The sequence below is a fragment of the Olea europaea genome, chromosome 18, assembly GCF_002742605.1.
Source record: "Olea europaea var. sylvestris chromosome 18, O_europaea_v1, whole genome shotgun sequence".
Lineage (NCBI taxonomy): Eukaryota > Viridiplantae > Streptophyta > Magnoliopsida > Lamiales > Oleaceae > Olea > Olea europaea.
In genome coordinates this window covers 5,672,240-5,730,058 of record NC_036254.1, presented here as the reverse complement: position 1 = coordinate 5,730,058, position 57,819 = coordinate 5,672,240, and the positions used below count along the sequence as shown (strand labels likewise).

The 57,819-nt window shown below is 32.9% G+C and overlaps 4 protein-coding genes across 21 annotated transcripts in view; 1 reads left to right on the top strand and 3 right to left on the bottom strand.

Annotated features, from left to right (window-relative positions):
* The window catches only part of LOC111367286 (protein EARLY FLOWERING 3-like), a 4,784-nt gene extending 1,210 nt beyond the window's left edge, over positions 1-3,574 (top strand). The window contains exons 2-4 of the mRNA XM_022988085.1: positions 967-2,000; positions 2,238-2,289; positions 2,369-3,574. Of these exons, the coding sequence (XP_022843853.1) occupies positions 967-2,000; positions 2,238-2,289; positions 2,369-3,382 (2,100 nt within the window). The 3' untranslated portion in view covers positions 3,383-3,574. The remainder of the gene's footprint in view (positions 1-966; positions 2,001-2,237; positions 2,290-2,368) is intronic.
* A 7,055-nt stretch (positions 3,575-10,629) lies between these two features.
* On the bottom strand, positions 10,630-27,339 carry LOC111367284 (pentatricopeptide repeat-containing protein At2g19280). Of its 16 annotated transcripts, XM_022988083.1 has the most exons (7): positions 27,040-27,290; positions 26,892-26,959; positions 13,085-15,267; positions 12,116-12,320; positions 11,495-11,659; positions 11,142-11,211; positions 10,630-11,061 (listed from the first exon to the last, which is right to left on the bottom strand). In XM_022988083.1, the coding sequence occupies exons 2-3, from the start codon at positions 26,912-26,914 to the stop codon at positions 13,170-13,172; spliced, it is 2,121 nt and encodes a 706-aa protein (XP_022843851.1). In that variant the 5' UTR covers positions 26,915-26,959; positions 27,040-27,290; the 3' UTR covers positions 10,630-11,061; positions 11,142-11,211; positions 11,495-11,659; positions 12,116-12,320; positions 13,085-13,169. The 16 variants fall into 16 exon arrangements, with proteins under 16 accessions (XP_022843851.1, XP_022843838.1, XP_022843844.1 ...); XM_022988070.1 differs by having other exon boundaries at positions 10,630-11,211; positions 12,116-15,267; positions 27,040-27,133; positions 27,243-27,339; XM_022988076.1 differs by having other exon boundaries at positions 10,630-11,066; positions 11,142-11,220; positions 12,116-15,267; positions 27,040-27,291.
* Positions 27,340-31,111: 3,772 nt separating this feature from the next.
* Positions 31,112-38,621, bottom strand: LOC111367283 (uncharacterized RNA methyltransferase BT_0643). Of its 3 annotated transcripts, none has more exons than XR_002697776.1 (11): positions 38,146-38,621; positions 37,774-38,016; positions 36,961-37,122; positions 35,328-35,437; positions 34,116-34,224; positions 33,412-33,567; positions 32,792-32,907; positions 32,544-32,710; positions 31,923-32,053; positions 31,666-31,845; positions 31,112-31,579 (listed from the first exon to the last, which is right to left on the bottom strand). XR_002697776.1 is itself a non-coding variant. In XM_022988067.1 (10 exons), exons 1-10 carry the CDS (start codon positions 38,530-38,532, stop codon positions 31,738-31,740), a joined length of 1,689 nt encoding a protein of 562 aa, XP_022843835.1. In that variant the 5' UTR covers positions 38,533-38,621; the 3' UTR covers positions 31,228-31,737. The 3 variants fall into 3 exon arrangements, 1 of the variants encoding a protein (XP_022843835.1); XR_002697777.1 differs by having other exon boundaries at positions 31,228-31,591; XM_022988067.1 differs by having other exon boundaries at positions 31,228-31,845.
* A 3,559-nt stretch (positions 38,622-42,180) lies between these two features.
* On the bottom strand, positions 42,181-43,293 carry LOC111366649 (zinc finger MYM-type protein 1-like). The gene has a single exon (XM_022987362.1). It carries the CDS (start codon positions 43,291-43,293, stop codon positions 42,181-42,183), a length of 1,113 nt encoding a protein of 370 aa, XP_022843130.1.
* Positions 43,294-57,819: the final 14,526 nt, after the last annotated feature.

The window sequence follows — 57,819 nt, the reverse complement described above, 5'->3', positions numbered from 1 at the left end:
TAACAAACAAGCCACGGAAGTACGGTTAATACCTTATATAATTTCATTGGCACAGCTCCATTTATTTCCCTCAAAAAAGTCATGTCAGTCCTCTATTAATCATCATCAGAAAAAGTTTGAACCATGACAATTCACAAACAATCTCTTTCTAAGACTATGAATTTTCTTATATCGAAGAATCGAATTACATTTCACGTGTTCACAGCTTACACGCTAATTATTTATTTGCTTCATTTCTTCATAGCGTTGCTACAACTTCTGCTTTCTCGTATTATTTCACCTTTACTTTGATTGAGTATATTTATTTTAGGAACATTATGTTTGAAATATCATGCTTAAACTGCAAACTGTAACTGAACTTTTTCGTGCATTTGCGTTCCTACAGAGCATGTACTGTATGCACTACTAGGCATGACTGGACAACGGACAAAATTTTAGCTTCTTTTTTCGTCCATGAATGTTTAGTCTTTTGTAACAAACAAGCCACGGAAGTACGGTTAATACCTTATATAATTTCATTGGCACAGCAAAATTTATTTCCCTCAAAAAAGTCATGTCAGTCCTCTATTAATCATCATCAGAAAAAGTTTGAACCATGACAATTCACAAACAATCTCTTTGTAAGACTATGAATTTTCTTATATCGAAGAATCGAATTACATTTCACGTGTTCACAGCTTACACGCTAATTATTTATTTGCTTCATTTCTTCATAGCTTAAGAGAAATTACATAAATTTGTCAATTTGTCTGACAGTATGAAGTTGTTCAGCTTTTGCCTCAAAAGAATGCTTGTCATGGTTAAGTTTGCTTCATACGGTTTGAAGCAAGATTCATCTTCTGCGATATTTACGTTTTTCTGATTTAAAAAGCTCACAAAGTAAGAGTCTTGAAAATGACAATGTAATTGAGTGCTGCTTGAATTAATCTCTACTGTCTTTACCTAAATTGTCTGAAATGACTACAGGTTGGTGGTTTCCAGAAGACGGTAGTTCCTACATTCTGTAGCTTGCCAGGATCTTCTCTCTCTATGGAAAGATATCCTTCTTATCAGCCTGTAGGAGTAAATTTGAATATGGCATTAACGAATACTGAACCGCAAAAATTGGTGCCAAAGAATAATCAAAGTTCAAATGCTTCGGGGAGTTCAATGCTGACAGCCGCGCGTAACTTGTCTTTGCCACGCGGTTTCTCCGGTAATGAGAACTGTTGCATGAAGAAGCCTGGAGATGAAAATGATATTAGAGTACCGCCTTTTATGCAATCGGAGATAACTCTTGACTATGGTAACCTTCAGTCGCATTTGGATAAAGAAAAAGTCACTGCCTTCAACTCAATCTCTTTAGGGAAACTCCAAGCTTCTAGCTTAAAACTGCCACAGGAGGCAGGCAGTGCAGATGTGAGATCAAGGGAACATCAGAGGAATCAAACTGAGAAAGACGATAAACTATCGTATACCATTGAGCACAATTCTGAGAAGCCTATTCATATTTTGTCAATGGGAGAGAAGAGTTTGGCTGATGCAGCTTCAAGTCCTCGAGCCGGAGATAAAGTCTTCGAGCCCAGTTACAGGTCACTCAAATCTATAAATCAGGACAAGAAAATCGGTTCGGTGAATGAGGTAATCAGATCCCACGAGCCTTGTGCACAGACATATCAAGTGTGTAAAGTTGTCCAAGAAGGCAAGGCTACTAAAGATGATATACACAGTGTGACCGAAATGACCACGAGAAAGAGAAGTGCTTCTGCAATGGATGATTCATCACATTCCACTCCACTACTTGAAGATAGTAATATAAGGCTGATTAATCTTGAATCTGTTAACGAGTGTTCCAAAAATAAGGATATTAGGTCCTCAAAGGTAGGAAATGTTGACAGAAAGCTGGGTATTTCCGTGACATCAGAGGCTGGCCCTTTACCAGCTCTCAATTTAGCTCCTGATGATGTAGTTGAAGCTATAGGTCTAGAATTATTCTGGAAAGCAAGAAGAACGATTGCAGAGTAAGTATCTCTAACGCGGTTTATGCTACGAAGACTTGCATTGATCTTTCCCTGAAAATAAGAACTGTTAATTTGTGAATTCTTTAATATAATTTGAATCTGATGGCATGCGATAAGCATTTACTTAATTCTATGTTATCCACAATTTTAAGGCCTCTGCCGCCAGGATTTATAAATAATTTAAATGGTTATGCTTCTTCATATGCTGTTAAACTCACCCTATTCAGCTTTTTGCAGTCAGCAAAGAATTTTTTCTGTGCAAATATTCGAGTTACATAGACTGATACAGGCAAGTTTGGCTATATGATGTTTATGGGAATTTATATTCAGGATATCATTACATTAATTTCTGGTAATACTTTTAACAGGTTCAGAGATCTATAGCTGGATCACCCGAAGTGTTGTACAAAAACATCTATTTGGGCAAACCACCTATCAAATTTCCTTCTATGAATAAGCTACTGCCCAAGAATGTCCCAGAACCACCCCCAACAGTTGCTAAACCAAAAATCAATCCTCAAAAGTTGAATCCCTCCAACTATCACGGAGCAGAGGCTGTATGTGGGACCAACGAAGGAAATCTTGCTCAGAAGTCAATGCATAAGCGTACGCCAACATCGTTATTAACAGACATCGACGCTGAATTGGCACCTTGGTGTTTCCATCCTCCGTCAGGATATCAGTGGTTAGTTCCTGTACGATCTCCTACACAGGGACTTATTTACAGGCCATATATGGGGCTATGTCCTCCAACTGTTGGTTACATGGCACCAGTTTATGGAAATGGCGGGTCTCTTAGCTTAAGTGCAGTGGGTGGAACGGCTTATGGTGTCCCGGCTCCTAATCAACAAGGTCTCAGATTTTTTTCTGGCCCAATACTCGCTCAGAATTACTTTCAACAATGTCATATGCCAATCATAGCTGCAAATGGCTCAAATCTTGAAGTCGAGCAGATGCCTCAGTTTTTAGTAGATCAGTCAACTGGACCAAATAAGCACTCATCGGAACGTGACCTCAACTTTTCCTTACCATGTCAAAGCTTGTGTAACGTATCCAGCCAACAGAGTAGAATAGTTTCTGATTCTGGTGGAAATTTGCATGCTTCTAAAGAAAGCGATTTGCAAGGAAGCACTGCAAGTAGTCCTGAGTGGTCACAAGGAGAAGGACTCTCTTTTTTCCCTATGACTCCGATCCTCAAGATTTCAAAAGCCCAATGTAACGAGCAGCAGACACAAGTGATTAAGGTTGTGCCTCATAAGCCTAAGTTGGCTTCTGAATCTGCAGCCCGAATTTTCCAGTCTATACAAGAAGAAAGAAAGAAACATCAGGAGCTTTATCCCTTTTCGGCAGAGGAATCCCCGCCGAGTAAAACCGGTTTGTAACTGTCGTTTCCCATTCTTGAGTACATGATTTGATATGTGATTTTGTAGTTCTTTCTCCCAATTGTTAATTTACTGTAAATATATACACACGACAGGATCAAGGGATCAGTTGTCAATATATCGCTTTCATTTCTATTTATGTATAGGTTTGATGACAGCAGATGGTAGTAACATGAATTGTCAAGTTGTGCATATGTTGATCAAGTGTGGTTCTTTGAATATGTCAAAGTCCAAGTTCTTGGATATATACCGAGAAATCAAAATAAGATGATCAAATTGTCTCCTTTTCAAATTCAATAAATATTGATTGATCGTATATTTCATTATAGTTCTATGATTCTGGGTATCCTTCGTATTTGATACATTTGAATTCTGTATTCAAAGTTGCGATCAAGTTGATTCATTAAAAAGAATCGATGCAATACATTTCTTATGTACCCATAGGTACTATATTGGATTTGAATCAGATTTCGAATCAATTTATATTGATTGGCTTATCTCCATTATGTTGTTGCTAGTAAATATCACTATTTTTTTTTTATTAGTATTATTTTGAATCTTCCAAATCATTTCTGCAGGAAATTCGGACCCATTTTATAATGCATCTAATCATAGAGGATGTTAACATTAGAAGTTGTCTTGGATTAGAGGAGAAATACAAATTTTGTTCATCTTGTAAATTTTCATTGATTAGATTACATTGTACTATACCCAATTTGACATATTGGTGTCGTTATGATATGGTGGGGACTATCATCAAATCAAGGTTAGACAAAGGGTTCCAACTCGATGATTGACAAGTACTATTTAAGTCAAAAGACCTCACGTCAAATATTCAATATTGTATGCAAGTAGTTTTCAACTCAAAAGACCTATTACAAGCTAAAGGAAGAGATCAATGAAAATTAATGGCAAAAAATTACAAGAATCTAAAAATATATATTAACAAGTGCTATTTTTGATGAAAGATCTTAGAAAATTGCTTAATATAAAACTTTCCTTTGGTCTAAAAATGGTTGCTAAAGTTCGTATAAAATTTCAAGTTGGTCATTAAAATATCTACTCGAATCATTTAATTAAAATTAATTAATGCCATACAGCCAGTTGTTAAATGTATATTGACTCATTAAATACTAAATTAGTTAACATTACAACATTGATCATTCAATCATTGAAAATAATGTCAAATTCCACGTGGCACTATTAAATTTTGACATGTACAAAATACCAAGGTACTAAACAATCTAGGGTTAAACAACGAAACCACCAAAGTGCAAAACAAAATCAAAATCGTTTTTTGAAATCATTGGTTTGAGTTCACGTGCATTCTATTGTTAATTGTTAGAATAATTTGGTGGACTTAATTGCAAGAAAGCTTGTCCCCGAAATCTATAAAGATGTGTTAATTGTTCAAATATTTACAATTGTTTTTGAGTTTGCATTCCCAACTAGTGGTTGGATTCTTGATTTTTTCAGGAGTTCGTTGAATGCAAATATGATTGAGGCCATGATTTGCCATAAAAATTGATTGCATAGTATCAAGAAACATATAGTGATTTATCAAATATTTGGATGAGGTCGAAGTATTGGATAATTCACAAAACTATTATAGAATGTATTATCGTATTTGATCTTTCTATTCATTTTCTTTTATTAGTTGTTTCATATCATTTATCTATAATCAATGAATTCACATACCATATTCTTATATTTATGGAGAGTAATGTGTTACAACTACAAATGTTGCACCAATTAATATCGATTTTAAAATGTTTCCATAATGATGCATTATCAAGGACGGATGTGGCGAGGGCATGCCTAGGCTATAAAAACATAATGTAAAGAAATAAAAAAGTGAAAACTGCACTATACAATATATTACATTTCAATGCTTCCTAATAACATTATTACTGCAATTTTAAAGTAAAAATGATATCTAAAAATCAACTCATTCCTAAATTAATTAGCATCTATTACGCCACCAAACAACCCCAAATCATTTCTACCCACAATCATTGCAGATTCATCTTCCATTATTCACACACTAAGGTATAAATTAATACACCCCCACCCATTGATTCATCTTCCATAACTCATACACCAAGGTATATGAATTCCATCATTCTGAATCATCTTCTTCATATTTGAAAATTTATCAATCCATATTATTCACATATATTTCCCCATAGTTGTAACTGAAAAACCTATTGTAAGTCTACGAAAAGCTCTCAAATGATACTTCAGTAAGGTTCATGATTTTAATTATTTTTTTCCACTTTTAATGTAATTGCATGATGCATATATCTTCTTCTGAAATTTCTCCATTAGTGTAACTTGAAAGACCCAAATTTCTTACTTTTAGGATCTCGGGGGATCCAGAGACGAATTTAGAGGGGGCTGGGCTGTACCCCCCCCCCCACCCACTCAGGCCCAATAGGCTTTTTTAAAGTATTTTAATCAGTTTTTTTATGTGTAAAATTTTTTTTTTTCGCGTAGCAGCCTGATCTTGGATCCAATCCTAGATTCGTCCCTAGGTGGATCCCTAGGAAGAGAAATGTTGAGGTACATTACACATTGCATGTTCCTGCTACACGTATATATGTAATTTACAACAATGACTCGTATATGAACATATATTGTTATGTACATTCATGTTATTAGAAATACATAATCATATGTAGTATAATGGTTTTTCATAATCATCACCCTCCACAAACATTATCTCAACCCCATGCCTCACTTCATCACGTTGCAATTAAGTTACATTTGAAGACACGACTATTTTTTCTATTCTTCTGTCAAAAAATACATATGAATTACACGAAATATATCGGCACATAAATTCAATTTTTGTTTTGAACCGAATTTGTGCTATCATGATGATACATGTATTTTATTCAGAATTCATTTATTTTGTGACCATATCAGATTGCTTCATACAGATATATTCTTGTGCATCGAAATAATTGATGTATACATTTTTCCTATTTTGTTATGTGTTACATTAGATTATTTCGATACCCTCAATTGTAGCATAACCATTTCTTCATTTTTGCATAAATGATTGTGGTTTGTATGTGATAAAGTATGTAGAATTCATCATCAACGATAATATTCATCAAATTTTTATTTTTTTTGGGGTACCCAGTATTGCTAGGAGACCTCGTCTATCAACTATACAAGTACGGAAACTAGAAGATTTGCGAGGAATATGAAGCTGACACCAATCTCATTCTGAAGAGTGTGGGGAAAGCAAGGAGAGGCAAGAATGCAGACCAAGCCTAGAAATTAAAAGAACAATGAAAGCAATAGTCCACCTTTTTGCTGTTCATATTTCAAGATTTTGTGATGTCCAACAGTGAGCAAACTCATTGTTTTATATCATTTATCTTGTCTGAATAGTTGGAAAATATTTGGATGTATTTTGTTTATTTTAAATTCTGATTACATAGAAAAAGGTGATGGTATTAAGAACAAGTCATTTTGAATGTCTATAGTAATTTTATATGGTGGTATTATGAACACGTCATTTAGAAATGTTAACTTCTTATTTCTTTATCCTACAAATCTATTTCATTTTGATTATTTCTTAATAGTGCAAGTTCATAAGTATCACTTTTCATTGTGGACATATATTTCAAGCTCATACTTGTAAACGTTCACATTTTCATCAATTACAATCTAAATGTATGTGTAGTCACATATCTACATACATCATTTCATTTGATCACATAATCCATTCGTTCCATTTGATGCATATTTAACAATGCGACATGCAAATCCACCGACAGTGTAAGAATCTACATTTCTTCTATAACATGTTCACCAACGAGATGTTTTCTAAAATCAATAATTAGATTGTCATCTATCAAGTTCATTTCCGTTAAACAACTACATCACACATACACCTAATGTCAACCACATATAAACACGTCTAATATCTTTCCTGTATACTTAGAAAAGTAATATTCCTTTCAACATTTCCAAATCTCCAACAATAAAGAATGTATGTGGAAATGCAAATTACATTATTTACAAGTATGTAATATTATGGAAGCAAAGGTGTTCACGAACCTAAAATTCAATTATCCCAATGGTTGTAATAATTACCTTGTTCTTGTAAAAGAAAAATTATACTAAAAGTACGTTCATCCACAAAGTTGATGTACAAAATGGGTATATGAATATCCCACAGACAAAAATGAATTTCAGAAGCAATTGCTTATTTTGAATTTGCATTGCTTAACTGATGTAATTAATGTACTCCGTAATCTTTGTCATTGCATATTTCAGTTACAACTCAAAATAAGGAAACCTTCACGTTCAGTACTTTTGGTGTTTTTATTGGGGTTATGTAGTATTTTCAGTATATAAAAATGTTTTTCCGGTATAAAATGAATTTTTATATATTTCAAAGGTACATATGAATTTTATTATTATTATTATTATCATCATCATCATCATCATCATCATTGACCGCAATCACTCCATCAAACATGCCCCAAATCATCCACTTAAGCTGCCCAAAGAAAACCTCAATCACAGTCTTTTTATTTACCAAAAAGGAAAAAGAAAAAAAAATCATAAAATTGCCCGTTATCTTGAAAAAAAAATCTATACTATTTGTAGCTTTATTCAAATCACAATCTTATTTTTTGTATGAAATCATGCCAAGAAATCGACATCCATACTTCAATCTAGCGGGTTTCGAATTTTTATTTTGTTCGCGTAATTCGTAATAGAGGTAAAGATACTTGCATCCAATCGGTATGAACAATCCAAAAGTTCTTGATTTGCACGATATATATATATATATATATATATAGAGAGAGAGAGAGAGAGAGAGAGAGAGAGAGAGAGAGAGAGAGAGTGTGTGTGTGTGTTAGTGCTACAAGAATTTGTTTTTTTTTTTTTTAAAGACAACAATAACTGTATTTTTAATCACATGTAAACCAATACAGCACATCACTATAATGAATAAATAGTAAAATCGTAAAATTTTCAACAGATAAAGATGTTTGTACCGAGGGGGGTGTACCAAACCGTTTACACCTCCTTCACAAACATGCAGACCCCATGTTTAATTTAATAATTCGAATCGAGGTCCCACCCAAATGATGTGAGTAGTGGGTAAATGGTTAGGTAAATGATTATGTACATGTAGCACAATCCTTTTTCAACTGGTGAATAGCATAAATTATTCAGTGATGGATAAGTGGGATGATCGTACAAATTCAACTTATAGTTCTGTGTGCAACTGAATGAAAAAGTTATATAGACATTACATAATTTATATGCTCATGTCAGTTCAATTTCAACTTGTGATATAAGTTTGTATAAGTAAAAAATTTAGCAGATGTACTTGGACAAAATGAAGCCCATGATATTTTACAAAATCCATATTCAACATCAAACTCCCCAATAAATTGATTTGTAATAACAGAAATAAAGTGAATTATTTTGTATTGTGTTAGCTTGAGATATGTTAGAAATTGATACAATTACGTATAATCTCTATAAAAGAAAAATGTGGAATATAATTCTGATGTATAAAATTTCGAATTGCACAACAATGAAGACTTTACCGCAATCTCTCTTGAACAATCGACGATTATGATAATCCCATTTGTAATGTTAATTGTTATTTAATAATAATAACTTCCTATTCGAATTTGAATCTCCATATTTTCAGCATATGGAGTTAATATCATCAATTTACTTGCCTCTTGAAATTTTTAGTTACGGTTCCAAAAAGGAAAATTTCATAGGCATACAGATTTTAATAGGATTATACAGTAAAATTGGTTAATAATATAAAATGAAATAATATGAATTAAGCATGCATTTATGATTTTTTTCCCATGATTATATTAATTGATGAGAGAGGTACTTTTTCTGTTATCATTTTTACTACAAAAATTGTAGTATTTTCTGTATAAATAATGTCTAAAAGTAAAACATGAATTTAAATAAAAAAACAATGTACGTGGTGAGATTTCCACAATTCTATAACAGTTAACTTAATTTTCAGCCCTAGTCCAATGATTAATAGTTCAAATTTAGTTAAGTACTCTACGTATAATTACACATTCATCTAATTGACATTGCAGTACGAAAAGCTCGTTATCAAGCTAGATATTTTATTTCATCTATATTTGACCAAGTTTAAAATGTTCATTTTCAATTAAATAAGTAAATTTTATAATAAATTATTTTTTATTAAAGTTAGAAATAAATGACTTATTTAAACAGTTAGAGAGCTACATGTTTGACTAGGCTTAAAAGTAACTAAATTTTGTTCTATGTATGTTTTCACATGTTACTTATTTACTCTTATAAGTAAAAAAATTACTTATTTTGAGCATGAAATGAGTTCATTGAAAATTTTATAGAATGTAGCTCACCTCTACATCTTTTTCTAGCTCCGTCCATGTGCATTATAATTATTGAAATTATAAAACTTCGGTTTGTAATATTTTTATTGATATTATTTATATTTTAACATGAAATTTTATATTAATGTTTATGATTTAACTTATTCGCTATATGCTTTCTTTTCTTTGTTAAACCGTGATTTCAAATTGAACCAAACCGAAAAAAGTAGTTTGGATTGGTTTAGTTTAAAAATCGAAGTGGTTTGATTGGTTTGAAAAAAATTTCAAACCAATTTAAATAGTTTGGTTTGAAAATTTATTGCAAACCATCCAAATTCATGTTCATCCCTACTAAACACACAAAGCACGTGCTATTTCTGAAACGAAAAATAAAATCCATTAAGGAAAACTCAGGAAATTGCAATAAATTTCAGGGGATTTCAATGAAGATCGTCCAATCTCATCATTATTTTGTGAAAAAAAACTATAGAATACATTATTCAAGCGAGTAATCCAGTTTAGCTGTCTGGATATCTTATGAGATGGCTCGACCTGCAATCTTTATAAAAGGGTTGATAAAAATAATTTTAGTGAAAGTTGGACTTAAATTGTGGAACTGAACTATTTCTGTCGTAATCGAGATCCTTACCATTAGATAACAGGCCTTATTACATGTATATCAAGGTTTATATAAAAGATTACATAATATCCAGATGGCATTCTACGATTTGTCAGTTTAAAATACAGTCAACTTCTTCATCTAATCTTTTCACTATATATCATTTTCAATAACCGCTTATGTACCATTTTTATGTACAAGTAGCAAAGTCCCTAGATAACATCAATTTGCAATATACGAGCAGAAAAAATTGTGCGTGATATAAGAAATTATACTTGTAAAATAAGAAATTCTTGACAAGAATTCAAGAATTGAATTCGTCAAATTCTATTCATCGTGCGTGATATAATTTTACATATATCCAAAAATAGAACCTTCAAATGAGCCGAAATTGTGCTTTCCAACAGTTCAAAAAGATGGGCCTAAATAAACTTCAGAGTTGTACGAAACAGAAACTCGTCCCTTTGTTTAGGCAACGAAGAGAAGATTCTTGTGGACCACTTGGGTACATATTATGAGCCACCTACTTCAATCAATTAGCCAAGAAAATCACTGGTGCTAGATCTAGAGGTATTTTAATATACAAAAACTCTCTTTTCTTCAAATACCACAATGCAAAATAGGGTGGAATCAATTGAGGAGTGCGTTGGAAACATGTCCACTTGTTGTAGGCTTCTCAGTTTGTTCTGCTCTGGCAAGGATTATGACAAACTGAGATACCATAACTTAGGAGTAAACAAAATTTTGATCGGAAAGTGCTACACACCAAGATATAGGAAATCAATGTGATGGGCACATGTGGCCGGATTTCATGTGCACGCCTGGACGCTTAGTATCTGCAGCATCTAAAATAGTAAGAAATTAAGCAACAATTATCAATCCCTGGATAAAAGCAAGCACGGACGGTAAAAAATGCATGGTTTTTCCCACTGACCAAAGATAGAGAACACCAAGAACAGACCGATGAATCGATACCATTTACAAGAAAGGTCATATAACAACATGGTTTTGACTTTGTTAAGGAGATTACTTCCAATAAACCCAATACATATAAAATAGGTTAGGATCTCATCAAAGAATGATTGAACCAATAAATAATACGTCTAATAAGAAGATAACCTGTAATGACAATGTCAGGCTTGGGAAAATAGTTATCAAAATTCTCCTCAATTTGGTAGAGATCCCCTTGGACAAACGTGGCATGCATATGACATTCAGATTGCCATTACAGTGTGTAGCTCCGATGGCCAGATCAACTATCTCAAAATCATATACATGTCCACCCTAGGAATATGGGCCAATTGAAACAACAAACATTATCACCCCAAAAACCCAAATGAACAGAGGAAAATTAACTTTTGGCAAGTGTTCCTGTCCCATAAAATAGATCAAAAACTATTTCTGAACCATCTCCCTTTACAGTCACACTCTTCTATTAGTTCATATAAAGAATTCAGCCTGCACTTTGAATTAATTATAGATGGTATCACTTATAGGAAGTAACTGGAAAACCAGAAAAGCACGGGTGTAAATGAGCTGAAAATATGTTCAAACATGTCTTGCTTTTTACTCTAGTAATCTTGAATGAGGTTTGATGAATTGAATCCAAAAGAAGATCCGGCAGTTCCATTAATTCAATCTTGGTTCATTTCATTTTCAATTTTTAGCTTGAACAAGCTCTTAAGCCAAGCAGGTGCCTGAAGCCACACAAGCATATTTACAGCACTCGACGTTTTATACCTGGTGAAATTTTTTGTCTGGAAAAAGTTCACTGAAATTTGAAATGCATTTCCTCTTATATTTTCTGTAGTTGTTGATTTGCCATAGAGCGCATACTCCTCCTGGCCAACTGATGTGTTTCCCACAGAAGTATTTACATTGTTCTTGACGCTTACCTATGTCCCATCAGAAAATAAGAAAGTAGATTATATAGCACAACTGTAACCTATAAGAAAATGTTCAGTGGGATTACCTAGTCAGTGAGAAATAATTCAAAAAAAGATGTAACTAACATTACCCTCAACATCAATGGCGGCATCATTTTGCAAAAAAAATGACCATTAACTAGAAAAAATGTGTGCATATAAAATTTGGGAAAAAATTCAGCAAAGTAAAACTTCATGACCTCAATCAATTCTCCCATTTAATTTCATTACTGAAAAACTAGAAAGACTTCTATCGGAATTGTTCATTCACTGTTACCTTATTTTTCCATATTTTCTAATTCATGGTTGCTGGAAATTCATTTGTAGCCTCTTTCATTATAATGAAATTATTTAACTCTATAGCTTCCAGAATTCTCTATATTGATTTAAATGATTCCAGTTGAGCACAAAATAACAACTCTCAACTCAAAATCTAGAGAATAATCCAAAGCACTTTAGGGGTCATGTGTAAAAGAATTCTTTTTTGAAACAAAATCAAAAATATCGGAAGTGAAATTATGATTCTTCTCCCCATCTATTTACCACTCTCCAAAATCTTCATGTAAAATTGATCCCATGGTTTAAACTGACTGCCCACATTTCAATTTCATAACTCTCTGAGATCGCATGTAAAATAGCTTTTGCTTTAACAACTTTTGACATGCCTGATAATGAAGGGATGAGACTTTGGACCACAAACCTACAACATGATGGATAATTGGCAGGAAGCGTCAAAGTTCCAAACAAGACGGGCTGTTATATAAAAAGTTAGCTAGCGGCTTACAACTTCTTGCTGCCAACATATGATCAGGCAAATATGTAGCTATTTGGCTGCTTGGGTTGTTGGATGCAACATGTCTTAATACTCATTATGCACCATATTCCAGCACCAATTGTTGCAGCTCACGCATAGCAACTTCTGAGGGATTTCTGACCCGCTTCTTGTCATATCCGAGGGCAAACGCTTTATAAGTAACATCATTTGGATAAATACCTTGCTTGATCATCATATTGACTAAGTGACATGCATTAGCAAGATCACTTTTGCTGCAAAATCCATGTATGAGTGTGTTATATAATATCAGATCTGGAACCAGGCCCGTACTGAGCATCTTAACAAATAGAGAATAAGCCTCATCCATACGGCGTGCCCGACAAAACCCATTAAGAATAGAACTGCACATCACAACATCAGGTTTCATATTTGTTTCACTTATATAAAGCCAAATGAGAAATGCTTCTGCGAAGTTTCCTTTCTTTGTGAATCCATTCATGATATTTGTAAAAGCAACAATATCAGGAGAGAAACCCCTTTTTACAAGCTCATCCAGTAAATCCTTTGCTTCAATAGCATATCCTCTTATAACAAGACTATGAATGACAATGTTGTAGGTCACATTTCCAGGAGAAATTCCAGAGGATTTCATGATATTCAGAAGTTCAAAAACCTTGTGCAAGTACCCCTTCTTGCCAAAGCCATCCATTATTGTGTTGTATGCCACGACATCCGGTGTCAAACCTTCTTTTGCCATATCCTGGAAGAAATATTCTGCCATCTCCATATCTCCAGACTCGCAACAACAATCCACGAGTATCGTGTACGTGACAACAGATGGTTTTATTCCCCTCTTTAATATTTTTGCCAAAACGTTAAGTGCCATGTTCATGTCCCCAATTTTACAATATCCTCTTATCATAGTGGTAAAACAGAAAGAGTCGGGAGATAAACCTGACTCTGACATTTCATGGAACATATTTGAAGCTGCAATCATGTTGCCATCACTGCAGAACCGGGATATTAAGCTATTATAGATGTAAATATTAGGTGAAATGTTAAATACTTTCATAAGATTAAAAGCCTCCTCCATCTTTCCCACCTTGCAGAAACCATTAATAACTGAACTAACAGAAACTGAATCAATGGAAATACCAACTGCAGTCAATTTGAACAATATAGATACGGCTTCTCTCCAAAGTGATTGTTTGCATAAAGAATTGATAAATATAGTATATGCCACAATATCAGGACTAATCCCACATTTTTTCATTTCCATCAACAATTTCCAAGCACCTCTAAGATTAATATCAGAACAGTACTTTTGGAGAAACAAGTTAATTATTGAAACATTAAAACCAATCCCTCGACATTGAATTTCTTCCAGAAATTCCCAAGCATAATCTATCTGCTCTCCACGTAATAAAGCCCCAAGGAGAGAATTGCAAACCCCAACCGAAGGGAAAATATCAAGAGATTTCATTTGATAAGTCAAGTTCAGAGCCATGTTTACCATATTTTCCTGGATATAACATTGAACAAGCATGCTATATGCAGTGGCTAAAACCTGCCTATTGATACAAGTTTCAAAATAGACTTCAAACAGCAGATTAAGCCACCAATCTTCGCCATTATTCTTCCTGACAAGATATTGAGTTAAGTCCATTGCTCTATAATTCATATTCCCCGCAATCAAAACATGTATCATTGTAGATATAGATTGGACTGTAAGTTTTGAGCCCATGCAATGATGAGACCATATAAAGAAGTACAGAGCAGGGGCAGCATTCCCACTTTCCTCAAATAAGTCCTTTAAAATCCTTGTTATGTTATACTCGTTCAAATTTAAATTCTTATAGTTACCAAGAAATCCTAGACCCCAACCAGATTTTTCAAGTGTCAGTTCTATTCTTTTCAGTTCACCATTGTCAATGGCTTTCTGATTAAAAATATGATTTACACCAAAGTCAACCACCCAGTCATGCTGTTCTACACATTCATCAGCAACGCATTTCACATTGCATGGGGAATTATCGCCAGAAGAAAGGTCTTCATCCCGGAAGTATGACGATGCTGGTAATGCTATACTCATATGTGGAAAAAACCTGAATTGCTGAGACCTCAGCTTAATTCCAGCATAGCAAGTTTTGAAAATTGAACCTAACAGTTTCATTAACAAGCAGCAAAAATATCTGCAAAATTCAGAGTAAATAATTAATCTGGGAATCGGAAAGAGAGATATTGTGGAGTGCTAAAATGAAATGCAAAAAATTTCAATTCATGCCAAAACAATCACAGTGTGCTGATACCGAATTAAACAATCATAATATTATGAGTTTTTATGCATATAGTATGGTGCTTGTTTAATGAAGAGATCCATGGATTTTGGGAATGGTGGAATTTAGGCAAAGAATTTAACCTGCTTTCCTAGAAAGGAATTGAACAATGATAATTTGGACTCCATAAATCCTTGTATACATTAATTGAAACTTGATAATGATTCAGATCTCTTTCGGACAGTAAAACCCACAAGAGATGGCTGGGGAAGGTCACTTCAATGCCTAATACAGTCAATAAAGGTAAGGATTCTTAAAATGTGTGGTCAATTTCTTTTATTCGCGTAGCATTCTTAACATAACATATCAAGCTATCCATCTCATTAGGACATCCTCAACAAAAAGTTCTTCATTTCATTTAACTTGTCTTCCTCTCACATACTATTCATTTTTATATTTTCTGAGTTTGAATTTACGCAAAATTGCAGCAGAAGGCTCCAAACTGTGGGTAATGTAATATTTGGGTTCTCAACCGTTACCTCTTGGTATCTAGGTCCTCAACAATTTAATTTTGTAGCACTTGAGTCCCCAATGAGCAGTTTCCATCCATTTGACCATTTAATAGTTAAAGTTTGAGAGAAAAGAAGATCAAAAATAATTAAACAACTTCCTTCCCTCTCCCCTCCCCACACCCACTCTGCCATCCCAAGCAATTGTGACTGGTTTGGAGGGGCTGAAATTTGGGAGAACGCACGGGGGGGATGAGGCAGACAAGGGGTGGATTTGAATGGGTTGCAGACGGGTTGCATGAGAGTGAAGAGTGAAGAGTGAAGGGTTGCAGGGGTTCAATTTCCTAGGGAATGACGTGTTCAAGCGAGTCTCTCTCTATATAATGTTTTTGTCATTTCTGTAAAACCAAAATTGTTATTGTTAATTGTTCAAGTTTATGTGAGAGTTTGGTATAAGCAACACAGGAGGAGGTTAATTTACTTCCCACTCCTCTCCTTTCATTATATAGAAAAACGAGAGTAAATACACATGAAAACTCGGTAATTATGGAAATACAATAAACTCTAGTTATACTCTTACCTAATTTACGTGATTTACTTCCTTAATAACCCCCCCCCCACCTCAAATTAGAGCATGTATATCATGTAAGCCCAGCTTGAAACAAATAAACTTCAATCGATTACCATTCAACAACTTTATAAACACATCACCAAGTTGGTCTCCTCTCTTCACAAATGGTGTACATATATCACCACTTACTATTTTGTCCCGAATAAAGTGACAATCAACTTCAATATGTTTAATTCTCTCATGAAAGACTGGATTGGACGCAATATGTAAAACAGCCTGATTATCACAAAACATTGGAATAGGAGTGAAAGGTGAGAAATTGATTTCTTGAAGAAAGTGCCGCAACCGTGTCAACTCATATTCTACTTCTGCACTTGACCTTGCTGTTACAATTTGTTTCTTACTTTCCCAAAATACAAGATTACCACCGAGAAAAGTACAAAAATCGGTAGTGGATCGTCTTTCTGACGGGGATACCGCCTAATCTACATCTGTAAACCCTTCTATTCTGATATGTCCATTCGGTTTATAAAATAATCCAAGGCCTGGAGCCTTTTTCAATTATTGAATAATATGTATCACAGCTTCCCAATGAGGAACCGAGGAGCATCCAAGAACTGACTAATAACATTCATTGCATAGAAAATATCTGGTCATGTGATAGTAGGATAATTTAATTTTCCAACTAAACAACAATATTTTCTTGGTTCTCCATACAATTCTTCTTCATCCTTCAAAAGCTTCACATTAGGATCCGTGGGAGTATCAACTGGACGAGTTCCAAGACAAATTGTCTTCTAACAGATCAAGTACATATTTTCTTTGAGATAAATTGATACCTACTCGTGACCTAGTGACTTCAATACCTAAGAAGTATCGAAGCTTGTCCAGATCTTTGGTCTGAAAATGTTTCTGTGGAAACTACTTCAACCGGGCAATCTCATCTGCATCATCACTAATGATTATAATATCAACTACATAAACTACAAGGATAACATAATCTACACCAGTTTGTAGATGAAATACTGAATAATTTGTCTCACACTGCTAAAGATCAAATTCTAAAACAACCTCAGAAAACTTTCCAAACCATGCCCTTGGTGATTGATTTTAACTCATATTGAGTCTTTTTCAACTTACATAGTTCTGGTACTTCTCCTGAGCAACAAATCCATAGTTCTGGTACTTCTCCTAAGCAACAAATCCAGGTGGTTTATCCATATAAACTTCTTCGTGCAAGTCACCATGAAGTAACGCATTTTTAATATCCAGTTGAAATAGAAACCAACCAAGGTCAGCAGCAATAGAAATCAAAACTCGAATAGAAGAAATCTTAGCAAGGAGAGAATGTTTTATCATAATCAATGCCATAGGTTTGTGGGTAACCGTTAGCAACCAATTGAGCTTTCAATCGATCAACAGTCCCATCGAGATTGAATTTCGGAACAAAGACCTATTTGTTACAATAGAAAGTATGCCAGCCAGTGAAGGAATCCCAAGTCTTATTCTCGTGCAAGGATGCCACTTCTAATTCCATAGTCTTTCACCACTCAGGAACAGATAAAGCCTCTGTCACTATCTTAGGTACAAAAATACTATAAAGTTGGGATATGAAACAAGAAAAAGGTGACAACGAATCAAAACTAACATAATGGCTTATAGGATGTTTAGTTACACAAGTACGTTTACCTTTACGGAGAGCAATGTGCAATGAATCAGGATCAGAATAGATGATAGATGCAATCTGTGGACTTTATGGTGACGGATGGGGCCACAAATGTCTATGGCTTAGGTAATCGAGTATAAAACTGTAAAGGAGGTGGTGATACCGTATGAGAAGAGGACAACCCTGGTGCAGTAGATGGAATCGAGTCTAGTCCTAGAGAAGTACCAACAGGTAGATATGGTACGGGTAAGCTAACGAGGACTCCAATGGAGTCGAAGAAGTACCAACAGTGTAGACTCATTAAAAGTGACATCTGCATTTACAAAATACCATTGTAGAGGACTGTAGCACCCATACCCCTTTTATGTTTGGGAGTAACCAAGAAAAATACATTTCATAGAATGAGAGTCAAGTTTATCACGACCAAGACTGAAGTGATGAACATAACAAACACATCCAAAACCTTGAGAGGTAACGAATAATGTCGAGAGGAGGAAAACATGAGAGAGAAGGGAGATGCACTGTCCAAAATAGAGGAAGGCATGCGATCAATGAGATAGCGTTCAATAAGAACAACATCACTCCAAAAAGGTTTCAAGACATGCATATGACAAAGAAGAGCACAAGTAGCTTCTAACAAATGACGATTTTTGCGTTCTACAACTCTATTTTGTTGAGGAGTATACACGTAAGATATTTGATGAGTAATGCCTTTGGAAGATAGATATGATATAAAAGAGGCAAATATATATTTTTGGCATCATCAAATCGCAAAATACGATCTTCTGGTTAAATTGAGTTTTAATCAAAGTACGAAAAACTTGAAAAATAGAAAGTATCTCAACGATTTTTCATTAGGAATAACCAAATCATACGAGAATAATCATCCACGAACGTAACAAAATATTGAAATTTATTAGAGGAAAAATTAATCGGTCCTCATATATCGAAACGAACAATCTCAAATAAACTAGAAACGCGACTAACAGCTCATAATGAAAAAGACACGGTGATGTTTACTAAGCTGAAAATCTTCACGGTGAAGAGAGGACACGTTACAAACTCACAACTTGACGTTTATACGTAGAAAAAGAAGGGTGACCAAAACAACAATGCCACTTTATAGGTGAAACAGAAGACTGGAGAACGTGAGGAGGAGAGACTGGGGAAAGATTCGGGTAATATAAGCCACCAACTTCATGCCCCATACCAATCATCCTTTTCGTCTTGAGATCCTGAAAAACATGCAAAGAAGGATAAAATATTACAAAACATTGAAGAGATGTGATAATTTTACTAATCGACAATAAACCGTTAGCTAGAGTGACTTATTTGGATGAAGTAGTAGGATGATAATCAAGAATAGACGAACCAATCGTGTTTAGTAACCCCGAAATCGAGAATCCGTGAATTATGAGAGGACGACATTAGGCAGTGAGAAGACGTAGTACCTAACTGAGCGAGAGTGGCCATAGAAGTGGAAGTGGCGTGTTTATAAGCTAAGAACTCAGCATACTCATCTCATGTACAAATTAGAAATTAGGTTCTGGTGTTAAACTAGAGTTAGCCACTGGTCCAAATTCCGGGGTGATTATCCTCATTAGACGAGACCTAATTGGCAGAACAAGATAGCTTACCATGTAAATTCCAACAGTAATCAACGGAGTGACTTACACAACCACAATGAGTACATTTTCGAAGGTTCACGAGTTAATGAACGATTAGTGCCTCGTCCACCCAAGAGCTAACATCACGTCCACTTCGACCATTTTGTTCACCTCTAAATGAGCCACCCCTAGCAACAAAAGTAGAACGATCTCCACTGGGTGTATTATCTAATAGAGTAGGGCGCTGAATACAAGAGAATGTCTCTGCAAGCTGGGGAGCTCTTTTCCATCTAGTATTTGTGCTCGGACTGCTTCAAACTCTAGCGAAAGACCAATAAGTAATTTAACAACATCGATATCTTCATTTTATTTTTCCATAACCTTCAAATCAGTAGAGAGGCTGATTACATTTCTTTCCTGACACACAGCTAAAACCTTATTATAATATTCGATAAGGCTGGAGGAGCCCTTCTCAAGCTCACAGTATTGTTTACACGTTTCATATATTCGAGTAATATTTTCAATTCCAAAATGCATATGTTTGAAATGCTCCCAAATTTGCTTTAGCCGTAGACATACAGAGACATGAAGACTCGATATAGGACTCAATACTATTGATCATAAATCCAATAATGGCATTATCCTCTTGATCCCACTGATTATAGAGAGTAGAATCAACTTTTGCATAATCACTTTTCGAAGATTTAGCAGATGGCTTTTCCAAAATCAAGTGGTTAAATAGACCTTTACCACGCAAAAAGACCTCGACACACCTAGCCTAATAAGGGTAATTTCTTTCATTCAACTTTTTAGGTGTCATGAGTCCAACAAAGTTGAACATCTTCGTCTTAGATGACATGATACAAACTAGTCCAATAATAATTAATGAAAATCAATAGCCAGCAAAACGACAAAGACCCACACACAACATAACCAATCCTGCAATACCACCAACTTAAATACTCATGGCCTAAATTAAAATATCAAACCTAGCCTAAATAAATAGGCCCAATTTGGAAGTTGGCCCAACAGTAAAACAGTAACGATTGCAGCCCACGACTGACCGTAGAAATTGGACCCAACAGTACCAACAATAACGATTGTAGACCACAAACTTCAGCCCACGACTAACTGTAGCGACATTTGCCGACTCTTGTTGTTGAATCTGATCAATTGGGGATTGCTACTACTCGTCGAACAATGGACACCACGAAGACCCAACGCTAAATCACCAAAGGCGGGCAACAAGACCACCAACAACCGGCAATAGAACCACACGAGACAGATGACACCAAAAATGGCAATGGACCACACGGGGCACAGGTTACACAAAAGATGCAACCTTATTCAACTATTCCAACACTCCAAACCATGAATGTTGAGATTATTACACGGTAAAAGGCAGAACATGGAAGAAGCCAAAAGAAAAAAAATGTCAGAAGAAGAAGTGGCGGCAAAAATTTTCAATCCCTAGGTACAATGCTTTGATACCATGTTCAAGTTTAAGTGAGAGTTTGGTATAAGCAATAGAGAAGAAGGTTAATTTCCTTTCCCTTCCTTTCATTTCATTATATAGAAAAACGAGAGTAAATACACATATGGAAACTCGGTAATTATGGAAATACAATAAACTCTAGTTATACTTTTGCCTAATTTACGCGATTTACTTCCTTAATATTAACAAATCCTCAAAGGATATGTCTGACACAGAAAAAAGGAATAAAATCCCTAATTTGATTTCAAGATTGTATAGTTGTAAAAAGATTGATTTCTTTCCTAAACTGCAAAGTTATATTTTTCTTTGATCATTGTGAGTAAATGGTTACAGGGAAGATAATTGGGTTTGCTAAGGAGATGGAAGGACTTCATTTCTTAGGCACTGGTTGCAATGGAGATGGAGACTGATTATGCCTATGAAAGGCTCTCATCAAATAATCTTCAAATTTTGCTTTAGCATCTTCGTTTAGGACATCTATCTTTTTTAGTTTTAAAACCTATGTTTTCTCCTTTGTTTAAGGGTGTGTGTAATACCCATACCTATGGCCTAATTTTATCAATTCAGGTTTGGCTCATTATTTAAAAAAAGAAGAAAAATAGACACGATTAATATTTTAGCCCGACTAATCACATGGAAGTCCATTATGTGAAATTATAGCCCATACCTTTTTGTTTTATTTTTCTATTGGGGCTTAAACCCAAGTTGTTAAAAATTTGTTTAATTTTAATTAAATAATAGAGCTATTGTTTTAATTTTATCTCTTTTAGTTATATTGAAATTTTAAATGATTTGAGCCAAGATCAAATTCCTATTAAGATAATACTCTAATTTTATATGTATTTTATTTAATGTTAAAAGATAATTGAGATAATATTTCAATGTTATCTCTTTCAATTAAAATTGAAATATTAAATTACAAAGATAATATTTTGATTTTACCTCTACTTTATTTAATTTTAGAAATTATGGAGATAATAATTTTTTTTTTATTTAAATTCATTATCTTATCACATTAGCTAAAATATGGTTGAGATAATGATAAAATTTTATCACTTTTAAGACTCAAAGTTCAATTGAATTAGAACTTTCAAAGCATGGTGGCTCCTAATAAGCATCTTATGTTCCATTTTCAAATCCATTTATTTCTCTGTGAAATACACACAAATACAAATATAGTATATTTTTTAGTACGAAGGTCAAGAGTTGACGTACCAAATATAATCTAGTATTTCTCTTATCATTTTCACAAGATATGGTAAGTGTATAAGTATTTGTATGGGATTATATATGAGGTTCTTTCTTTGTGTATGTTCTAAGTTTGGACCGGAATATAGTAGTGCTACGCATGAAAATTTCATACCACCTATGTTCGGTATAGATTTTCATACCTCGCTATGTATATATGTAAGAAGTTCCTTAAATTTTATACAAATATTAATCCATATACTTATATGCTTTTGAGATTTTGTTTCACACCCTCTTTATCCCCTTTTAGGAAATTGATGGTTCGTGGCAATTAAGGCATGAGAGGGCTCGCAAATTGGCAAGAGAAAGAAACCTATAGGCTTACTTTTATTTATTTAGGAACTTGTTTAATTACTGGTTTGATATTAAAATTGCCAAACTTCTAGTGTTTTCTTTTATGTTATGACAAAAAAAATTTATGTATTCACTCTCACAATTTCATGATATTATTTAAATAAATTTCAAGCTTTTGAAAGTGCAATATTATATTCAAGATACGATTTCAGTGACACTTGAACTTTAGAACTTGGGTCGTCACAGTGTATATGAAAAATCTCTTCATTGTAGAATGTCAGTTCGCCAAACACCAACGTGTTTCATTTCCTTTGAGGTCTAATAAATCTGTATATCCATTTTCATATATTCCAACTGATGTTGGGTTAGGATTTCAAATATTACTGGAACTCGTTGGTTTATTTCTTTTATTGATGATTGTACTCGTGTTACTTCGTTGTTTCTCATGAACAATAAATGTGAAGTTAGTACAATTTTTCTAAATTCTTAAAACTCATTATAAATCAATTTGATGCCCATGTCAAAATGATGAGGTCCGAAAATGGAAAAGTATACTTATTAAACTTTATATCACATTTTTCTAAAAAGAAGGGACAATATGCCCGTGATTGTGTACAAATACATCTCAACAAAACCGGATTGCGGAGCAAAAAAAATCATCACCACTTTGAAACAACACGAGCTCTACTGTATAAAGACAAGTGCCTAAACACTATTGGGAAGAAGCAGTATTAACTGTAGCTCATCTTATAAACAAATTACCTTCAAGAGTGTTCAGAAATAAAATATTGGTGAGTGTTCTTACACAATTCTACCAAGAATTCAAAAAATCTAATCAGTTACCACCTAGATTATTTGGCTACGTTTCTTACGTTCCCATTCATACACATTGTAGTAAATTAGATCCTAGAGCTCTTAAACCTGTCTTTCTTGGATATTCTACAACACGAGAAGGGTATAAGTTAGAAGGGAACAAGTGCTCTCATCCAAAATCCAAAAAAATCTTCGTTAAAATATATGTTAGCTTTACTAAAAATCAATCATTTTTTTAAGAATAAAATTAATCTTTGTTTTTCTGATATTGACCTTGCAAACTCTAAAATCCAAGAAAAACCAGAAACCTCCCTCGCAAATTTAGATACTACAACCACTACTCAATCAAACCTTGATCCACTTTCTCTTAAACCTATCGATATGAGAAAATGGGGAAAGATTGTCCAAATTTGCCATTGCGGGTCTATTCAAGGAGAGTTGAGCCCAAACCTGTGCAAGCTCAGGAGTATAATCCTATAACAGGTAATAAAAGTCTTCCAGGTTTCCTTCACCACAAAATGTCCTTATCACTAAGTTGATAGACCATGATATTCCAATTACCATCAGAAAAGGCACACGAAAATGCATATAACACCCTATAACAAACTTTATTTCCTTTAATAGACTCTCATATTCACATAGAGCATTTCTCACAAAACTACACACCATTAAAATTCAGTCCAAGAGGCATAGAGTAAAGAACGAAAAAAAAAAAAAAGGTTATGAGTGAAGAAATGAATGCACTAGATGCCGCAGGTTGATGAATTGCCAAAAGGAAAAAGACCAGTGGGATGCAAATGTATGCATATTGTAAAATATAATGTTGATGGTACGTTGGAAAGATAAAGCGAGGCTTGTAGCAAAATGGTACACTCAAATGTATGGGGTAGACTATTAAGAAACATTTGCTTCAACAGCAAAATTAAACTATTAGCGTTTATATGTCCTTAGCAGCTAACATCCAATGGTCTTTGCAGCAATTTGATGTAAAAAAAATGCATTCTTGCATGATGATTTGGAGGTAGAAGTCCATATGGATGCACCTCTTGAATTTACCACGAGTTTTGGGGTTATTAGTGTAATAATGTATGTAGATTGAAGAAAGCTCTATATGGATTGAAGCATTCTCCTAGAACATGGTTTTGGAAGATTTACCACTACAATTAAACAAATGGCATTTCAATAATGACAAGAAAATCATTAGGGGTGTCAACGAGCCGAGTTGAGCCAGCTCGCGAGCCCAAACTCAAGGCTCGGCTCAGCTTTTTTTGGCTCAAATCGAGCCGAAGAAAAGCTCGGCCAAAAAAAGAGGCTTGACCCTAGGTTTTGGCTCGAGCTTACCGAGCCAAGCTGGCTCGATTTATTTTGTTTTATGTTTCATGAAAGCAGCAGCCTGCCTGTGTACAGACTTGTAAAGTTGGAAAAGGCAGCATGCCCGTTGCCAGCTCGAGGCTCCGGCTTTTTTCGAGCCAACGAGCCAATTTGTCATCTCTAACAATCATACACTCTTCGTAAAAAAAATAAGAAATAGTAAAATCAGTATCCTAATTGTTTGTGTTGATGATATCATCATAACATAAATGATCTTGAAGAAATTGAGAAGCTTAGAAAGCAGCTGGCTAAAGAATTTGAACTAAAAGAATTGGGAAAGTTGAAATACTTCTTGGAGATTGAAGTGGCATACTCGAAAAATGGCATATTAATTTCCCAGCAAAATACATTCTTGATCTACTGCAAGAGACAGAAATACTACAACCTTCTGAAATTCCCATTGAACAAAATCACAAGCTAGGCAAAGCTACTAAGTACATAATGGTATACAAGGAGTGAATATCAAAGATTAGTTGGAAAACTCATTTCTTTGTCTCATACGAGGTCAGATATCACTTATGTTTTAAATGTGGTAAGTTTATGCATTCTCCAAGGGAGTCACTTAGAAATGTTCATTGAATCTTACAATATTTGAAGTCTACACCAGGAAAAGGTGTTCCCAAAAATGACAAAGAATTGAGTATATAATCCTACACAAATGCAAACTGGGCAAGTTAAATTGTTGATCGCAAGTTGACATCTGGGTATCCTACCTTCTTAGGAGGAAATTTGGTGACATGGAAGAGTAACAACCAGGCTGTGGTATCCAGATCAAGTGCTTATGCAGAATTTAGAACTATGGCACATGAAGCTTGTGAGCTTTTATGGCTCAAAATTATCATAGCTCACAATATGGCATAGTATGATCGTACTAAATACGTAGAAGTGGATCCACATTTTATCAAAGAAAAATTAGATTGTAATCTAATCTGCACTCCCTATGTCCCAATAGATGGACAGCTTGCTGACGTGCTTACCAAGGGACTACCAAACCACTCATTCCAATGAATAACAAACAAGTTGGACATGGACAACATTTTCTTGCCAGCTTGAGCAAGATGTTAACAAATCCTCAAGGATATGTTTGGCACGGCCAAAAAGGGAATAAAATCCCAGATTAGATTCCAAGATTGTATAGTTGTAAATAAATTGATTTCTTTCCTAATTTAATTGCTAAAAATCTGGTAATTAGGGTCTAATATCTCCTAGAGAGATTTTTTTGCCTATTTCTTTGTGCAGAATTAGTTTCCTAGATTTGTGGTCATTGTGCTCTATAAGTAGTAAACTTTTGTTAGAGAAATACAATTCAGAAATTCTATTCTTATTCCTCTGTAGTTACATTATCAGCTACATACTAGTTTTTAAGTACCAAACACAAGCATGTAGAAATATGAACTTTTGCATTAGGGTCATAAGCTTTTAAGATGCCGCTAAAACCTTCAAATTTTTTAAAGCTAAGCCCTTAGTTCAGGGAAAAATTGCATTGCAAATAGGTAAAAGTTCACAAGTCCACGAATAAATTTAAAAAATGATTGTTTAACCAAATACCAGTTTAATGAAGGCCAGAGGAGCAACGGTTATTCATCAATTATGTCTTATTGAAAATGGAAGTATGCTAACCACTGTGCCACACAAGATTAATGACTTCTTAAATGAAGGGGAAAAAAAACTTTCGGTGCATGGAGTTTAGGCACTACGACTGAAATACATGGAGAAGTATTCAAAGTATTCAAAGCTGAAAAATATCCCATTCCCAGCAACTAAATGCAGTCTTAGAGTTGGGAAATGCAATATTCAAAGAGGTGGGAAGCATTATGGCAAACACATAACTTTTTGAAACATTATGATCACGAAAGAAACTAATAAGGAATATTTATAAATCCTACAGACTGATAACTTTTATATTTTTCTGAAAGAGAATTCCTAAAACAAATAAATATCAACTTCTCAAGTTCAAACAATGTACCGTACAAGCAATTTGTCAAACATTTGGCACTCCACTACGTGCTAACATCTGTAGTGTCGCCCATACATCTGAAATAGTGTGCAGAGTTATATTACTACTCAATAATTCATCCAATAAAGTTCAGACAAAATTACCATCTGAAATATACCTGAAAGCCGCTAATTTCAGCTTAATTCCTGAAAAGGAAGCTTCGGCAATAGCTCTAACCTGATGAAATTCTGGGAAAAAAAAACTCCTAGAATCTGCAGCAATAGAAAATCAAATAAGGAAAAATGATGAAAGAAAAACAGTTCATTTAATCAAAATAAAGAAGAACAAATAGTTCAGGTCCGTTGACAGCAGAAAACTGACAGCGAGCGGCCGTGCGAGAGTTGCAAATTTGCCCGCCGTTAAACATCCGTACCAGGCCCGATTTGAACGTTTGACCACGCTTAAAGCATTAACTTTGGATTAATTTTGGATATTGTTATTTTCATCCACCTTTTTTATAAAGATATCCCACGTCAAGTTAAATCCTAATAAAATTTTAAAATTTTAAGAAAATACTATTAACATCCACGTCATTTCCAATTTTGCTCTTATTAAATCCATTTATTTAAATATTATATATCCACGTGAATTTTATATATTCATTCTACTTTAAATACATTCCTAACACTATAGATTCATACACTTTCTAAAACCATAAACTCTTTCAAAACAAATAAATGAAATAAGAACAAAGTAAGGGATATTTAAAATGAGATAAAATAATTATAATTGGATTATAAACAATAATCGTTTCTAGCATTTATGATTGGCAAACTCATCATTATATTCGGGACTACTTTTTTTTTTTTTTTTGTCCAAAGAAGGCAATTTTATCATTAAAGCAATCATACAAATGATAACTTTGCTGGATCATTCGTAGGTGGATGTTAAATTTCTATATGAGTAAACTTAGAATAATATTAAAACTTAAAAAAAACAAAAACAAAAAACAGAAGTCAAAAGACAAATTCCAATTTCCCAAATCCCAATGTTCCCCCCCTCCGGTCCCCCTCCTCCGTTCTTCTCCGACAACAAGGTGCTGTCTACTGTGTCACTGGACGAAACCAAGACACGTTCTTCCTCCTCAAACACCCACCCCACACCCATAAAAAACCAAAACCCACCACCCTACAGCCACGCCCAAACACAACCTAAAATCATCAGCCGCCGGCCATTATTTGATTTTGAAAAAAATGGAAAAGAAGAATGAGAAAATGGAAAAGAACAACAAAAGAACTGATGGGTAAAACTCAAAAATGAACAGTAGTCGGCTGCCAATTATAATTTGTCGTCCGATAGAATATAATTTTGATGATTTGGGTAGAATTGAAGTAATTGATTCAACAAATGGGTGTGAATTTCATTATTACTTATGTCTATTTAAGTAAATTTATATACGACTTAAAATATAGAAAAATTTTATTTTTAAAAGTGGATATACTTATAAAAAGCGTGGATATAAATGGAGCTACCATTAATTTTAGGGAAAATTGCAACAGCGGTCCCTAATATTTTCATTTTTTTCAAACCTTACCCTATCTTCATTTTGTACCAATGAAGGTTCCTAATCTTTCATAAATATGCACCTGAGGTCCATCTAGATAGAAATCGCCCAAAATAAAGTTAGTTGACGGGAAAAATTAAGGAATCAACATCCAATAAAATCGTCCAAAACTCTGTTCAAAAAATCATCCAAAGAGGTATCTGCATCCAATAAAAATGTTGTGGTAGTAGATAGTTCAAGAAATTTTCTTGATCAACTGATGGTGTTTTGAACGATTCTCGTCCAGATGGACCTCGGGTGCATATTCATGAAAGGGTAGGAACCTTTGCTAGCACAAAATAAATGTTAGAGTAAAGTTTGCAAAAAATAAAAAAAATTAAGGACCACTACTGCAATTTTCCCTTAATTTTAGCAAAGGAGTTTGTTAAAAATTTCAAAGTCGTTATTAATGTAGTTTTCTTAGAGCACGTCACGGGATAAGATTAGGGCCCGTTTGATTCTATTTTTTTTCAAAATGTATTTTTCTCTCTCTACTTTTCAATCACACATTATTCATTAAAATAATATTATACGTAAATCAAAAACTTTATATCTACACATTCTCCATCAATCTACTATTTTAAAATTTATTTTTCCTTAAAAATGAGTATCAAACACCCTCTATGAGGGTAAGAATTATGGAAGATATGTTTAACGGGATTGAATTATTGTGGATTATTGTAATATAACATTTAACATATAAGAATTGTAACAAACAATAAAATAATTTTATTTGTAAGTATATTTTTATTTATAAGTAATTTACTCATAAGCGATTTTTATTTATTTGTACTTAATTTTTTTGACTTATAAGGTTATAAATGTTTTTTTTTTTTTTTTTTGCTCATATGTAAATATTTTAGTATACGTAAGGGTGTGTTATTTTATTTTATTTCATTTATTATTATTTTTTTTTTTGTGGATAATTGATTGTTTACTTTTATATGTGATTTTCTTATCTAATAGGTAATTTTTTTACTTGCGCGTGAATTTTAACTTGTAAGTAATTTTTACTTATAACTGAGTTTTTTATTTATACATATTTTTTACTTATAAGTGAATTTTTAAGTCATAAGTAATGTCTTTATAGATATATGTGTAAGCCTTTACTTATGAGTGACTATTTTAATTAGAAGCATATTTTTATTCATTAGTAAACTTCTATTCACAAGTGAAATTATTATTTTAAATTTACTATTATGTAAATAAATTTTTCTTATTTTAAAATTTATTTTTCATGAAGAAATATCGCTACGTGTTAGAATGTGAGCGTGAGAACAAAGATGGAGTAGGGTTGGGTGAGTGAGGGCATTACAGCTTCTAATTAAGATATAGACGCAAATGACGTTAATTGGTACGTCATATTTATTTGTGGTGAAAGTTGTTTCGATGAATTTAGATGCAATTTCAATAAGCTAAAATTTTAAAATTTCCTTCTAACTTTCCTCTCATAGCTCTCGACTACAATTCGTTTTAATAAAATATGAATTTTCATATTAATTTATTGCCAAGGCCTATAGTCCGACTGAAATAGGGGTCAAAATGAAAGGAAAGGAAAAATAAAAAATGAAGTTTGCGAATACAACAAAAATGTTTTTTCAAACTAACAAATATGCCAATCTTGATCGACCTAAGTAAAGCATGGAGTAATTCACATCCAAACAAGACGTGAAAAGACAATTTCAAACTATTTTCATAAGACTATTATTTCAATTATTTTAATGTCCATTAATATTTATCCATTTATTATAAGTGAAAAAAACAAAAAATAAAATAAAATAGAGAACTATTCAATGGAAAATCACGAAACTGACTGTAATTCAAGAATACTCAGAGAATTTTTGTAGAGATTAAAAGATAAAATTGTTTGTTTACACATGGAGAAAGTGAAAAAGGCTAAAAATTACTTGACAATTCATCTACAAATCGGCAAAAAATTACAAAGTGCGTTAAACCAATTGTTTTGTGAACAATTCCCACGATTAAAATTATATTCAAGTTACGATTTTGTTAATTACACTACATTTTAATTATTATTAACTTTTGCTCATTTCACGCTAATGCTGACTACTTTATTCTTAATATCTTGATCCTCACAATTCTTTTCATTAGCACATTAGTCACCGGTAATAACCAAAAATAATCTGTTAGAAAGGAGTAAAATGATTTATGCATCCCTCACATTCTTAAATAAGATAAACACATACAAAAGAATTTTTTTTTTTTTTTTTTTTTTTTTTTTTTTTTTTTTTTTTTTTTTTTTTTTTTTTTTTTTTTTTTTTTTTTTATTTTTTTTTTTTTTTTTTTTTTTTTTTTTTTTTTATGACCATGGATGTCCAGGTCATTTTAAGCGCACCTCGACTAATCCCACGGGGCCTTAAGTTTACAGCCGAATACTCACCTCAATGACCCTAAGGGAACTCGAACTAGTGACCATTGAGGAGCAAATCCAATACCTGATTACTGAGCTATCCCTCAGAGTTGAATTTAGACATAAATCTTCATCAGAGACAATATATACTGTTTAATTGAAAGTTAAAAATACAAATGCAACCAAAATACAAAAAGGTTGGGGAACACAGTGCAAAAATGAGTAAAATTTGAGACCAATAAAAATATAATTACCCTCCTAATAAAAAGTTACTTGTAGGATAGAGAATAAACTCTCTTATATTGCAATTGAGTTTCTTAACATCAGAGTACACAAAAATTGCAGAATTCTAGTGGAGCAAGTGTTTACTTCTGAGGATTTGAACACCATACTTGGGAAGTAAAAAATTCATGAACTAAATTTTTATTTCATTGAATGTAATATGGTGATGCACATTCCAAAGACTTAAAAGAAGCAAAAAAGTAACAAATGGAAATCTGAGAAAAGAAAAGGAACGGTGCAAGCCTCAAATGATCAAAGAATAAAGCCTTTGAAATCAGAGCTGAAATTATGCTTTCCAACTTTTACAACTGTATAACTTATACTTTACTGTATGACAAACCTCTTTTCTTCGAATGTGCAGTGATGTTGAACTGACTTTTCCTCCTTTTGCTCCTCAGCCTACCCTACGGAATATCAGCAGCAGTTTCCAGCTATTATTTTCCATCGATATAGACCAAGAAACTGCACATTAACCTTTCCAGTCACCAGTTATGAATTCGTGAACCCGCAATAACATTTATGCTTAAAATGCACAAACTGGTTAAAACCTCGAAAAAGCAGCTACATAAGTCGAGGGAAAGAGAGCTAATCCTTTGTTGGGAATGCAGAATCGGGTAGAATCAACAGAGTTCCAACCAGCAAACACATTCGATATGTGGAGTGTGTGGGAACATGTCCACCGGTTGTAAGCTTCTCAGTTTGTAGCATCCACTTAAGTTCTGCTCTGGCTGCATCCAGGGATTGTGACAAACTGAGATTGTCATGACTAAGATAACAATTTTTTTATCAACAGAATGCTACTTACCACACCATGACAGAGGTAATCAAGGTCACGGGCGCAGGTGGCAGGATTGCAAGATACATAGATAATACGTGCTGCCTTCAGATTAAGCAAAAATTTGATTAATTTCATGTGCATGCCTGGGCGATTAGGATCTGCAGAAGTTGAATAGTATAACAAATGTAAGTAATTCAGTATAATGTGTTTCTATTTAGTTTCACGAGTTTCAGCAACCTAGCCGGTTATCCATTTCTTGTTGCATTCAGGTCTTTCTAGTTATAGTGACTATTTGGAATAGAAGGCATTTATCTCAATCTTTATACTGAGATTTGAAGACAAATGTGTTCCCTTCATTGCAAAGTTTGACAAAGTCATAAGCAACAAATAACAATTTCTTTTGGATAAAAGCAAATGGACTGAAAAACTAAAAATACATTGCTTTTCCAGCCTACCAAAGAAATAGAGAGCAGCAAGGATAGAAGACCAAATCAATAACATTTACAAGAAAAGTTTCAAATCACATGGTTCTGACTTCATTATCTAGAGTACTTTAAAAATAATGCAATTCACATAAGAATACGTTGGCTTCAAATCTCAACAAAGAATAACTGAACCAGCAAATAATACATCTAATGAGAAGATAACCTGTAATGACAATGTCAGGCTTCGGAAAATACTTTCCAAAATTCTCGTCAATTTTGTTAAGATCCCCTTGGACAAATGTGGCATTACATATGCCATTCAAATTGGCATTACGGCGTGCATCTGAGATTGCTTGATCAACTATCTCAAAACCGTATACATGTCTCGCCCTGAGAATGTGGATCAATGGAGAAACAAAGGTTAGGTACACAACCTATAACACCAATAACCAATGACCAAAGGAAAATTACCTCTTTGCAAGTGTAAGACCAATGGTTCCTGTTCCACAAAATAGATCTAGAACTATTTCTGAACCATCTCCCTTTAGACAGGCACAGTCCTCTATTAACTGATAAAGAATCTCTGCCTGCATGGTGCCAACAATATAGCATTACCTACTGGAAATATTTAAGAGAACAGAAAAAGTAAGTTGAATACATGAACCTAATTGGATTTAGCTTTAGGTTGCTCTAGCTCGGTTTGGTAACATAAACAAGCCTGAAATTTTATTCAAACTTGGCTAGTTTATTACTAGAGTGAGCTGGATTGAGGTTTGATAAATTAAATCTAAGAGGTTCTTGAGCAGTTTGATTAATTTACACTATATTTATTCCCTATTAGCTAAAAGACAAGCTATGAGCTTAATGATGTTTGAAAGCTTGGCCCCGTTCATTTTCAAGCTGAGATTGAAAAAGTTCTAAATACAAGCTCAAGCAAGAAGCCATTTAAGCATATTGCCAGCCCTCCAGAAAGGAAATCTCAGGGTAATCATGCATTACGTCAGAAAAGCATTATATTTAAACGGTGACATCTAACTGAAATACAAATATAAGCTATGACAAAGAGCCATTCAATATCAATTGTTCTTTACCTGATGTGTATTTGTCTGGAAAAAAGAGTTTGCTGAAATTTGAAAAGCTAATCCTCTTAGACTCTCTGTAATTGTTGATTTGCCATACAGTGTATACTCCTCCTCCCCGACAGATGTGTTTCCCACAGAAGTATTTACATTGTTCATGATGCTTACCTAGGTAAGTACCATCAGAAAAATAAGAAACTAGATTACATAGCATATCTTTAACCTATTAAGAAAGTGTAGGAATTATATAGTCAGTGACTCAGTGTAAAACATTCAAAGGAAGATGACCCTCCTCAACAATGCAAGTCTAACATACTGAAAAGTAAATTTGTAGTAGCAACATTTATGAACTCAATCCTCCCTTTCTCCCCTTTAATTCAATTGACCACAAACTTAGAACAAAAGACTTATTCTGAAATTGTTCTTTCAAAGTTATATTATTCTTCCATCTATTATAAGTCAAATTTGCTCAAAATACATTTACAGGCCTCTTTCATTGTAATGAAGTTTTAAACTCTACACCTTCAAAAAAATTTCTAAATTGATCAACGTGATATCTATTATGCACAAAACAAAATCTCTCTCAAATATCTAGAGACCAATCCAGGCTAGCACCCGAGGGATCTTTACAAACTCGTAAAAAAAACTTTCCTTTGCAATTGCAAAAGAATTAATTACGAGGTAAGCATAAAAATTATTCTAATTCAATCACCAACCACATCAGGAAAACTTGAAATTTTCTCTACAAGGGGCTTCAACAGCTCTGGCTTATATGAGGAAGTCACAAAATTAACCATAAGCTCCAGCTGGCCAGTCTCGATGTTCCTGAAACAGAGATATAAATCAACTGAGCACTGAACCATGTTATCTAATATATACTTTCAGATGCTAAAGAGAAATGCTAGATTGATGACGAAAAAAATTCTACAAGAATAAAAACTACCGTTTCCACTAAATACTGACGTTATGTACATAGAGGACCCAGAAATTATTAAGCAAAAAAAGTAATTGCCAGGTGTGAAGCACAGTCATCCTGTTAAGAATGGAAATGCTCGTCTTACAAAATACCAAAAGTGCAATTACAATGATTCTTCCCTCTCTATTTACCGTTTCCTAAAATTTTCAGGTAATTTTGATCTCATCCTTGAACATCAGAAACTCAAGAGAACACGCAGTGTGATGATCTCTCTATTAAACTTGGCACTTATGGTGGGGTGATAAACTAAGGATGAGTTGGGAATGAATGTATCAGTTGGAGATTTGGAGAGACTTCTTAGTTATCGAATGGTCACAGATCTGAAAAAATTAAGGGGATAAGGGTACCAATCAAAGAGGGGGGAAAAGTTAAAGCAATAAGGAGAATGACAGCACAATAGCTCAGAGCCTATTACTACACCTCTTCCCAATGCATGAAACATCTGATTTTAACTTTTAAACAAACTAGGAGAAGGGAATTGAACACCTCTTCATATTTAGCTGTGATCCTAAATGTAGAAAATTCAATCAAAATGTTTTCTACAACTTTTTCAAATAGGTCTGAATACGTGATTTGAAATAACAGATAAGGTCATGCCACACCAGACAACTGTCTCCAAATCCAAGTAAGGGAGGTTTACCGTGTATTTTTTGAATTTCACTTTTCTTTTCTTTTCTTTTTTTTCTTTTTTTGGTTACAGTATGCCAACAATAGTAAATTTAGGTTTTGAATAGCGCATATAACGTTGTGAGTACATATGCTTATACATTCGGAGCATCCTCTTCGATGCAACTCTGTAAAGAAATCTGGAACTTATTTCATGTCACAGCAGTTGAAATGAAAAGGGAGTACGTGCTACCTATTGTTTAGATACTAGTGTTTCAAATCTGAAAGGAAAAGAAAATGAGAACCATCACAAGATCTAAAGAGAGAACCGGACAAGTACGACTACCTGCCAGCTCTGAGCATCAGATGTTTCAAAAATCCACCATGAGAGTACACATTGTATGGAGAAAGACCAAACTGTGGATCCCTCCAACAATCTTGAATAGCTGCAAGAACCTATAAATCAGAGACAGAATATAATGCCAAACTGATTCACATAAAGTAATTAGCTCATGGAAAAGCGCAAAAACTGCATATGAAATATATATATCTAACCATTCCAAGTTTTAAATCGCCTCACACCCATTGGTAGACTAAAACTGTCAAATAACATTTGGAAAGTAATTTCCTGAAGAATAAGTTAAAGATTCATTAACAATATTAACTATGTTAATCAATATTAACTATGTTTGGTTTACTAATGCAGTTTGCATGGTTGTTAATACTTTTTTGGGCTGTAAACATTTGTGATATGTGGACAACAACCTATTAATTCACCAGCATCTTATTTAACTTTGTGATACATGAATTGAAATAAACGAGGATATAAAGCAAACAAACTGCAATCCACACCAAAAAATTTCATGTATACAACAGAATGCAGCACCATCACAAGTACTCTATTGCAAGCAGTGATTGTCATTCATGAACACAGATGAGAAGAATTAAAAACAAGCTCAAGACCACACAAATAATATATTATTATGTTTTGGCCCCCACGCATGAATGCGAGAGAAAGAGAAACCACGAAAGTGCCTATTAAGTCAGCAAAATATAGCAGCAGTATTTATTGTTTGGTACACAGCTTTACTGTTCTCTCAGACTAGTGAGAATATTTTACTATTTTTAAATATTTTACTATTTTTAAGAACAATAATATGTATGAAACTAAATTTGTACACACAACAGTCATATAGAAATACTTGTCTTTCCTGAGTGCAATATAATACTTTTTCTTCTGTCAACTTTTCTTAATATTTTGTCTTATGATATAAATTGTAATAGAAAGATGATAGATACTAAAAGCAAATTTAGGAATTGTTTAAAATTGTTTTAAATTATAAATAGCATAAAAATGAGTGATGGATATGTGGGTACTGGGTAATACTTGTAGGTTCTATAAATGTGAGGATAAAAAGTGGTTTGACCAAAAGTACTTATAACTTAAACACTAGTTGCCAAATGACAGCTAAATTACAAACTATCAAGTATTATCTCTACCTTTCTAAATATTCTCATCTGGTACTTCAAAATCCCAAGTCATGAGAACTATCCTTGAATATGCTACTAAATAGCATGAAGGGGAAAGACACGTCAACATTTTAAGGTTCCATGAAAAGGACATTATATATTGGCAGATCTGCAAATGTAAGCTCAAAGATTCACACTAGACCACACTCATAAATAGGCATATTGGCAGATTTGCAAATGTAAGCTCAAAGCTTCACATTAGACCTCACTCACATAAAGAGGCAGGTAGATCTATGATCATTTCCATATGCTGTCGTGTTGTCAGGTTACAAATAAAAAGTGCCTATGTCGAATCCATTAAGCAGATGAAGCAAGCACAACTTCAGACAATGCCAAAAAAAAAATAATAATAATAATTATATATTGTCAAAAGAACATGTAGAATTCAAGTGAATTTCTATCAAATCAAAAATAGTGGGCTTGTGTAATTGAGATAACTATCATCATACCCTGTTGGCTGGATCACTTTGTAATAAGCACTTGTCTATATTCAGGACCTTATCAAAAAAGCCAGGAGCATGCAGTCCCAAAGCATATTCATTGTTTTCATCACCCTCTTGTAGTAACAATTCTGGAGGTAGCCATTTTCTGGTGCCAAAAGAGAACTCCATCTGCATAGCAACAAAAGAAATTTTAAAAGCTTGTTCATTATCTATTGTCTTTCATTATTTTTCATTGTCTCTTCTTTCGTAGATCTCCTTCCTTCCCTCCATTCCCATCTATTAATTGAGGGCTACCCAAAAAAATTTGTGGCTGAACTGCTTAGAGATTAATAGCCTGGTTTGTAGAAATATGGACTAGTTATTGAACTAATGTGTATTCAATACATCTATGTCGAGTCAACATGGAACTTCCCCTCCTTATTTGAAACCACATTCATGAAAGTATGGCTGTGCTCTTTCTAAATCTCAAAGATCATTAGTCAGGGTTTAATTACTACAGTGAACGAAATTACAGCCCGTAAGAGAGAAACGAGGATATTTCTTAATCAGAAACTAATGTGTGAATTTCGATGTTCTTATGTTCGTAAGTATAACTATCGCGGAATAGAAATGGATCCATGAGCGAGAAATATTGTGGATTTATGCTTCTTCAGCCATTAAAATACACAATAATCCCAAAATAGGATCTTGCCACCCAATGGAAGAGGTATTCCTACACTGGCTGAAAAGACAACCAAGACACGTGAACTAGTCTACAATGCTCTCAATCAAGATCCAAATAACATTGTTTTATACTGCTAAGTTGAGTTATTCATTAACCTTGTTTCGATAGTGGAACTGGATATCACAAGGAACGATGGCCTTCATGACGCCCCTAAATTCTGGGTCTTTATCTGAAAATTTGCCAACGTGTGCAATCAATTCATGCACTTGTTGCTCCTTAGCCCTGACCTGGGCCTCATACAACAAATTCTGTGTTTTACAACCTCCACAATATGATGCATATTCACAAGGCGCCACCACACAGTCCCAGTGAGGAGATATCGTCTTCACCTTCTTCACCTGCACTCCCATTTCACCAAAACAACAAAAAACTCCTCATTCAACAAATATTTATACTTCATCCAGACATTTCATCAAACATATGAAATACACAAAGCAAAACAAAAATTAGAAAACAAACAAATGCACCTCAGCGTAATTGTCTTTTCTGCGTGTGACACGGCCAACGAACTTCTCACCCGGGAGTGCGCGATCGCACATGACTATAAAGCCAGTGTCTGCCACCTTGCACAGCCCCTTGCCTTTGAAAGCTAAGGTTTCGCACACTAGCTCTAAAGTCTGACCTCGCTTCGGGAAATAGGAAATGGGATTTTTGCTTTCATTTTCACTCGTTTTAGGCTTCGTTACAATAGTTGTGGGCTCTTCTGAGTGTGGGATTGAAGAGGAGTGAGAGAGACAAGAAGAGGCAAGCGTAGAGAGAGAACATACTGGAGTTGTAAAGCGGAGGCCTTGGAGCCATGGACGAGTGTGAAGGCGACGTAGGCCACCGCCGGTGGGTGTCACCGCCGCTGCCATTGTGCTTTTACAAATTTATCTGCTTTGGTGTATGCTGAATTGCGCTGAAAAGAAATGGATGAGGAATGGTCACAGTCCGGCTGTTTTTGATTCGTCACACAAGTTTAAAATGTCTGTTTTCTCATTCAAATTTAAAATATCAATTGAACTTTGGAAAATATTATATATTTTTTCAATCTAAACTCGATATTTTTCAAGTTTTAACATTTATGTTAGTGAATTGCTGCATTTTTCAAAATTCGATGGTCAAAACTCAACATTTTAAACTTTGATGAGTAATCGAAGATATGGATCTAATTTCAGTGACCAAAACTCGACATTTTAAACTTCAATGAGCAATCAAAGACATGAACCTAAGTTCAGTGACCATTAGAACAATTAATTACAATTCGATTTGTTTCTTACTATACCAAAAGCTTGGAATTAAACATTTCATTGGCCATCGAACTTTTCGCTGTGTCACGACTTACTCACTGAACTTTAAAACTTGTCTCATTGGCCACTAAACTTCAATCTGTCACTGCACATTACTCATCGGATCTGATCTGTTACTTTACGTGTCTATGTGGCAAACGAAAAATCCAGGTGGCCGGTTAAATCCTTACAAGTGTAAAATGATTTGCCAACTAATACACCACATTAGCATTTAACACGACTTTCTCACCAAATCACGCCTTATAACATAAAACGTCTTTCTCCCCCACAAAAAAATTCAACTCATTGAACTTACAGGAATAATCAGAGAAGAGTATGAACCCTAATCGATTTTCGAAACACTAAATCCCCCAAATCGAAACCATGAGCTTGAAATCAAGGTCTTTCCATAATTGCTAACTATTCGAATAGCTTACCCAAGTGTGAACAAGCAGCGCCCATTCCGTTACTGTAATTTGTGCAATGGATGGACAACACAAATGTATATCTATGGTGTATAAAATTTGATACTTATGGGTTTTAAAATTTTTCAGCCTTGTGTTAACATGAACTTGTCTCCAAAATTATTTTTTCAACATTCGTTTAGACATCATTGCACACTCCTTCATTGATTAGAGAATCAGCAAGCTACTCTTTTTTATTTAAAATATAATGCTGCCAACTAAATATAATCCCATTGTTAATTTGTGGAGTATTTAGCCATAGAAGCTTTAGTTTACTGAATGAAATTATTCTCTATTATGTATTGAAAGATAAACATAGAGAAAATATATATTTATTTATTTATTTATTTTTATTTTTATTATTTTTAAAGTTTGGCCACAATTTGTTGCTATCTATTTGGTGGTTTGTATGTATTCTTCATTGATGTGGTTTACTTGTATTACAGATTGCAAAGAATATTTGGAATTCATGCACTCTGACCATGACTTTGGATTCGAAGAAGACGACATCGAATATAATAGAAATGTAACTGACGGGATTGAAATTGGATTCGATGGCCATCAAGATAAAGATCAAGAAGAACGAGAAGAAGGCAGCGATAACGAGTTCGATGAGTTGAAACTACTCTCTCAAGGTTCATCCGATAAGGATGGCAATTATCACTTTCCTGAATTCAATTTTGATCAGGATATGAAAAATCCTCAGTTTGAGGTAGGGCAAATATTCAGTTTCGCATAAGAGTTTCGAGAGGCGATTCAAACTTACGATGTACTAAATGGATACAATGTAAAATTTAAGGCAAACGAGAAATGAAGAGTGCAGGGAGTTTGTAAACCAAGCTGTAAATGGTGTATATGGGCTTCTAAAATGATGCATCCGAGAGGCAGCAAGTAAAATTTTACACATCGAAGCATATCTGTAGTCGAGATCACTTTAATAGAAACTGCAATTACATATTCTTGACACGTCGATACCTTGAGCAATTCAAGGCTGATCCGAACTGGAAGACCGGTCTCATTTTGGCAACAGTGGAGAAAGATCTCCATACTGATATTAGCATAAATGTGGCATGGAAGATGCGAAGATATGCAACAGAATTTTTAGTAGGGAATTTAAAAGAGCGATTTAGGCGGTCTCGGTCTTACGCAGCAAAGGTACTCCATACAAATGTTGGCTTGACAATCATTATTGCATTACAGGAGCAGGTATTTCAAGGGATCTACGTAAGCTTCAATTATTGTAAAATAGGTTTTCAAAATGGTTGTAGGAAGGTAGTAGGTGTTGATGGTTGTTACCTAAGGGGTTGTTTTGGAGGGATAATGTTAACTGCAATTGGCATTGATGCAAACGACTGTATTTATCCCATTGTATATGTAGTTGTTCAGAAAGAAAATACCGCAGTTGGAAATGGTTATTGACTTATCTTTAAGAGGATATTAGTATTGTAAGATAGAAGAGGTTGGACTCTTATGATGGACAGATGGAAGGGGCTACAAAATGTGGTCGATGAGTTGTTCCCTGGGGCCGAGCACAGGTTTTGTATACAACATATGTACACGAACTTCTTTAATACTGGGTTCAATAGTAAAATCCTTAAGAATTAATTATGGCGTAGTGCCAAATCGACCACTGTTGCGGACTATCGACATTGGATGCATCAAATACATCAGTTTAGTGAAGAGGCATACAATTGGCTTATGGAGAGACACCCACGAGAATGGAATAGATCATATTTCTCAGTTGAGTCGAAGAGCGACATTCTGCTCAACAATCTATGCGAGGTGTTCAACAAGACTTTGTGGAGTGATAGAGAAAAAAAGATTTTGTCGATGTTAACTTCCCAACAATTAACCTTCATGAATAGGATTCGAAAGCGTCGAGACAGGATGATGTCTAGGCATGCTCACTTTGATACTCTATTTTTGGGACATCTGTGTTAGGTAGGCCCAGGACTGATTTCTCTATTAATGCTTAGGACAAAACTAATGTGTGAGTGACCCTATTTCGACTTTACCTTCTCGTAAATGGTGTCAGTGAGAGCCATTTTAGTATCCTTCGTTGACCAAGAAAGAAGACCTTGCCAATGTCTTTACCTTCAGCGTAGCTGGAGAGGGAGAACCAATAGCGAACCAAGAACCATTGCTGAAAATGCTAGCTCGGTAGTCGCGGTAGAAACATGTAAAGTCAGTACAAGATGAATCAGTCTAGTAACCATAATATAAATCTCCAATCTTCTACTCTCAGTTAACTGTCGACATAACTCAACATGTGTAGATACTTAAAATCGAGATTCAGTCTGCATATCTAGCTCATAGTGTCACAACTCATATTCCAAAGTACGAATATCTTGCTTTGAAAAATCTTCAGAATAGAATTTCTCAGCAAGTGATGCAAATGAATCTCTAGGATCCAAAGTTACATTGAGTGTGAGAAGTTCAACCAATGTGTCATTGAATCTTGTATTTAATTCCATCAATACGTAATCTATTGCTTCATTAAAAACATCAAAGTGATAATGATGCTTCATTGTAATTGGATCACAAGAACGACAAGGACCAACCTTATGTAAACTTTCTAGATTGGGTATCTCAATATCATGTTTTGAGCAAAACTTTTTCACTTCCTTAAGAAATTCTTCCCCATCATCATCTCTTAATTTGTGGAGGAGTTTTGTTGTAGTAGAAACGAATCTCATAGTTGTCAGAATGTCTTGAGATTTCCTTTGAAGGGCTTGACAAAGAACATCGGTTATTCTCATGATGGTATGCATTAAATGAAACTGAACACGAAATCAAAACTTTTCATATGTTTGGAAGTACCACGAACTTTGCCTCGAGATCTTCCAGTTGGACAATGAACACTAAGACTTTCAAACACTTTGCAAGTTGCATTATACATATCTATTAAGCTCTTTCTAGAATCATAATGAGAACTCCAGCAAGTAGCTCCTGATTGTTGTAAATTACCCACTTGATTTACTCCACTTCCCAATTCACGCTCTCCAGTAGCTAACATATGCTCAATTTCATTTCTTTGAACAAATTGTAACTCCATAATGCGCTTAGGGAAAGAAGTGATAATGTTGATAATATTGTCCAGATGAGAAAAGAACTCCCAAATAACATCAACTTCTTTAGCTGCATAAACCAATACCAATTGTAATCGACGAGCAAAACAGTGGACGTAATACGCAAACAAATAATCTTTAAGAAATAATGCCTGAAGTCCATTCCAAGCACCCCGCATATTATTAGCATCATCATATCCTTGGCCTCTCATTTTTGCCACTTCAAGTTCATGTTGAGCAAGAACATTTACAATCTCATTTTTTAGACTTGATGATGTGGTATCGCCGACGCTTTTGATATCAAAGTAGCAGTCTGTCAAAATACCCTGATCATTCACAAACCTCAAAATAATAGTCATTTGTTCTCTCTTAAGATGCATCTTGTGCTTTATTAACAAGAATACAAATGTATCCATAATTTCTTCACAAATCATCTTTCTTACTCTATTCACCATTATGTGTAAGATTTCTTTTTGAATACTCGGAGCAATGTATTGAGCATTTTTTGGAGCATTTTTCAACACAAGGTTATCAATTTCTGTATTCTTTTCTGCCAAAAATTTTATCATCTCAATAAAATTCCTGTGATTTAATGAAGAGGAAGATTCATTATGACCTTTGAAGGAACAACTTTGAAATGCTAACCAACGTGCACTTCGAATTGAAGTCTTTAAAAATAGACGATGTTTCTCAACTTCTTCATTCGATATGGTATGCATCATTCTATCAATATGTTGAGAGGGTTTCATCAAATATTTAGCTCTTCTCTCACACATATTATTTTCCGATGATCGCAAATGAGTAAGAATACACATTTTGCTCCGTCATTAACCCTCTTTCACTGGTTATATCCAGAAGTTACCAATGCCGAACAATTGGACAGATTACCATCATTCCGAAAAACACAACAATAAAGACAATATGCTCTATCCGTTATAGGTAAATATTCTAACTAAGGAAATTGGTTGACCAATTTTGTCTGAAAGCGACGAGACTGAGATTTTTCTTGTGTTTTAGGATACTCAACAAGTTTTGGTTGATAAGGCTCAGCTTTTAGATATGCTACTCTAATTTCATCCCGCAAATTAGAAGGAAATTCTAGTATTTGCTTTCTTCTCCCCGGTTCCCGTTCAATGCTAATATTTGCGGATGAATGACATTCAACTTCCGAAGGAAATGTAGGTAGATCTTCAGCTAGTCCATCAGAAGTTGTACTTTCAGTAGGTTGATTAGCCCTTTCAAAGAACGAAAACAAGTTTTTATTCTTCTTGAGGAGAGGTTGAGCTTCCATTTTCGATTCTTAAAATTGCAAAAAAAGTAAAAAAGAAAAAATCAATTATCGGTGATATTATTCTAGCGAAAATAAAAAAATAATCCATTAAGTTCACAAGGTAACAACAACAATCATTAAACCAACAAGACAACAAAAACAATCATTAAGCCGACAAGGCAACATGACAACAAGAAGTTATTAAGCCGACAATGCAACATTTCAACAATAGTTAATTAACTAATTCAATATTTTGCCGGCAAACAACAAGTGGAGAAACGAGGGCATTTACTTACAAGGAACAATGGAGTATATTAAGCTTCTGCAATTTGCTTTTCCTACATGTCTGCTGGATCGAGACTAGACTGTGCCTTCATAATGATATAAATTTACTGCATCATTTAAAATTGAAAAAATAATTCAATTAAGCATGTTGACAATTGAATTCTCAAAGCAGAAATTTTAAAAATGCTTAAAGCAGAAAGTTTCAAAATGCTCAAGTAGTCAGGTACTTAAAAAAAACAAAAAATTCAGGCGGCCATTTCAATTTTCAACAAATTACAAACAATAAAAAAAACTTCGATTTTTAAAAAACTCATACTCAATAATCAATATAATATTAATGATGAATATATATATATATTAAATGGTCTAAGTTATAAAATCTAAGTTACTACCGAGTTATACAAGTATACATTTTTTTAATATATTTTTTATTTACTTTACAGTTAATGCAATTGGTTCTTTTTTGTATTTTGTGAAAATCATTCAAGATACTTCAAACAATTAACAATATAAAATTAATGACTTAAAAGAGACAGATTGCTTCAAACCACTGGCCCACAGTTTTTTAAATAATTAATTTGTGACTTTATTACTTTAAGAATCCCTGTGTCCGTATAAAAGGCTATTCTTCTTCTAATTCTAATTCTTCACCTTCGGTCCGCTTCCTGTTTCCAGATTTCCTAAATTAGTAATTCCTATACAACTATGATTCTATGAGCTATACATAATGCAAGTCATTCAAAGAGAGAGGCTCAAAGACATAGAGAGAGAGAAATGGAAAAGGACCATTGAACCAGAATGCTGAAGGAATTCGGGCTGAGCTACCTCTACATGACAGACTGGCGATTTTCCTCTACTGCTTCGGCTTCGCAGCACCGACTACAAGTCAAAATCCATTGCTTGTCCGGCTAAAATACACTTTTAAGAGATGAAATCTTTGATTTGGGTAATGGGTTCCTTAATTTTATAGAAATTTTGGATTGAAAATTTGAAAAATTGGTTGGAGTCTTGGAGAATGGAGTTGGAGAGACCAAGAGAGTTAGAGAGAGGAATCGTCGTCCCCTTTGAATTTGATTTCTGTGGACCTGTTATTGGTTATCAAATGGAAGGATTAATATTGGATTAGAATTAGGTTTGGTTCGAGTTTGGTTTTGGGTTTAAATGGATAGTAAAATTTATCTTTTGTTTGGGCCAAATAATTAAAGTTGGGCCATTTACTCATTTTGTTGCAACTAGGCTTCCACTACACGAGTTGGTTTTCAACTCTACATGGGTTGATTTTAAATTTTACATGGGCTGAACTAAAAAAAAAAAAAAGTGATTGGATTTGGGCTTGGGCGAGCACGAGTTGTAGCCGATGACTGAAGATAACATGCTTATTATGCAGACAATAGGGTCACAACATACAATATCGGTTTAGGCCGAATGCAACGGCATCTGTGAGTATGATCTTCATTTATATGGTGATTCACAATTACTATATTCTAAATATGGTTTTCCATCAAAAAGATTTGTTTGAAGGGAATTTAGAACCAGTTGACACCCATTTTGATAGAGCGATGGACAAACGAGCTATTACACGTTTCATTCATTTTTTTTAAATGATAGACATGATATTTTATGGATAATATGAGCATCCTGATAAATTTTATGTCTGAACATGCAAGGTAAACTGGTCCAGAACGAGCATCAATGGACCACAATCCTGAGAGCGAACAAATTTTCCATTTCATTCGCCCCCCGATGGTGTCTCGGGAAGCGCGGACAGGTGGGCTGAAATCTAGTCCAGTAAAAACAATTTGCACTCCGTCGGTTTCTGTTGATGTTCCAACTAACTTCGTGAACTATGAAGATGTTGCTGATGACTTGATGGACATGGGAGATGCGAAATCTGCCAATATGAGGGTGTGAAGGGCAGGAAAATGACATCGCACTAAAAGCATAATACGTCGGTAGGACCACATTTTTACATTTTTTTACGAAAGTAGAACACATCAGATAACATTTTAACGACATTTTTGACGAAAGAAGAATGCATCAGCAGATTACATCACAACACATCCAGTTGCATTCATGTTTGACGATGTGTTGTTGGTTTTTTTTTTTACAAACGCTATGACCACATATTTTTTGGAGAAAGCAGAATATATCAGCAGATAACATCATAAAACTACCTGATGTTGGCTTGTACATTGACAACAGATTATGATTATCTATACATCTGTAATGTGCAATTATGTTTATTGTTGTGATAAGTTGTAGATTAATATGCATCTCCATTACAAAGTTTGAGGCCTACAAACGTTGAAATTACAAACATAAATTTCATGACACTAGGGATTAACCTACATTTCGATGTTTGACGTCTACCGACACATTACAACTTAGTGAATTACACAAACTTGACAAGAACATAAACACTTCAATGTCGCGGAGATCCTTCTTGTTGTTTCCCGTTATCATTCTCTCCTTGTCCTTTGTGGAAAGTAAATTTGATGAAAATATTCACATTCTTTTCTTCGATTATTTTAGCAACGTGCTGCAACGTACCCGACACAAATTCCAAACCGATGTAGTGCTTGACTCACCCTCAAACTGATAATATTCGTGTTCCTCGAGCCACTTGAAATGCCTGCAATTATTATAACAGCAGAAAAATATGGTTGGCAATGGTTCGATTATGGGTTGGTTCGGCTAAAATCAAACCACACCGCCAATTTTTTGATCATACCATAACCGCACCATAACCACGTAAATCAGTTCAGTTTGGTTCGTATCTCGGTTCGGTACTGTTCTGTTTGGTTAATAACCTCGAAAATAAATTATTTTTTATAGGTTCATCCGTCAAATTAATATAAAACAATTTATGAAAAAAGTCAATGAAAACAAAAACACAATATTCCAAACGAAAATGCGAACATTATCAAATAATATTTCAAACGAAAATGCAAACATTATCTCAATTTTCAATTATAAAATATAAATTTAACAAACAATATTATAAATATAACAATATTAAACTTTTCCTTCATTCTTAATTGTTGTACATCGAAATTACTTGATTCATTCTTCCCCACAAGTCTTACTAGCATAGATCAACATTCAAAATTGATTCCTATATAGTAAATAAGAAATGTAAGTAGAGAATACAACGATACTACCTATTCCAGAATGGTCCTAACTAAGATTTAAATAAAAAATGTACCTCTTCTTCAGCTTTCTTCTCGCTAAACGTTGCACAAACTCTAGAGTATGATGAAGAAGTAGAATTTTCTACATACAATAGAAAAAAATTAACAATAAAAGGAGCCCTGCGTGAGTTTGTGGTTTGTGGAGAGTAGAGTTTGCATTTATATACTGTCATACTAATGCTATTATTATGGGTAGTGGGTTGGCCGGCTGAGTCATGTAGATGTAATGAAGGGATTTTGTTTTGGGCTAGATAGAAAAGTAGTGTAAAGCCAAATAATCAATTCAATTGTTGTTTTTTTTAGCGGGTAATCGGTTTGACTGCATAAATGTCATACCCACACCGTCACGAACCTGTTCATTAAAATAAAAATCATATCCGCCCCATTGCACCATCGGTTTGGTTTTTTTCGTCCCATTCGATTCGACTAACCGTGTTTTTGGTTTTAACGGTTCAAATTGCCATCTCTACAGAAGAACAACTTTCCTAAGTTTTTGGTCTTCTTTTCAACCTCATGCAGTTCTCAATTCCCTTGCCGCATATTGGGCATGGTTTCTTTGTCGGGTAGTCCAACAAATAGTGCTATGGCTTCCTACAACCATGACAAATCCCCTTGTTCTTTCCTCTCGTTATAATATGCAACTGTAGCTAGAAAAAAAGTTAACATCAGCCATCATATTTATTCCACCTAGTTTACAGGTTGTTCATCACTAAATGCTACATACTTGGCTCAATTTTACTTGCAGAAAATGACACAAGCAACATCAATAAAATCAGTACTAGTGTAAAATGAATTATATCAACGTGTTCAGTTGTTATTCATCCTTTTAGCACAATCAATGTCTCTGATACATACTAGTTGAACCAACATATTCTTCCTATGTGATCAACTAGCAACATCAAATGTAATAACCAAATAATTTCAACAATTGAATTCAATAATGTAGTTGGTAGGAACTATTGAAAAAATTTAATAAAAGAACCAAAAAATACCAGATTCCAACAATCGAACACATGCAATGCGCACATGGATCTGCACAAATTATGACCTTGGCTCATGTTCATCTACCACCTTAACTGGGTACAGGAGTTGTACAAACAAACTGCTGTATGATTTCACTTCTGTTCACTATATCTCATTTTGTGCAATTTTTGAAATAAAATGAAAAAAGCACGAGTCTTCTGACTTGTTTGGTTGTACCGTCGTTCACCCAGAAGAATTCAGTAAAATTTCAAAATTTACAACACTTCGCGACAGATTTTGAGGTTTTGGATTTCAAGATCTAAAAGTTCAACAGCTATTGGGGAAGATGGTTGTAACCTAGGGTTCTTGAGAAAAGATGTAGGGAAATGCTCTGATTTTGGAAGGAGCTTGTAGAGTTCAGGGTTTCAAATTAGATTATGGTTTATTCTCTTCTCTTCTCTTCTCTGAATGGTGGCAATTGGGTGAGTTAAAGTGTTTTTGTGGGAGAAACGTTTTAAGCGTTAGGCGTGATTTGGTGAGAAATTCGTGTCAAATACTGATGTGGTGGATTAGTTGCCAAATCATTTTATACTTGTAAGGATTTAACCGACCACCTGGATTTTCCATCTGCCACGTAGACACATCAAGTAACAAATCGGATCTGGTGAGTAATGGGCAACGACGAATTGAAGTTCAGTGGCTAATGGGATAAGTTTAAAAGTTCAGTGAGTAAGTCGTGACATAGTGAAAAGTTCGGTGGCCAATGAAATATTTAACTCGACTTGGGAGTCAGAATAGCAACTATTCCACAGAAAGGACAGCCTTGTAAGTATATAAAACGATTCATTCATATTTTAATAGTTTAAATGTGATCGTGTTCGTCCATATACTCTATTTCTCTCTCTTTCCTACTCGACATCTGAGATGTGATGATTTGAGTAGACGATCCTATCATGTGGGCATTTAAAATCATCGAACATAAAATTTTCATATTCAAAATCCAAGAAATAAAGTTAGCATAGTCCCACAATTATCAAAATGTATGGAACTCAAAATTGAGGTCCGTGAACGTCCAAATATTGACTGATTTAGTTCACCTACATAATTGAGTCCATGACCTTATTTAATAGAGAATGTGTATAATATTATTTAATAAATAATATACAGTTAAAAATCAAAGAGAAAATATACTTACAAAATAATAGGAATCAAACAGGAATCGAACAAGGGTAAAATTCGAAAAATGAGGGGACTTATGCCTATGGAGATTTTTCTATTTGGTCTATCACTATTCCTTTCATGGAAAATTTTATATTGCAACATATATCCTGATCTTTTAAACATTTTATCTTACATTTACTATATTTTGAATATTTGAATATAATTTCATTCTATGATCTAATAAATTGGAATAATTTGCAACATATTGTTCACATTTATTATTTAATATATTATATTCTTTAGAAGATGCATCCATATTTTCTAATTGAGAATACATATTTTTTATTACTTCTAACATTTTTTCTAATAAATTATCAAATCTTTTAATTGTATATCCTGACATTTATTCATACAAATAATCATTAAATCATGTAATTAATCCCTTTGATTCTCTAAAATCTAAAAAGATTCATTCTAATTTTAGCATAAATTTAATAGTTTTACCTTATATTTGATATGAATCTTTTTTATTAGAACCAAATAAAATTTGAGCTCTGAATATGTAAACTGCTTCCTTCAACAACCTCCTGCATTTACGAAATCATTACAATTTCAACTTTTAGCTCTCACCGTATCAATTTTAAAGAATAAAATTCTAGACTTCTGTTAAAGAAAAACTATCTTTTTCTAAAATAAGAAGGAAATTTTCTATTAGATCCTTCAAGAATCTTTGAAAATAAAGATTTAGAAACTCATATTGATATCAAAATATTGAAATTTTATTTCTATTAGAACTTTTACAAGGTTTCTATTTGGTATACAAGGATTTCCAAAAACTGGTTTTTCAAATTAAAGATGGCTTAGGAGTGGCTATTGATTATAATTCGAGATTTCAAGATGATTTCTATCTATTACAGTGCCTTTATTTATACAAGTCTATGAGATTCTATTACATCATTGAGTACATCAGCAAAGATACACTTGCCTCTCTGTTATTTTTCTCCTTGGGCTTATATCTTCACATGTTTCTTCAACTTTTTATCCAAATAGCATTTTTCTCTATTATTGTCATTTATCTTTTATGTCTTTACATGCAAATGTATTATTGTCCTCCATATAACTTTGTCAAAGGTGCTCTATTATTGTCTTCTTCTTTCACATGCAGTTGGGGCACTCTCTTAGCTGGCAAGATTCTTTTATAGTGGTAGGATATCATGAAAATTAATGTTTTTCGAGTCTTGTAATATAATCCTTCAATATTTCTGATTTTCCATGTCCTTGATTTGATACCAGCATCCAATTTTCATATTGGTACAAGCATGAGAATTTTTTGTCAAACAAATTTTTGGCAATGTTGTATATGGCTCTAATTCTAAGTGATCTTCTATGTCTGATCCATGATTTTGTCATTGTTGGAACTTTTCTATCATTGTCCACCACATCTATTTGGAAGTCGGCTGCTATATACCCAATTGATATTATATGTTCAACTGGATAATAAATAACTACATCGTATTCGGGACTTATTGAGTAAAATTCAAATATATTTTTTGTCTTTTGGCAAATTTGGATGCTTCTTTTATGAATATATCATCAAATTTCGAGATTTCTATCAAATCTTTTCTTGGATATATCAAATCCATAAATCTATAGTCTGCCATAATTTTTATAAATAAAGGGCCTCCTCCTTTCATAGCTGTTATTTTGGGATAAACATTATTTCTCGGAGAGATAAAATATGAATCACTCATTTTTATTTCATAAACAATTCTGACTATTTCAGCATATTTTTCTTCTTTTGGGTCTAAAGAGATTTTATCTTCCTGGTCCATGATACTGATTGTTTTGGAATATCTTTTATCTTCATATATCATTACTTTTTTGGTTGATGATATTGAAATGGAATCTTCTTTTTTATCAGTTGGTATATTGTCACGTCTGGGTCCACTGCTACTTCCAGCTGTCCCTGTTTGGTATTGATTTGGAAAATTCATTTCTGAGCTCTTTAGTATATCTGTCTCAGATAGTATATCTTTTAGTTGTGCTGCAATAATATCAATTTGATTTTAGAGTTCTTGGCCTCTTTATGCTATCAGTAGTGATATTCAATAATATTTTTATATTTGAGTTGAATATCTCTAAGATATGTGCTGCTCAAGTATTTATATCTTCAGATTCTTCTGTAAAAAAATCTTTCCTTTTTTGTATATGTATGATAAATTGGTATAACTCTTTATCTATCAGCAAATTCTATGTTTCTGCTAAGAAAATCTGCAAGAAAATTATTAACTCATTTAATATGAACTATATCAAAATTATAAAATGATAAATAAGCTTGCTATCTATGGAACATTCTGTATTGAGGTTTTGATGGTAATTTATTCCTTACTAATCCTACAACTTGAGAATTATCAGTTTCAACAATAAATTTCTTGGATAACAAAAATAATGAGAACTTTTTTATTCCTCTAATAATTACTAATAATTCTTTCTCATGAGTGGTATAATTTATTTCTGCTTGATTAAAAGTTCCATTTGAATATCTACAAATTTTATTTAAATCTGTTTTTAATATTTCTGCCTAATATTTATCTGAGGCATCAGTATTAACAATCAAATTATCTTTTTTCATCTGGTAATGATTTCTTCTTTTAATAATTTAACCATTCCTGTATATTCTTCATTCAATCATTTAATATTTGTTTTCTAAGTAAAATTTGTATTTTATATATTTTCTTAGAAATATTTTCAATAAAACTTTCTGTATAATTTAAAGATCCTAAAACTTTTTGTATTTGTTCTTTGGATTCTAATTTATTTGAAAAACATTCTATCTTTTTAGATATATGAGTTTGCAATTTTATTTCTCTTTTATCTATTGATAATTCAAAAAAATCTATCTCTTGTTTTTCTATTATAGATTTCTTTTTAGAAAGTACAATTCCTTCTTTTTTACATTCATTTATGAATTGTCTTAAATGATTCCTATGTTCTTCTTTACTGTTAGAACACATCAGTATATCATCTATATAAACAATTAGAAATTCATTAAAATTTTTAAATATATTATCCATTCTTCTTTGGTATATTTGTGGTGTATTTTTTAATTCAAATGACATTACTAACCATTCATATTTTTCTTGAGGTGTACTAAATGCAGTATATTGTATACTATCTTTTTTCATTTTTATTTACCAAAATCCTGATTTACAGTCGAATTTAGAATAATATTGTTTTCCTTTTACAATATTTATTAAAACTTATTTATTTGATAAAAAATATCCATCAAATTTAGTATATTTATTTAATTCTTTATCATTTATAGCAATTCTAGTTTTTCTTCTAACCTATTTAAAATGTTTCATAACCATAAGGGCTGGACTACTATGAGGTCCATTGCTAGGTCTAATAAGTTTTGTTCTAACAATTCTTTTATCTGATTTTTGAATTATTGTATATCTTCTATAGTATACATTATTGGTCTAACTTTTATTATAACATTTTTTGTCAATTCTATTTTGATTTTAGGGTGATGTGGTTTTCAAAATAACAATGAATTTTCTCCATAAACTTTTTCTAATTGTTCAATAATTTTTTTTATACTTATTTCTATTCCCATTTTCAAAACTTTTTATACAATATTCTTTTATTTTTTATTTCATTAAATATTATTGGTTTTTTCTCTCATTTATCACCACGCTAGTCTGAATGAACTCTATAAGGTGTAAATTCTCCTGAAATTTTTAATAAATGTCCATAAGGTATTTGTAACATTATCATATAATTATTTTGTTTATAATATTGAAATTGTTGTATAAAGTCATTTCCTAATAATATATCATACTCTAATTTATCATATTTATAAATTTTATTTATTGCAACTTGTTTACTTCCAAAAATTATACTAACTTTATCGGCACTATTTATTATCTGGGTACTTTCTCTCGTGACTCCAGTTATTTATATGTTACTATTATCATTCCATGATTTTATCAACAAACTTTTAAATATTGTTATATCACTTCCTGTATCTATTAAAGCACAAGTTGTTATATTTGTTTCTATAATAGTAATTTGTATATATACAGCCAATGAAAAACTTATCTGATTATTCATTTAGTTCTTTTTACATAAAATAGTTTGTCCATTATGGACTATATATAATCCTTCTCTTTTTATACTATAATCTTTTAATCCATTTAAAAAACTCGTTCCTAAAAATATATGGGGATTTATATCCATACTTTTATCTATATAATATGGTACGAAAAGATCTATTCATCCTGTTTTTATTGGTACCTTAACTTTCAAATCTGTAATATGTACCTGTCCATCAAAATTTACACATCTATATGAATTAGTTTTATGAGTTATTAATCATTTATTTCTGATTGAAGCTATATGACATTCACTAGCTCAAGTATCTATTAATATATTTGGTTCATTTATATTTTCTCTCACATTATAATATTCTCCTTCTATTTTCATATTTCCAGCATTCCTATATAGTTTTATTTCTTTTATATTATTAAATTCTTTTAACTGGTTTTTATTAGGTATTCTAAGACTTTTTGATTTTTTGATTAATTTTCCATCCTTAAATGTTATATTATTAGAACATTCGCCTTCATTTAATTCTGTTATTTCAGGTTTATTTCTTATTACACTAAATTCATATTCTTCTAAAATTAAACTTATTTGTTTATTTGGTTATATTATTTTGCTAATATTCTTACATTCTTTATGTATTTCAATATATAAGGTTTATTGGAATAAATGTTTCCATAATTAGAATTAGTAAATGTATATAAAGCTCTCTACCCTATAGTCATAATTTGATCACCTAGCTGCGTGATATCATCTCTATGTAATTTAAAATGCAATTATAAAACTTCATTAAGGTTTCTATCTTTCAATGATACACAATATTTTGAGTAACATGTAAACATTATTTTTTGATATGCCGAATTTCCTTTTATTGTTCATAAATGGCTATCTTTTAAATTTATTATTCTTCTATCATGTAAGGTTATAGTTAGGGGTGGGTATATCCCTTCTCCGACTAATGATTTAAACATTATTTGTATTCCTACTAAATAAACATATTGAATTTTTTCACTTTGTTTTTTACTAACATTTGTTAATAGTTCTTCAACCATATTTTTTGTTAAAAGATTTAATTTATGTTGTCCATATGTTGTTCTTACATCTATGATTTTTTCTATTTTGTGATATTCATTTATTGCTATCATTTCTATTTTCCAGATTTTATTTAAAACTTCTCACTTCCCTATTTTAAATATAAAGATAATTTTTGTAATTTTCGAAATTTGTTGTTATCAAATGTAATTTTTTATCCATATCCTTCTATTCCTTCATATTCTTATATATTTATATTATTATTTTCTATTTCCTTATTCAGACTCTGATTTATCATCCTCCATTTCACTTATATAAATTTCTTGATTATAATATTCTTCAATGTCTGATATTTCACTCAATTCATCTTTTATTTTCAAATATTCTTTTTGTAATATTTTAACTTTATTTTTATCACAATCAGGGCTTATATGACATATTTCTCCACAATTTCAACATTTACATTAACTTTTATTTTTCTTATAGCTTTTATTTTTCTGTTGACCATATGGGATATTTTTTCTCTTATAATATCTTCTTCTAGATTTTATATATTTTTTATTAAAATTTCTAAAATGTTTTATTTTTATATTTTCTTTTATTAACCATTCTTTCAGAATTACATCCACACTGTATAGGATTTTCCATATTTTCACAACATATTCTAGTTAGTTTTTTTTCCATTAATTGTCTTTGTTGACATATATATGCAAGTCTTTCAAATAAAATTTTTATTATTGATCCTAAAGTCCTAGGTATTCCAACATTATCTCTAATATATTTTTCAAATTCTATTTTAAAATATATTTCCCATGAGCGTGGTAATTTATTAGGGTAATTGGCGCAAAACGTTCCTACCTTTCAACTTAATTGTGGAAAACGTCCCCATCTTTCATTTTTTGACATTTTTGCCCTCAAATCAACCTTTCGTTGCGATGAACATCCTTCCGTTCAAATTCCATCCATTTTGCCATTAATTAGAGAGAGAGAACGAATTTTTTTCCACTCAACAGGGGTAAAATTGTTTCACCAATTGAAAACCCTCATTTTCTTAATTTCCTTCTTCACACTTCACAGCCCAAATGGTTCTCATTCCACTCTCTCTCAGTTCTTCAAAAATTCTCATTTATCTTCCATTTCAACAATTATTGTTCCATTCTCACCTCAAATCTCTCTGTTGTTTCAGTTCTTTATCAACAACCAAAAATACACTAAATATTACAATCAAGCTAATCCACACTCTAAATTATTCCGAGAACCAAATAAAATCACTTTTAATTTCAAAAGAACTTACACGAACCTCTTCAAAACATAATCTTCAAAACTCTATAACGAAAGCTATTATATTCAAGGTACATATAGAAAAATGACTGAATTTTAGAGATAAGAGAGTGAGAATGGAAGGTTTCTTGGTGAAAGCTGCCTTGTAGAGTGATAAGTAGTCGCATATTTCAAGAAATAAGTGAGTAGACAAAGAAAAATAAAATTGGGAATACATTTGAAATGAATTGCATCTATTTTGCTTCGGTTTTTAATTATTTTTGCTTCAACAGGTAGTGGATATTTTTGTTTCAGTTTTTGATTGATTGGTGGATGAATTGTGTCTCAAATTCTGTGATAGAATTGTCTATTTAGGGACTTTTGAGTTGGTGTGTATCAACAGGTGGTATATAGAAGAAAACAGGGAATTCTCTCGCTGAATTTTTTTCTAAAAGTTAGGGACTTTATTTGCAAATATTTATAATAGGTAGGGACATTATTAGCAAATATTTCTAAAAGGTAAGGACTTTACTCGCCAAACTTTTTATAGGTAGGGATGTTTTAAGCCAAAATTATAACTACGTAGGGATTATTAGCGCAAGGTTCATTCGACTTCCAGAAGAAGTGAACATGACCCGTTCATCTTCACCAACAAGCCAAAATGGGTCATTCACCATTGAACTGATACATAGAACCGATACTTCACAGCACCCATTTTCACTCGATCTCCTCAATTTACCCCTGGTCACAATAATAATAAATTAGAAATAAATATCTAGCAGTCATCTCTACAAATTGACCACTCATTCAATATATATCTTACTACATTTTTCTTAAAACCAAACATAAAAGCAGCAGTGATGGTTGGATTTCACTATTATATATGCTCTTTAATTAATGACATTTTTTCCCCTTATTTAATGTAATAATTTAAAGTATTTTCACACCCATTTTTCAGCTACTATTATATATATGGACTATATAGAAGGCAGGAATAAGGAGTTCAATGGGTGAGACAGTTTTACCCCCGCTGAGTGGACAAAAATTGGTTTTCTCTTTTTAATTAACGGAAAAATGGATGGAACTTGGACGAAAGGACCTTCATCGCAACGAAAGCTTGATTTGAGGGCAAAAATGCCAAAAAATGAAAGATGGAGACGTTTTCCACAATAAAGCTGAAAGGTAGGGACGTTTTGCGCCAATTACCCTAATTTATTATAATACATATCTTGATATACTTCTTAGTTCTCATTATTATAAAATTGAACATAATAATAATTTCTAAATTCATAAGTATATTTTTTAATTTTACACATATCACATATTGTTAAATTTATTAGTTTAATTCTAGCATTTTCTTTTTATCTTATTTCTTCTCTTTCAACATTTTTTATCCAATTTTTTTCCTAAAAACTCATCTGAAATATATTGTACTAACTTTTTTATACCTTGTCTACATGATTTTATTATTTATGTTTGTACATTTCTTTTTATTAATATTTTTGTATCATTACTTATTCATTCCCACTAATTTTTAACATCTCATTCAAATGATATTATTAAGAAATCTATTATTCTTTTAATATTTTTCTATGTGTCATCTTTATTATATAAAAAGAATAATATAATTGAATCTGCCCAAATTAATAAGACTTTTTTAATATCTATTTTACAATTTAAATCTAATTTTGTTCCTCCATTATTAATAGGTTTATCATAATTATCATTTAATTCAAACATATCTCTATATTTATTTCATTTAGGTGATTATCTATCTCTTACTTTATCATAAAATTATCTGCATAATTTATTATACATATGTGCATAACTTTTATCTAAATCTCGTAATTCTTATTTAGAAGTTCCTATTGGATTATGTCTTGCTTCAGTATTCATTAAAACTTGGTATTAACTTATATCACTTAAACTTAATTGATCAAATTTTTCTATAAATAAGTCTAATTCCCCATTCATCTTTATCTTCTACTTTTAATTTTCCTAATATTTTTTCTCTAGATTCTTTTTCTTCTAATATTTTTAGTAATATATATATATATATATATATATATATA

Bases quoted from the DNA above. Each gene is read 5' to 3' on its own strand.
- LOC111367283 (XM_022988067.1), bottom strand. From the start codon at position 38,532: ATGGCAGCGGCGGTGACACCCACCGGCGGTGGCCTACGTCGCCTTCAC. The intron at 38,017-38,145 runs GTGCATTTGTTT...ATGGGAGTGCAG, and splicing joins GAAAAGACAATTACGCTGAG to GTGAAGAAGGTGAAGACGAT. The intron at 31,846-31,922 runs GTAAGTAGCATT...CCCTGGATGCAG, and splicing joins ATTACCTCTGTCATGGTGTG to CCAGAGCAGAACTTAAGTGG.
- LOC111366649 (XM_022987362.1), bottom strand. From the start codon at position 43,293: ATGTGTATTCTTACTCATTTGCGATCATCGGAAAATAATATGTGTGAG.
- LOC111367284 (XM_022988070.1), bottom strand. From the start codon at position 26,914: ATGTTTGACAAATTGCTTGTACG. The intron at 15,268-26,891 runs GTACATTGTTTG...TGAATTTTGCAG, and splicing joins TTTGACAAATTGCTTGTACG to ATATTTTTGCTGCTTGTTAA.